The sequence below is a fragment of the Pediculus humanus genome, genomic scaffold, assembly GCF_000006295.1.
Source record: "Pediculus humanus corporis 1103172108309 genomic scaffold, whole genome shotgun sequence".
Lineage (NCBI taxonomy): Eukaryota > Metazoa > Arthropoda > Insecta > Psocodea > Pediculidae > Pediculus > Pediculus humanus.
Window position 1 is genome coordinate 191,320 of NW_002987878.1, and position 54,466 is coordinate 245,785.

The following is a 54,466-nucleotide window of genomic DNA, read 5'->3' on the forward strand; positions in this document are numbered from 1 at the left end:
GAGAGAGAGAGAGAAAAATTAACGTCGTGGTTTAGAATAACATGTCTGCTTATGACAAATATTAATAATAATAATAATAATAATAATAATAATAATCATAATAATAATAATTTAATTAATATTTCCATAAATTTCTACGGTTTTAATTCATTGGGAGGCGGGGGGTGAGTGAATTTCGTGAACTCCCGCGAATAAATTTTTCAAATCACGTTAACAACAACAACAACAACAATAATAATAATAATAATAATAATAATAATAATAATAATAATAATAATAATAATAATAATAATAATAATAATAATAATAATAATAATAATAATAATGATTATAATAATAAACAATTACGGAAGACATTTTGTTTTTTTTGTAAATGATTTGGGATACCGCAAAATAAACCGCAAAATTTTCAAAAAAAAAAAAAAAATAAATAATTAACGAGGTATAATTCGTAAAACCAACAAGAGAGGAAAGATTTCAAAAAAAAAAAAAAATTGCAAACGTAACCTGACCTCTTAAAACAACAACAAACAACAATCAACAAACAAACAAACAATCCGTTAAGAATATTGCCATCTCATGACATTTTACACCTTCGTCGTCACGACCCCCAAACTTTTTTTTTGTTGTTATTTTTATTAAAAAATTTCCAAAATGAAATTAAAAATCAACGTCAACGTCACTCAAATTAAACGTCACGACGACCCAAAATAAGAGAGAGAGAAAATTAAATAATAATAAGGATACGTTTAACGCGATAAAACGCCTTAACATACACTCCATTTATACCCCCCCTTCCTGTTAATTACGTAATCAAACAAACCTTTTTCCCTCCCATTGTTATTATAAATTTTTCATAACAAAAAAAAAACCCGCGAATGATTTAAATGCATTAAAAACGAGTTTCTCCATCTTTTTTTTTTTTTTTACATCTCTATGCAATTTAAAAGTCAGCAAATTAATAGAAATGACGACGACGATAATAATAATAATAATGATGATGATGATGATGATAATAATAAAGAAATACAATATAAAACGCAATAAAATTAAAAAACATAAAACGGCGACGACGACGACGACGACAACAACAAAAATAATTTTTTTTAATGGCTTCCAACGAATCGTCACCCCCTCTCCCCCCCAATTTTTTTTTTGTTATAAACAATTTATTTAAACAATTATCACTCCCATAAAATTTATAATAAATTATTATTATTTATTACACGCGGAAATCAAATCAATCAATCGATAAATATTTACCGAAATTTTTTGTATTTATCCTCTCACCACCACCACCACCATCACCATCACCACGTTTTCCTCATCTAAAACAAGTAAACAAAAATGTCGACTGCTTAATAATTAAATAATAATACTAATAATAATAATAATAATAATCGATGGTTAAACAATTTTTTTTTTTTTCGTAATAATAAAATCAAATAAATTTAGATCAAGGTTATTATAATAATATCCAACAAACAAACAAACAAAAAAAAAATTTCAAATAATAATAATAATAATAAATCAATCATTATTATTATTATTATTAAATAACTTATTTCAAAACGACGATCGATACGTAATAATAATAATAATAATAATAATAGCAACTCTATTTAATTTCGACCGGAAATACCTTCTTTTTTTTTTTTTTTTTTAATTTTATTTGCGTCCGTTTGTTGTAAACGATGTTAAATATAGTAGACGTTTATTTTTTTTTTTTTACAACCCTTTTTAAAACCTTTTTTTTATAATAATAATGATAATATTTACTAAATTTTACTTTTACGTGTAAAATTTTTACGTAAATAATAATAATATTAAATTACACTGAGGTTATTTATACCGAAAATTGTTTTTTCGCGTGGATTTCATTTTTTTCCTTTTTTTTTTTTTGTTATTAATAAAATTTCATTAGAAAATAATAATAATAATGATGATGATGATGATGATGAAAACGTTTGAGTATTTGTAATCGTGACTAAATAAAAAAAAATATATATAAAATTACACAAATGTTGGTGAGAATTGGATGATGATGATGATGATGATGATGATGGAAATGAAATTTTTTTTTGCCCCCCCCCCAAAAAAAAAACCTACCGTACGAATATGTTCACATGGACTCGAATATATTCTAATTGTAATCCTTTCAAATTTTTTATTTTTCTTAAATCAAATCCGAGATATTCAAAACGAAATCACAAAAACAAAAATCACTTGAAAAACCCGCACATTTTCACATTAACAAAATAATAATAATAATAATAATAATAATAATAATAAAAACAAAACGAAAAAAAACTCGTTTCGTTAAAAAAAAAAATAAAATTGTATCCAAAAAAAATGTAGGTACGAGTAAAAAAAAAAAAAAAACGGTACGAAAACAAGGTTTTTTTTTTTTTTTTTTTTTTTTTTTTAGAAGGGAATCGTAGTAACGTATCGTATAGCGGACTCGTATAAATTTAATATTTAACTTTCAGTAGTAGTAATAATAATAATAATATTAATAGTAATAATAAAACAACCGACAACTACAACAACAACAAACGAACTAACTCCGTTTTCAAACACACACAAACGCACACACTGGATATACCTGTTTTGTTAGGCTCGAATACAGGTGCAAGGTGAGTCCGTCTCTCCACGCTCTCTAATTCGGTTATTAATAATTCAAATATAGATGTCGCTAGTGAGTTGTTGCGACGGGTATCGCGGTGTGTGACAATTTGCATAATCGCATCAAACAAGGCGTTTGTTTGTAAACAAAAAAAATTACAAACAAACAAATGGTTTCCGTTTTTTCAAAATATGGAACGATTTGGGGAGTGCGGGGGCGGATATATAGAAAATTTTATCGCGAGGAATTTGTACGTGAGATAAACACGTAAAAAAAAAAAGAGGGAAACGTTTAAGTAACCATATTTAATACTAATCCGAACAAAAACTAAATTAAGACACATTGAAATTTTGCCAATTACGAAAAAGAGGTAAAAAAAAAAAAAAAAAAAATCGATACAACGTGATGAAGGCAGCCGCCGAAGCTCCCGCTATTGCCATGGCAATGAGAAGATTTTGCGGCCGAGAGGAAAGGATCCAGTACCCGTAAATCGTTTCAACCTCCAGGGTAAAGATCCGGGATCGAATAAAATTTTTTTTACACAACAAAAAATAAATTACCGAAATAACCGTTGTTATTTTTTTTTTATTATTAAATAATTTACACGGCCATTTTGTATTATTCGTTTGATTTAAGTGCGTAACTTTTTTTTCGTTATAATTGGATAACGTAAAAATATATACACGTAAATAATAATAATAATAATAATTAAGGTAAACATATTTACGACCAAAATTTCATACGTATACGGGATATTAATATTTAAAAAAATATATATTTAATCTTAATAATAATAATAATAAATAATAAACTTATCGTTATAAATATTTACAAAATATATACATAATAATAATAATAATATTAATAATAATAGTTATATACAATTTTTGTTAACGAAAATTTCGTATTTTTCCCGTCGATACAGTGGATACCCACGTTTTTTTCATTTTTTTATTTTTTGGTACTTGTTGTTCGACGGTTTTTATAGATTTCTCGAATCTTCTACTCCCCGATTTTTTACTCAAATCGGGATACGGTCTATTTTCCGTTGTAGATGATTTCGGCTGATTTAAAACACCAGCGTGATGATTTATGTACTTGGAAAGAAACATTTCTTTCGCCCATTTTTCTCTTCTTTGTCTTAGTATTTCCTCACGGATTGTTTTTCTTAAAACGCAATCCGATTTTATTATTTTCAACCATTTGTTGCTTACTTTGCAAGCCGTTAGTAATGTTTTCGGATCTAATTTTCTACAATAAAAAATCAAAAATTGTTAATTCACACATTTCAAAAAACACAAATTGAATGAATGAGAAAACAATAAAATAAAACTTACCTTAATATCATGGATGCAATTTCGAGTGGAAGATTTCCGATTATATCGAAATTATCGTTCCACATATCGAAAAACATCGTGCTAACACCCATCGTGTAAAACAATGTTAAAAATGGTTCCATATTTTTTTCAAAAATCACTTTTTAAAATTATTATCACTAAATTTGAATAGTATGTTCACGATTCGTTAATAACCGTTAAACTGATTTAACAATGCTAAAATTATTATTATTTATACCTGTGGTCCCACCCCCCTCCCCTCAGGTAAAAAAAAATCCCACCCATTCCCTTTTTTAAAAATTTCACCCAAAACGAAGTGTATCCCCTCCCCCCACCACTCATAATAATAACAACGACAGAAAAAATTTATTTTATGTTTTTTTTTTAAATATTTAAATTTTGTTATAGAAATGTATTTAATTCGTGCGTGACGTATTATCATCATTATCATCATTATTATTTAAAATTTGATGTGATAATAATAATAATAATAATAATAATGGCCGTCGGATGTGCAAAAAGCATATTAATATCATTTAATTTAATTCTGTGGGTGAGTAGTAATGAGAATTGGTTTGCGAAAAGAAAACCAACTGGAATTACAAATTATTATTATTATTATTATTATAAAAAAATTTCCTGGATAACTTTAGCTCGCTGGAGGCACGCTCATAGTATTAGGAACGTGGATATTTGTGGATTCGTCAAAAATTCATCTTTTTCATTTTGTTACGTCCGATGATTTAAACACGGATTTCGGTTATTATCTCGCATATATATTATTATCATTAGGTGGATTCGTTTTGATATCTGGAATATTCGGTTGTTGCGGTGCCGTAAGAGAAAATCGTTGTTTGCTCGCAATCGTAAGTTTTTTTCATGTTTGTTTGTCTGTTTGTTTTTTTTTTTTGTATTCGCGAACGACATTTTTTTTTTGTTCTAGTATTTCACCTTATTATTCATTCTCACGTGCATTGAGTTATCCGTATCGATAGTTACGTACATATATAAAGATCATTTTCTATTGGGTTTGGAAGATAGGCTAACGTCGGGTTTGATAAAACATTACGGTTATAAAAATAGTAATGAAAAATATTTATCATTTTCCGAAGCCGTTGATTTCGCACAGTACAAGGTAACGATTAATTTTTTTTTGTCCCCCATCCCTCCCTCCCCGACCACACTAATTATTATTATTATTATTTTTTTTTTTCTCGATTTATGACAAATTCAATCAAAAAAACAGTTCAAATGCTGCGGAATTAAAAGTGATAACGATTATATAAAATCAAATTGGAGAAACGAAAGTAATATATCGGTGGAAAAAAGAAACGTTCCATTAACTTGTTGCATAACTCAAGATCCTGGAGAGGTAAACAATTTTCTTTTTTTCTCTATATTTTCACGAACCTTATTTTATTTATTTACTTATTTATTTAATTTGTTCGATAATTTGAAAAAGAAAAAAGAAAAACTTCTTATAAATTAATAATAATAATAATAATGATGATGATATTTTTTTTTTGGCACTGGAATTTAATTTTTTTTTTAGCACGAATAACCAATCACCTTGTTTACGTTTACAAGAAAAAAAAAAAACGTGTTTGATAAATGATAAAGGAATAAAAATACAATTTTATAAATAAATAAATAATAATAATAATAAACATAATTTGAATAAAGGAAAACCTTTCGATGTAGAATTGAAAACCCTCACTCAAACATCACAACAAAATTTTGTTTTACCTCAACAACAACAACAACAACCGCGCCCCACCTCACGATTTATTTATTTTTTATACGTTTATGCCCTCGATATCTCTCTCTCCCTCTCTCTTCATAATTTTCTTTTTTGATTTCTCTCTCTCTCTCTCTGTATTTTTATTTATTCTTTACTTCTTCAATTTCTCTCTTTCTCTCTCTTTTTCAATCACTCTGTTTCTCAATCTTTCATTTTCCTCATTCTCTCTCTTTTTTTTATTTTTAACTCTTTGCCGCTCTCTTTTCTTATTCCCTCACAATCCCTATTTTCCATTGTATCCTTTTCTCACCTTTTCTTTATCCTCTCATTTATATTTCTTTACTCTCTCTGTCTCTCTCTCTCTCTGAATTTTTATTTATTCCTTATTTCCTCTCTCTCTCTCTCTTTTTCAATCACTCTGTTCCTTTCCTTTCATTTTCCTAATTCTCTTTTTCTTTTACACTCATTCCTTCTCGTTTTCTTCTCCCTCACAATCCCTATTTTCCTTTGCATCCCTTTCTCACCTTTTCTTTCTTTACTACATTTTTCTTAACTCACTCTGTTTTTCTCCATTTTGATTTCTTTTACTCTCTCTCTCTCTCTCTCTCTATCTCTTTCTTTTACAATTTTTGCATACCAGTAGAAACGTCACGTCACAAAAATCTAAAAATTCAAATACTTTTAATTAATAACAATCATTGTTCTTTTTCTTCCTCATACATAATATCTCTCACTTAAACAAACACAAACACAAACAAACACACACGGGAAAGACATTTTTAATTATCGACGTAGTTATTGTTTTAGTACCACATTTTCTTTCTTATTATTTGTTCATGTTAATATTTTTTCATTCGACAAAGAGGAAACAAAACAAAAACAATCAGAAAAAAAACAAACAAACAAACAAACAACAAAAAACATTTTTTTTTTCATTTCAAGCCACGAATTTCTAATTCAGGGAGTCCAATAAGTGTAGTGACGAGAGTATTTTACGGAACAGTAAGTTTGTCAAAAGAAAAAAAATAAATATATTATCATCATTAAGTATAATTTTTTTTTTTTTTTTTTTATGTAAATATATATACGTAAACGTAAATGTGACTCCTCACAGCACATGACCCTCCCCCCGCCTCTGCCCTCTCCGCCGCCGGAAAACAAACAAAACTGAATTTTTTTTTTTAATTTATTACGAAAATAATTAATATAAAACACTTTATCTATTATGTATGAGGAATCACGTTTGTCGTGTATATATTTTTTTTATTTGTTTGTAGTTAGCAACAATCACACTAATAATAATAATAATAATGAAAACGCTTTTGCTGCCGCTGCTGTTGTTGTTGCATGAGCATGAATAAATTTATTAAAAATGGACGCCATCATTAAAAAAAAAAAAATTTTCAATCTAATTATTTAAAATCACGTTAAACGTCATTAATCTCATTATAATATTTCATTTAATTGTTTGTGCTTGTTTGTGCTTGTTTGTCCGACAAACGATATTTTACGTGTATAATAATAATAATATCCTATGCAAAATTTAAATCCCTAAAAATTTAACGTTTACAATACGGTTATAATATAAAAATAATAAAAACGATTATAAATTTCAAAAATTATAAAAAATGGAGGGAAAATGATACAAAAAAAGGTCATCGACCCATATATGAGTCATTTGTAAACAAACAAACAACGGTTGTTTGTTTTTTTCCACATTTAACACATCGAACTAATTCAAAAAAGAAAACGATTTCCAACAAAACGTTTTTTTTTATTTTTTTCGACGCCATTTTCTTTTTATTATTATTATTATTATTATTATTTATTAATCGAATTTTTTTTTTCGGGGGGGTATTAGGTAGAAGAACCCTGGCAAAATCCAAATGTTAAAGACGATTTATCCTGTCAAGATTCGAATGAAAAAATACACAAAACGGCACGAAACAAACAGGTACGTTTAAAAAAAAAAAACATTATAAATAATTTAATTTAAATTTTTTTTTTTATGTTTATGTTTTGTGTTTATGTTTTTTAGGGGTGCATAAGAGATATTGAAATATGGTTTAAAAAAGAAACGGCCATATTAATAACGGTCGGAATAAGTTCGGCTGCCTTACAGGTAAACCTTTTTTGTTAAAAGAAAACGAATCGAAATTTCTAGAAAAAAAATAATATTAACAAATAAAATAAAATTTACGACATAAATTTAAGCCGCCATCTTTAACCTTATTATAAACGATTATAGAAAAAAAAAACAAAACCAAACGTTATTTCCTGTTTAAAAAATAAATTCAAATATTTTCTCCCCATTCTCGACAATTCGTTTCCGGTTTTGATTTTTTCCTACGAGTGATCGAAACAAAATAATAATAATAATAATAATGTTTTATGTTTATTTCTAGCTCATCGGAATGTTTTTCTCGATATGCTTATGTCGAAATTTAAGCGACACCATATAGCATTCGGAAGATTTCGGTGGTGACACCGAAAATTCAACGGAATAATAAACTTTTTATTTCATTCACCGACAATAAATTTAATAAATAATAATAATAATAACAATAAAAAATTTTACACGAACATGGTGGTGAACATAAAAAAAAAACATTTTATATATGTGAGCGTGTTGTGCGTGTTTGTTACGTTATTAAAAATTTTTTATTAAATGTTGTACCAAAAACTCTAATATTTGTTTTATTTATATATACGAACGTTTATGTAAATAAGAAAAAAAATTTTATATTTACATAAAAGTTACCGAACGTAAATGTCTATTAATTTATTTATTGATGTTTTATTAAATAAATGTAAGAATATAGTAATTATGGCACGGAGCCATAAATGTTATGAATAATGTTTGTTTGTTTGTTTGTTATTGAAAAACGGATATTGGATTTAATCAAGTGGAAGTTTTTGGCACAAAATATATACATAAAAGTTCACGTGTACGATATAACGACATTTTACAAATTTGTATAAATATGTATAAAATAATAATAATATATATTAGTCAATAATTTAATAAAATATATAAATAATATTTACAAAATATATACATAATAATATTAATAATAATAATAGTTATATACAATTTTTCTTAACGAAAATTTCGTATTTTTCCCGTCGATACTGTGGATACCCACGTTTTTTTCATTTTTTTATTTTTTGGTACTTGTTGTTCGACGGTTTTTATAGATTTCTCGAATCTTCTACTCACCGATTTTTTACTCAAATCGGGATACGGTCTATTTTCCGTTGTAGATGATTTCGGCTGATTTAAAACACCAGCGTGATGATTTATGTACTTGGAAAGAAACATTTCTTTCGCCCATTTTTCTCTTCTCTGTCTTAGTATTTCCTCACGGATTGTTTTTCTCAAAACGCAATCCGATTTTATTATTTTCAACCATTTGTTGCTTACTTTGCAAGCCGTTAATAATGTTTTCGGATCTAATTTTCTACAATAAAAAATATTATTATTAATTCACACATTTCGAAAATCAAAACACACAAATTGAATGAATGACAAAACAATAAAATAAAACTTACCTTAATATCATGGATGCAATTTCGAGTGGAAGACTTCCGATTATATCGAAATTATCGTTCCACATATCGAAAAACATCGTGCTCACACCCATTGTGTAAAATAATGTTAAAAATGGTTCCATATTTTTTTCAAAAATCACTTTTTAAAATTATTATCACTAAATTCGATTAGTATGTTCACGATTCGTTAATAACCGTTAAACTGATTTAACAACGCTAAAATTATTATTATTTATACCTGTCGCCCCACCCCCCTCCCCTCAGGTAAAAAAAAAAAAATTTGGGAACCCGAAAATAAATCCCACCCCTTTCACAAAACATTGAATGGGGTGGGGGTAATTCAACCACCACCATGTTCATGATTATATTTTTTTTTGTCATTTCATCTTTTGAAAAATTTAAAAAAAAAAAAAAAAGAAAACTTTTATCAATTTCCATTTTTCTAAATGGTCGCCATTATAAAAATTCAAATTGAAAACGTTTGGAATAAAAAACAAAAACAAAAAAAAAAAAATAATAATAATAATAATAATAAACAAATATGTGGTTCGAGGAGGGAAATAACAACTAAAGGAACAAAAAAAATTGTAAGGGCGCGTCTTTGTCCTTTAATTTCATTTAACTCTGATTTCTATATACATATGTATAATTATAATTTTTTGAAATATTAACTATAATTTTTAAAAACTAAAAAAATGTCACAACAACTGCAACAACAACAACAACAACCGCAACAACAACAATCAAAGGGATATTCATTTGGTATGAGATTACCAGATAATATGAGGTCAAAATCTTCAACTCCGAGTCCGTTAGATTATTCAACATCTAGTTTTACAAGATTTGGCAAGGTAATCATTTTTTGTCAGACTGACTACTATTGATAACAATGTATGGAAAAAGTGTTTATGTGTGTTAAAACAATGACTTCATTATTATTATTATTATTATTACAGCTTTCATCACCGGCTTATACGATACAATCAAAAGGATCATTTACAGAAACTAAAACCTTAACTCCCGGACCTTTAGATTATCATCCAACGGATGAAAACAAAACAAAAAGTATAAAATCATATACTTTTGGCTATGGTAATCGTACACCATTCATTGTTAAAACGGATACACCACCACCAAACAAATACACAGTACCGACAACGATAGGAAACAACGTGAGATACATGTTTTTAATAAACCATATGTAAGAATAAATTTTATGCAAGGTTGTGAATTTATTAAACAGCAAAAATTAGGTTTTAGGTACCTGATAAAAAGAAAATAGGAAGAGCTTATTCGATGCAGGGAAGAAGGGAAACAGGATTGTTTAAATCATCGACACCAGGTCCTGGAGCATACGATACAGTTAGCATTGATGTGTATAAAAAAAAAGAACCAGCCATACCATTCACCGGACATAGACAACCCCCGTTTTTACCAAAGGATCCTCACATACCCGGACCAAGTCAATATAATACACTTAATTGTAATATTGATAGAATAAAAGGTAAATGTGCACCAAGAGCACCATTTGGTATTAGACATTCTCCAAAAAAATTTACTGTTTTTACTCAAGCTGACATCATGTATTGATTCTATGTTATAGTTATCATTATTATATATGTTACTGGCACCTTAGACATATTTAAATAAGTTTAACTATATATTTATAATTTATGTCTAATAATGTGAATGAGTTATACTTGAGTAATTTATATGATCATTTATAATATATACATATATATGCTTGTAAAATAAAAGATTGTAGTAAAATAAAAATAAAATAAAGTAACAGAACATGAATTTGTACCTCCTTTCTTTTCCCCTATTGTGTTAAACTTATGTGATCATCTTACTTACATTTGTTGAATTCTTATTCCTCCATGGTGTCATGAATAATTTTAAGGTATCCAATAAGTATGATGTATTTGTAACCAAATTATATCCACTTAAGGTGAAATTCACACAAATTATTTCACATTGAAACACAAAAAACTCACAGCACTCACTGAAACACTAACTTGCCACCATATTAGGGTTAAAATTATCATCACGTTGAAAATAACTATGATATATTTATATAAAACTATAAATAAATAGAAATACATTAATAATTTAATAAAACATAATATTAAATTCACTTAAAACCACCTAAATCACAAAATAAAATAATAAAACACAATAATCGCGTCAAGTAATGTTAACCGCGACGACATGTTTAAAATGCTGCGTTGCCGACATGTTCTTGGCGGTTATTACTACGTTAGTTAAAAGAAAAAAAGTAAAAATTTTTTTTTGGGATTTTTATTAAATTAAAAAAAAAAATAAACTAGAATAGAAATTTAAATTAATTTTTTATTAAATAAAAGTTTTATACATTTTAAATCGAATAATTGTTTTATTTTTAATAATATTTCAATAAATATTTTGTCTTGTTTATATCTTTGCATTGACTAAAGCAGTATACGAATTTTATTTTGATAATTTTTGAATTGTTCTATAACGGTTTTATCTTTTTTCAGAGAAAAAAAAAATATTCTGCGACGGTTATTATTAGTATTTTATAAAATTAGAGGATAATTTGTTTAAAATATTAAATACGAAGGGGAAACAAAACTTTATGAAGGATATAATGGAAATTATTAAGCCTGAAATACATTTTGGGGTAAATTACATTATTTGGTATGAAAATTTCTCTCTTGATTGCCTATATAAAATTTAAACAATAATTAATTTTTAAAATTTCTTCACATACACAAATGGATAACCTATACAAATTAGTTTGTCTTGAAATCATTTAATTTCTTAATAAAAATTATTTAATAAAGATAAGAATATAAATTTCAAAAAAATAAATAAATAAATTTAATTGATTACTCAATTAATTTACTTTTTTATAAATAAAATTTCAAGGAGAAAATATAAAGAAATATAAAATGCATTTAAAAAAATTTTGTTTTTTCCATACTCGCACAAACTTCTCCAGGAAAGAGATAGAGAGAGAGAGAGAAATTAAATTAAACAAAAAAAAAACAGGTTTGTCTTACAACTCACTAAGTGTCTAATATATAAAAACAACAACAAATTGACAATTTTATTTAATTTTATCATCATCATTGATGCTTTTATTTCAGACCACATATCATGAAAATAAGTTTATGTTTTGTTATATATAAAATTTAATTAAAATTGTTTAAAATAATTCCAACAGTGATTTTAATTATTTTACAAATTGTTTTGGATAATATAAATATATATAAAGAATGACCATTAACATTATTTTACATCAGTTAACTTGTTTGTTTGTTTGTTTGTTTGTTTCTCTAACTGATAATAATCAAGAATAAAACAGACACCAACACACACACACACATAAACAAAAGGATACAAACATAAAATCAGGTAATTATTATTATTATTATTTTAACTTTGTGTATGAGTTTAATTTTCATTGAACAGAATAATGTTTTATTATTATTATTATTATTATTATTATTATTTTAGACAAAATTTTATGTGAAACAAATACCTGAAAGTAAAAGAAATTCAATTTGGTATCAAAAATTAAAAAAATAAAAAAATTATTTAATACTTTGCCATATATAAACAAATGAATGTTATTAATCTAAAGTAGCAGACGACGTTTTTAAACCGTTGATAACTAAAAATAAATATTTAAAAAAAAACCGTTGGTCGTTTGACGTTTAATAATAATAATAATAATAATAAATTTAAATGTGAAATACCGTAATTATGACAAAACAAGGTGAAATTATTAAAAGACATAATAATTAATTTATTAATAATTTATACAATTTATTAATAAATAAAATTTACCTGTATATATTAATAAAACCTTGAATGTACCGGGAAGAACCTGAAACCTGTAAAAAAAAAAATGATACCCACGTGACTAAATTTTTTTTTTTAATTTCAAGAGGGTAAAAGAAAATAATTTCTTTCTTTATCATTTTTTAAAAATTAATTTCTATTCAAATTTAAATCTTATTTACTTATTTATTATTATTATTATTATTCATGATTACAAGAGATGTAAATTTCGTTAAAATAATAATAATAATAATAATAATAATAATAATAATAATAATTAATAATAATAATAATTCAGGAAATCGCACTATGTGCGACGGCCCACTTTTCTTCGGAAAATATTACAAATTAATGGCACCAACGAAATTTGAAAATTTATCCCTAAGGAATCGTCGGGTAGAAACCTGGGATAAATTCTTAAAAACATTCCGACAAATAAGAGCCTTGTCGTGTTTAACCATAATAATAATAATAATAATAAAAGGGAAAACAAAACTTAATCAAAATGGCGGATAATATGAATTTTCATTTTTTTTTTAAATTATTAGTTAAAAACTTTATATTACGGTAATATTATTATTATTTCGTATTTTATTTAAATTATTATTATTATTATTATTTAGGATTAAAGAAGATTAAACAGGTTTTGATTTAAAAATAAAAATAAAAAAAAAAAAACACGTGAAATTAAATGCAATAGGTCAAGATCAACGAAAGAAGAAGAAGAAGAAACAGAAAAACCCAAAAACGACATTAAAAAAAAAAATTTAAATTTAAATTTAAATTTAAATTAAAAAAAAAAAAAAAATTAAAAATTCAGTCGGTTGTATTTGTTTGTATCGAATTGTTGTTAAACATTTTTTATACATAAAAATTTTTTGTTGTTTGTTTGTTTTATAACGCGAACGATTATTAATTAATTATTTTCCTTATTGAAAAAAAAAAATTAAACGGAAACGTATTTAATTACTATTATTATTATTATTATTAAAGAAACAAACGGGCGACATCTCTTCAAGTGTTTGTTCTTAAATTGTTTTTTTTTTTTTTTTTTAACGCAAACAAACAACAAAAACGCGAAAAACAAACGAGGGGAAGTGTGTGCGTGTGCGTCTCGAAAAAATTTTATTTAACGAAATAAAAAATTATTAAACGATAATAATAATAATAATAATAATAATTGTTTAATTTTTCCGCGTCTTTTATTAAAAAAAAACAAACAAAATTTTCCGACCGCACCTTAAAAACAAAAAATTTATTAATTAATTTGTATAACGGGACAAAATTATTATTATTATTCATTCATTCATTCATACGTCATATTAAAGTATAAACAAAATGGCGGGAATTATTATTAATTAATTAATTAATTAATTAAAAAAGTAATAATTTATAAGAAGAAGGAGGAGAAAAGGAGGAGGAGGAGGAGGAAGTGGAAAAGGGGCGGAGGTGGAGAGTGTAACGTTTTTTTTTTTAAATTAAATTTTTGATATTAATAATGATGAAAAATTATTAATATTATTATTATTATCACGTTAATAAAATTAATTATTAAATGGTGAGATTATGATTGTGGTAATTATCAAATAAAAATGTCTGCCGTTTGTTTTTTAAATAATTTATTGTTTGTTGTTGTTGTTACAGGAATGGGAATGGGATTAAAAAAATTATATTCGATATTAATGGCTGCCGTTTTATTGACGACATTTTTATGTTTGGCAAATTCGTCAATATTACCAACGGAATCAAATCAATTTGGTATATGCATAAGAAATTGTGCACAATGTAAAAAAATGTTTGGAACCTATTTCGAGGGTCAATTATGTGCTGATGCATGTGTTAAATTCAAAGGAAAAGTCATACCCGATTGCGAAGATTTAGATTCGATATCGCCATTTTTAAATAAAGTCGATTAAATTTATTGTTATTATTAATAATGATAATATTATTCCTTTTAAAATATGAAAGCGTTTTGCTTTTTTTTTTTTTATGTTAAATTATTATTATTATTATTTTATTAAATAAAAAAAACTTGAATTTGTTTATAAGTTTAATTTAATAAATTTGAATTTTTTCGCTTTCGCGCGTTTTTCCATTTTTTTTTTTTTTAATTTTTAATTATTATTTATTGTTTATATTTATTTGTTTAAAAAAAGCTTTTTTTTTTAAATATAATTTTATAATAGCGACGATTGTTGTTTGTTTGTTTGTTTATTTTCCTCCACATTCTCATCATTATAAAAAATTTCAAAAGAAAATGGCGGATTTGACCGTTTTTCCTTTCCTGTACGAATATGAAAAAATTTAACAACAACGAAATGGCGGAAGAAATAACGAAAAAAGGGGAAAATTATGACGTAACGACGTAAATTTATGACGTGAATGACGTAAATTTTGTTTTAATAATTAATTAATAAGATTTTATTAATATTTAATTATTTACTTCCGCGTATTTAAAAAAAAAAAAATGATTTTCTTTTCCTGTCGTTTGATTAAAATAATTTTTTTTTTTTAAATTAAAAAAATGGCGATTTATCGCGTTTTTAAAACAAAATAATTTATAAAAATAAATAAATAAATAATAATAATAATCGTAGAGAGAGAGCGAGAGAGAAAGAGAGAAAATAAATAGTTTTTAAAAAATAATTTATTTTTAAAATATTTACATTCTTTCAAAAAAAAAAAAAAAAAAAAATTTCCGTATTTCATTTTTTTTTAGTTTTATTTTAAAAAAAAAAAACCTTTAATTCATTTCCAATCAATCAATCAATCAATCATTCAATTAAATAATTAATTAATTAATTAATCGATTAATTGATAACTACTTAAAACATACTTGAAAAAAACGTTAGATTCAAAAAAAAAAAAAAAAACATTTAAATAAAAATAAAAATAATAATAATAATAATAATAATAATAAAAACTATGAATTTATCAAAACTCATTTCGCACACGCCACGAATATTTAAAAAATCAAAAAGTTAGTTCCACGTCTTTTTTTTTTACTTTTTTTGTCTTCGAACCCGATAAAATTTTATAATTTTTTAAATATTATTTCTTATTAAATTTTAAAAATTACAATCAAAAATTAATAATAATAATAATGATAAAAATGATGACGTAACGTGAGCAATGAGTTCCGACGGTTAAAGAAAAAAAACATTCTAGAGCCACGTTAAAAAGTAGAAAAAAAAAAAAAAAAACAAAAAAAATATGAAAAAGTTTAAGAAACGATCGTAAAGTAAAAAAAAAAAAAAAAAAAAAAAACAAATAAAAAAAAATTTTTGTCGGGGCCCCTTCGTTTTTTCTTTACCCGATAAAATAAAATTAAAATTACAAAGAAAAAGAATTAAAATTAAAATTTATTTAAAATAATAAAATTATTAATTATATTTAAAATAAAATAAAATAAAAATAAAAAAATTATGGCAGTTTTTTTTTTATTTTCTTATTGTTATCCATTATAACGTTTAAAAAAAGAGGGGAATAAATAAAAAAAAATTATCGATATTAATACGTACTTTTTATTGATGTCATCTCATTCTAATCCCACGTTCCTTTTTCATTTTTCCTTTTTTCCCTTTTTCTTTTCTTAAACGTTATAAAATCTCAGAGTATTTCTTAATCACATTTTCGGGTAACTCCATCTTTTTTTTTTTTTTTTTTTTTTTAACACAAAATGGCGATAATAAAAATTATTAATAATAATAATGATAATGATATTTACATAAACGCGACCGTTTTTTTTTTTTAAATTATTCGTGAGCAAAAAAAAAATCAAAACGCCGCGTAAATTAATAATAATGATAATTTGTTCGTTAAATAACCAAAACACTGCCAATAAAAAAAATCAAAAAAAAATTAACAAAAAAAAAAAAAAATTTTTTTTTCTTTAACAAATCACCGGAAACGATTTTAAAAAAAAAAACAAATTACTCTTTACTAATATACGTGTATACATAAAAGCAGAAGACAAATAAATGAAACAGGTTTGCCAAAACACGAAAACAAATAATAATCGAAATATGATGCGCGAGCAATTCGCGCGCGGTTTTTTTTTTTTTGAATTTATTTTGTCGTTATTTTAAAAATTTTTTTGTCGTTTGTTTGTTTGTTCTTTTGTTTGTTTAATGACCGATATAGAAATAATAATAATAATTTTATTGTATTTTGTTTTAAAAGAAAATCGTTTCATTTATTTTTTAACTCCGAATAATGGCGCCGACGTTTTCGCATTCCCGTGAAAAGTTCTACTCGCACCAGCTGTTCCTTCTGCCGTCGTTCTTTTAAACAATCCCACGGGATGTACGAGTGGTGCTATTATCGATTGTGGAATGTCAACGAGAAGTTCGTTATGTACCTACAAATAAAAAGTCAAAATATAATAATAATGATGATGATTAAATCATGACGAAAAAGGGGGCGATACTGACGAATGTGTGAGGTGCTGCTGCTCCTACTGCCCCACCAAAATCCGCCCATTTTGTTAAATCTAAACTTGGAATTATTCCACTCTTGCATGGCACTCTTGGATTACTACAAACAAACAAACAAACAAAAAATCAATAAAATCAATACACAATCGATACACAATTGATAAAATCGATAATTATTACATTTCGTGATCTGGAAGAACCATCGGATACAATTGTATGGTATCGATAAGATCCGTGTTGTCGCAAATAACTCTGGATAATTTGACTTTTCTGATTTCTTGCAATTGTTCTGGAGAAAGAGAAAGAGAGAGAGAGAGAGAAAATCATTATCGTGTCAAGTTGGTCGTGCGAGAGAGAGAGAGAGAGAGAGAGCGAAATAAAATTTTTTTTACCTGGCGTAAATGATGAGGGTTGATCTCCTAATTCGTACCAAAATCTGTCTCCCCGTCTGGAATAACTAAATTGTGTGGCTATGATGCAACCGAATGTCGGTCCGACCATACTTCCAGGCAATGGCCTTTCGGAAACACCACCGGACCATAAATCGACGTCGGACGGATGTCTGGAAACGAAATAAAAATCATCATTATTATTTTTTTTTCTGGGAAATTTCCGGGAGAGGAGGGAGAAATGACTCACTCGTAAATGGATGAATATCTTCTGATTGTTTCGTTTGACATGGAACCGAAAAGTTCATCGAAAGTGTCTGCTCCGGGTAATCCGCAGAATTTTCTAGAAAAAAAAAAAAAAAATAAATATATACTTTTTTCTCTTACTCTTCCTTCCTTCCCCACTCTCTCTCTCTCTCTCTCTTTCTCTCACCTAAATTCCATGTAACCTGGCAAACCGAATTCACGTCCTCTTTGCATGTTGAAAGAAGCCAAATCCAAACCGAATCGTGCTCCAGCTTTTTTAAACAAATGATTCGTCACCTCTTGAGTGACGGAATCGTCCATGGCTTGAGCAACCTGATTCATCAAACCCATGAAATATTCGTCGAGGACTCCGGCACGGTACAAATCGTAGGGTCTCCTGATAAGGTTCGATAATCTCTTCGAAGCTACATCGTAATATTATTAATTTTAAAGTTATTGCCATTTGCAATAAAAAAAAAGCATAACTCCCCCCCCCCCCACAAGCAACCCTTTTTGTAAGGGGTTAACTCACCGATGAATTTGTGTGCTTTGCTCCATCTTTCTACGGCCGTGGGAAGTAACGAATGTCCGAATCTAAATGCGGCAGCAGCGAACGCGTCGATGACGTTTGGATTAACGTTCGGATCGTAACCGTCCCAGTAACCCTATTGGAATAAGAGAAAAAACGTTAGCGTGAAAATTTCTTTTGTTTGCCTCCCCCCTCCCCTACCCCCGTATGGGATACGAACTTCTTTTTGAGTCAAAAGTCCAAATTTTTCCATGACTTCTTTACCCAATATGATGGGCAAAAATTCATTGTACGTTATGTGTTGTATTTCGGCAATGACGATTCTACGAGCTTCCTGATACAATGTTTCGTCGTCCCAGTGCGGATTTATTTGTGCCAATCCGTGTGCCAATCTGTTGTGTTCACGTGCCATCAACGTGTGCATACACGTGAGTACCAATTGTTCGTTAACACGGATTTCACCTACAAAAAAAAATGTTTTTGTCTTATTCCCCGTTTTCTTTTCCGCCACCATTGAACTCGAAAGGAAAATGATGGAAAACACAAACCGGCTTCGAAACAATACATTGACCGATTCGGTCTAGTACAACCCTCGTCTGGAATGTCCAATTTCAGGGGTAAAAGATCTTTCAAACCGTATTCCGAAAAAACTGGATTCATACGTAACAAACCACCGTATCCGGCTCTCAATTTCCTGTTAAAAAAAAAAAAAAAAAAAAAACAAATAAAACGATTATTATTATTATTATTATTATCGTGATAAAAGTCTCTTCTGCTCCTTCCTGTAGATTTTTCCTTGAAAAGAAAACAATCACATCCGGTTCCGGCATGTGTTCAATTGTTTACAGTCTTTCGACACAATTTACAATGTTGCCAAAAATGGCCGTTTTCCGCTGTGAGAAAATTTTTTTTTTGACAAAATGCAACACTGTTAACGTACCCCAATAACTTTAAATTATTTCAAATAACAAAATAATTTTTTTTTCTGCGAAATAAAAAAACGGGCAAACCAAATCAGGACCGTAACCTTCAATAAAAATAATAATAAATTAATAAATTATTAGTTTTTTTTTTTTTCATTAATTTAACGAGAGAAAAAACCTACAAAATGTGCAAAAATGGATCGATCAAGATAGGAGAGAGGCGTTAATAAAACGTTGCACAAGAATACAAAAAAAAGAAAAAAACTAATCCCACGTCGAAAAATAACAATTTTTTTTATTTTTTTAATTAATTGATAATTCGAATGTCTTTTACAACTATTGCCAACTTTTGAAAAAAAAGAAGAAAATTTTCATTTAATTAAAGAAAATGTTTTGTTTGCGACAACAAAATGGCGTCGGCCGACGGCAGCGTTTAGTTAATATTTCAGACACGGGATGGCGCTAATAATTTAAATAATTTTCCACTTTTCAGTTTGTTTTGAAAACAAACACGAAACCGTTTATAAAATAATCAAATTAACGACGACAACAACAACAACAACAACAACAACCGGAAGCATAAATAACAAACATTAAAGAAAAAAATAAAAAAAAATTTCATTAGGTGTGGCCAACTTTTAATAAGAATTAATGACAAATAAATGGGCAGGGCTGCCAACCGTTTTTTTTATTATTATTTTTATTATAATTAATATTATTAATTTTATTCGCGTCGATTGAGAAATAATCGAGGGGGAAGGGCGAGCGGGGGGCGGGAGGGAAACAAACTGGAAAAATTCTTATCGACTTTGTGATAAATTCAAACGGAAATGACTTTAAAAAAATTTTTGGAGAAAAGGAAAAATTAATAAAAAAAAAAAAAAAAGAAACTTTCGTGTGTGTTCGTGGGTCTAATGTCACGTCCATTATGGAATTTTTTTGTTTTTTTTTGTTTAACGCACCCGTTCCAAATTTGTCCATGACAACCGTTTGTCCAGTTTGTTTTTTAAAAGAAAGTTTTTTTTTTTTTTTAAAAGCGGATTTCAAAAATTTTTTTTATTTTCTATTCCGTTCAAGGTAAACCGCGTGCATCGTCGATTTTGTTTTGTTTGTTATAAAAAATATTTCCTGCAACAACTTGTCACCTTTTAGGTTACAAACTATGACACCTGATACCACGCACGCACACGTTTTCGACTTGTTGCCTTTTCCCTTTTGTTCATTTCATCTCGTCTCATAATTCACCCACTCGCTCAAAAAATTTGTTTTTTGCTTTTTTTTTTTTGGTTTTTTTCCTTTCGTCACGTGTCACCAGAAAAATTAATTCGTTTCCGAATACAAACACACACACAAAATGAATTACACATTAAATTACGTTGGCAAATACCACGATGAAAAACGTGAAGCGAAATCAAAATTAATAACACAATTAAAGTGAAATTTACATTTTGCAAAAAAAAAAATTTTTTTAATAAATCGTGGAAGAAGAAAACATAAAAATTAATTAAATAAATTATTATTATTATTATTCTTACCTTGCAAAATGTTCCGTGACACCATATACGGTATTTCCATCCAGGACTCCGGTCAATGTGTTGAATTGAGTTCTGGAACCTTTGGAAAAAAAAAAAAAAATTTATAATTAAATATGAGGGATAATTTCGAAAGGAGGATGAATGATTTTCCTTTTTTCATCGTGTCATTAGAAAAAAAACCTTACCGAGTCTGCAGCCCGGTCGAACGGCAACGAAACCACGTACGAAATCCTGACACGTCATACCGGTGTGACCGTAGAAATAATCATCTGAAGGTATGGTTATTTCCAAACAATATGGATTTTTCAAATGTGGCGGACGGTGACAACATTCTTCTGGTTCGTTTCTGTTAAGAGGATCTGAAATCAAAAAAAAAAAAAAAAAATCGTTACGTCACACTTGTCCAAAGAGCCCCCTTCATCCCCCCTCCCCCTCCCCGCGATACATCGAGAGCAATTCGTTTGCCTCGAGCCTTCGTTCGCATCCATAAAACAAGTCGAACAACTTCCGTTTTGTTTCTTCAACATTGCAGAAAGAGAGAGTCGGGGATTCGGCGGGGGGGGCGAAAGGGGGGTCGGGGGGACATGTCCGAATATCCGCAAGTGACTAAATTAGGAACGCGGAATGTCGCGTACATAAAAAAAAAACGTTACATGAAAATTCAAAAATTAACTTTCTAATTAAAATTTTACTTTTTTTTTTAAATTCAGGACAAATAATATCCCGTCGAAAAATTATTCTAATAACAAATAATCATAATAATAATAATAATTATAACAACAAGAAAAAAAAAAGTGTCATTAGACAAATATTTTTCAAACGAAAGAATAACAAACAAAAAAAATTAGGTAATGTAAATAATAATAATAATAAAAATTATGTCATCAAAGTGACGATTGAAAAAAAAAAAATTATAATAATGATAATAATTTATTCTATTGACACGTCCTTCGAAAAAAAAATAAAATAGGAAGGTAGAGAGTGAGTGAGAGTGAGTGAGAGAGAGAGAGAGAGAGGAAATAACGTGCCAAAAATTACGAATATTTTTTTTTTTTTTTTTGTGACTCGCGTTTTACACATTGTTATCGTTTATTGGGGGGCGGGGGGGCCAAACGTGATGACGTGACACTTTCTAATTTTTTTTTGACGTAATAAATTCAGTTCGATTTTTTTTTTTTTCGTTTTTTGGTCTCTCCCATCTTTTTTTTTTTCTTTCAATTTTTAAAAATTTTGGCACGATAAAAAAAAAATGAAAAGTTTCAATGATGATGATGATGATGATGATGACTTTCACAACCGAATTTGACAATGACCCAATATATGCGAAAGTGTGTCCAACAAAACAAAACGAAAAAAATGGGGTTAAAAAGGTGGCACTAGACGCGTGACGTGTATTATTATTATGACGTCATTTTTAAACTCACCCAATGGAGTTGCCGTCAAAGTATAATCGTGATCCATGAATTGTCCCCATGCGACGATCATGACGGTACCTGCGTGATCGTGGAAACCTTCGTCCGGATGAACAGTTCGAGATACGATTCTAGCAAGGGGTAATTGATTACCCAAAACGCTTATTCTCGGAGCCGTCATACCGTCGGCATACAAAGGACCCACCAACCTGTTTGACAAATTCAAAAAAAAAAAGGTTAATCGCATAAACAATCATCATTATCATCGCCGTCTTCCCCGTCGGATGTTTACCTTGTGAATGGCGTGTTTATGGCACCCCAAGTCGGATGTTGCAAATTCGTACACAAACCATCGTATCTCCTGTATTTTCCAGGACGGCATTCAACGTTCGATAAATATGGCGGACATACTTCTCTTATGAGAGTTTTTGACGTATCGATGAGAGGTAAACCTTTTTCGATTTCTTCGTAACTGAGACCGTAACTGAAAATAAAAATTAAAAAAAAAAAAAATTAGTCGCCACGTTAAATTAGTGACACGTTCGTTTTCATATTCGGTTCTCATTTTTATTTAAAAAAAAAAAAAAAAATTACGAAATTAAAGGAAATTTTTTTTGTCTTTAATTACACGTGTATAGACAAAGCGTGTTAATTACACGTCACGCGAATTGTTTTTTTGCTTCCAAAACGCATCTCTCTCTCTCTCTCTCTATTATTCGCTCGCGTATGAATTGTTTTTCGTGTAATTAATAACGAAAGAAGAAGAAGAAGAAAACGTTACATAATTCAAAATGGCGGTTTGATAAAAAAAAAAATTATTTTTTAACGGTTTTCGATTATCGTTTTAAAATTCTTTTGACACGTTTTCTTTTGACAAAAATTTCCTATTGAAATCTTTTCACCGTAATTTGATCGGGGGAAAAATTTTAAAAGTGGCACGAGATGGATTTCGCGTACGCGATTCTCCGCCCACTTTTATTCTCTACACGGAAACGAGATAAATAATAATAAAAATTTCCACGACGGAAATCGATATACGAACGAACTCAAACCTGAAATTTTAATTTTATGTAATCAAGAGTCTCTTCTGCTTTATCATGAAAGCAAATGGCGGATATATTTTCTCACCGCCTTCTATTAACGAACGAAATAAAAAATTTAATAATGAGGTTTTGAGTTTAAGATGGCGGATATCGAAGCGTTAACGGTTGGAAATTTCCCGATTAAAAAAAAACCGTTGAAAAATTTTCTTTTCTTCTACCACGATAAAAAAAAAAAACGTTTCGTTCGCAAACCGAAGTTTAAAAAAATTAAAAAATAAAAATGAAAACTTACGTTTTGGCTAAATTAATTGATATGTCGAGAAGCAATTCACCGACTTCGGCAACTTCTTCCGGTTTCCATTCGGCTTTGGGTTGAGACAAATCTAAAATAGAAAATAATAATAATAATAATAATCATCAAGTTAAAACTTTAAGAAAAAATTTTCACAAACGGAAAACAGATTTAAAGGGGAAAAGAAAATTTTTTATCGTGGCATTAGATATAAGTCACCTTCGAGTACATCGAACAACCGAAAGGTTTGTTTCTTTTTCTTTTTTGAAACCTTTTTATAAAATTAATTTTTGTTTGTATTCAGAACAAAAAAAAAAAAAAAAAAAATCGCAGATAATTACAATTGATTTTTTTCTAAAGTCACGGTCGGCCATTTTTAATTTGTTGTAGTAATAACTAATTTAAAAAAAATATACGATAATCGTTAAATTAAAAAAAAAAAAAAATGAGGATAATGGCTAATCCTTTTTTTAAAAATATATATACATAAATACATAATTTGTATATATTTTGTAACAAACAATAAAAACTACAAATAATAATAATAATACTTCGCGTTGAGCAATATAAACAAAAAAAAAACGTGACAATAGATTTACGCTTGCGCATCTCGACTACCAAAAAAAAAAAAACTTTGTAATTATCACACACACAGAAAAAATTTATTAAATACGGTAATAATAATAATGATTAATTATTAATTTTAAGCGGTGGCGTTAAATGATTAAATGATTAATCAATCTCCTGCCACGATCGTGCGTAAACACACACACATTTGTCGCTAAAAAAATCCCCGCGCGTTAATTAAACTTTTAAAAGGTTAAATTTTTTTTTTTTTTTTTTAAATTTCGATCGTTCCACGTTTTTTTATTAAAGTGGCAGCAGAAATCAACAATCGATTACTAAAAAATTTTTTTCTTTTTTTAATGATTTACAACCGTCGAATGGGTCAAATTCGACGATTGCGTTTTTTTTTAATTTTTTTTTTAATTAACAGCGAATAAATTTTTTGCCGTCGGGAAAATAAGAAAAAAAATTTCTAAATTTACGAAAGACAGAGAAAAAGAGAGAGAGAGAGAGAGAGAGAGAGGGAGAGACAATCAAACAACAAACGAAAAGAAACAAACAAGTTTTCGGTTTCGTTTTCGTTTCTTTACGTAATTTCGTGTCTCGAAATTATGAAATATAAAAAAAAAAAAAAAAAAAAATTTAAAAGAATAAAATAAAATTATTTAATATTTAATACAGAGTTTTTTTTTTTTTTTTCGCAAAGTGAAATTTAAAAGTTGTTAATTACACGCGCGTCAATTTTCCCTCTCTAACTAATTACACGAAAGAATGATAATAATAATAAGAACCGAAAGTAACGCGTCGTATTTGTGTATAGTCATCATATCTTAAATTAAATACGTATCCATATTTATTATTTACAAAAAAAAAAAAAGTGGCATTAGAATTGATAATAATAATAATAATAAGTTTTACTTGTAATTATGCGAACGGGCGGGAGGGGGGAGGTATGGTGTAATCGATTGTCGTCTCGTGTAACAATTTGGCGAAAATCCCGGAGGCTCGGTAATAAAAAAAAAAAAAAAAAAATTTACTGCCAAAGTTTTTTCTTTTTTTCCCCGCCATCGTGGCCTTCGATTTATCCGATTAAAATTTTCTTTTTGTTTCACGACAAACAACAAACAAACGACAATTTAATGACCGCCGCCGCTGTCCGGATAAATAAATAAATTTAATAATAAAATGATTAATAAATTTTTTTGTTTCAAGGTTGTCAAAGAGTAACGTAATAACGATAATTTCGAACGTGAAATGGCGGGAAATTGTTGGTCGTGTCACCAAGTGAGCGCACTGCACTCGACGCAGCAGCAGACGACGTGACGTAATAACGAACGTAATTTAAAAACAAACAAAATGGATGACACACACAACACACATACACGCTCTCGTCGTTAAAATTGAAACGAATAAAAAAAAAAATCGTGCAATTTAATAATAATCGGATCGTGGTCACTGTCACAAAACGTGTCTTTAGAAAAATTTCCGTTACGTTCAAAAAAAGAAAAAAAAATTAATAATAATGAAACCGTGATTAATATATTATGGAAAAAAAAAAATTAATTTATTTTTATTGATTTTTCGTTATTTGTGAAGGGCGGGAAATGGGGGGCGGGGGGTTGGCGGTAAGTGGAGAGGGGAAAACAAACGACTAAACTTTCCTTTGACGGTAAATTTTATTATCGAAAGAAAAAAACGTTGAAAGAAAGGGGGACGAAAAAATGCGGAAATTTTCCACAAAAAAAGGTGTTTCCCACGTTTTTCCAAAACTTTGCACGACAACAACAACTTACCCCTTTCCTTCCCTCCCTCCTCGCCCCCCGTAAAATGATTTTCCCCAGCTGTGTGTTAATATTAATAAAAATTTGTCGAGTCATAAAATTTAATTCGGTTTTAAAAAATTTTTTCCATACGTTTTTATTATTAGCAAAATTTTAATTATGCCCCCCCCCCCTCCCGCGGTGATGGTGCCATCTTTCGGATTTTGCAAAAAAAATTTTTAACCTTTTTCCGCGTTACCATGACAACCGGAAAAATTTCGTAAACACGTTTTCCCTTTCCCCCCGTGTTGCCATAACGTAACAAAGTAACTTTTTAACGGTTTTTCATAAACGTTAATCATTCGATGACCAACCGTCATCTCCCCCATTTTCTTTTTTTGTCTTTAAAAAGAAAGAAACAACTTTCACTTTATAATAATAATAATAATAATAATTATTATTATTATTATTACAAAAAAAAGTAACGATTTTCGTTTATTGATTTATCGAAAGGGAGAAAAAAAAAAAAAAAAGAAAAAAAATTTCCCGACGCGATGGATTTTTTACCGCCATTAAAAAAAAACGTTGGAAAGAGAGAGAGAGAGAGAGAAAAAAAAGAAGGAAATTTCGATTTCGATATAGTTCGATCTATCGATTCATATAATCGATTTTGAAAACACTCTCTCGCGTTACATTAATTCTCAAAACGAGTTTTCTCGCGTTGTGAAAAATTTTCACTTTTATAACCGTTTTTTCTTTTTTTCTTCGAGTCATTTGAATTAATAATATATATTTAACGATTCATTTTTTATTTATAATAAATAAATAAATAAATAAATTATTATTATTATTATTATTATTATTATTATTATTATTATTATTATTATTATTACATTCAATATTAATGAATCAAATAGCAATGATGATGATGATGATGTACGTAAAAAAAAAAAAAAATAATAATAATAAGAAATTTCACCGCGTTCCCCTTTTTTTTTTTTTGTGTGTGTCACCAACGGGATTTTTTTTTTTTTTTTAAATCAAATTAATTAATAAACGACCATCCGGTAATTAACATAATAACCAGGGGGGAAGGAGAGGGGAGAGTAGTGAAAAGGACATTTAAAAAGTCACCAGAAACATTATTATTATTATTATTATTATTACGACCAACAAATTTTAAACGTTTTCCTGTGCGTTCTCCCCATCGATTGGATTCATCGAATTCGATTTTTTTTTTTTTTAATTTAAAATTTTTTTTCTAGAACATTCTCAACTTTTATTGTTAACGACTTCTGCCACCACGACGACTACTACTACTACCACTACCACCCTCGATCGTCGGAAATGGTTTTTTTTTTCTTTCTATATTTTGAACTCTTCGGTGGAACGTTCACGTTTCTTAATTGCATGAAGATTAAATCGTTTGATGTTGCACAAAAGACGTGGCGTTCGATAGATCGATCGATTCGATTCGATTCGACCGCCGGAAATTCGCCTTAACGGAAAAATAAACAAAAAAAAAATTTTTTTTTAACCATCCGAAAACCTAATACACTGCCCTTACTGACGAACGCTTTTTTTTCTCTCTCTCTCTTCCTTTATATTCCATTACCTCTCGCTCTCTCTCTCTCTTAATTTATTTCTCATCACCCTTTCTTTCTTTTTCTCTCTCTTTCTCTCTCTCTCTCTCTTTCATTCAATCTCGCCCAATTATCCCATCACCTTTCTTTTATTACTTTTGTTTCGCCAATAAAAAAAAAAAACATTCTAATTTAATAAAGGTCCTAATTGAAATTCAACGCGAAATCAAATGATAATAATAATAATAATAATAATAATAATAATAATGATGATGATGATGATAATTAATACGATTACGAAGCGACCGTTAAGGAATTTATTTTATTTCTTTTACCTTTTTTTTTCTTTTTTTTTTCATTTTCGACCGAATTACAAAAAAAAAAAAAAAAAATGGCGTTATGATGTAGAATATTCATTCACAGTTGAGTAAGTAACCTGAACGCGAAAAACTCGTAATAATAATAATAATAATAATAATAATAATAATAATAATAATAATAATAATGATGATGATGATAAAACATAACATTTCCTACGATGAGGATCAGTTTACTTACTAGTGTGTAGAGAATATCATGGATTACAAAAAAAAATAAAATAAAAAAACCTGATGATGATGATGATAATAATAATAAAATTACGAAAAAAAGGTTTCGCCATATTTTTAACGTGGAATGATATAAAAAAAAAAAAAAAAAAAATTTTTTTTAGAAAGGGCGCGAAGAAAGAAACCGCGTGAAAGTTTTTTACTTTATTTTTCGAGCTACCACAACGGTCAAATTTAAAAAAAAAAAAAAAAGCAGAAGACGTAAAAGTAAGCGTGTTCCGTGATGTTAAGGTCAGAGTTAAAAGAAAGAAAGAAAGGGAAGGAGGAGGAAGTGGAATAAAACGCGTATCACGTGGCAGCAGAATCTTTATAAACCAACCAACCCACCCACCCATCTATCCATTCTCTTAGTTTCGTTATTAATCCCCGAATTCTAATCCTTATCCCGACAAATCCCATAATCTCTTTTTTTTTCACGTGTACACGCGCACACGCGCACGCACACATTTCCTTTCACTCGTCAAAACAAACAACTCAACAATCCGACAGCTTTTCAAAACATTTTAATTATTATTATTCTTTTAAACGACCTCAAACGCATCGAATTTAATCAATGTCGAAAGTTAATAATTTTTTTTTTTTTTTTGAGTTATTTACATAACGATAATAATGATGATGATGATGATGATGATGATGATGGCGATAATGATAATAATAATAATAAATAAATAAAAGTGTAACAACCGGTTAAACCGGTTTTCACGTGTACTAGTAGTAGTTGTTGTTACATACACGTTAAAAAAAAAATATTACGTACAAATTTTTCTTTCTCCTTCCACGTTAACGCGTCCTTCTTTAAAACCGAACGTTAAAAAAAATAAAAAAAGATGAAAAAGATGAAGAAGAGCAAAAACGAACACAGGAAATGGAAATGGAAAAAAAAAAATTTTTGATACGATTTTATATTACGTGCGTGCGTGCGCCATTTAAAAAAAGAAAACCGAAATCGCATTTCCGGTTACGGAGAATTTTTTTTCTTTGAATGACACGCACGTAGTTTCGATTTCGAAAACGATTCGATTTTTTTTTTTTGGCGGCGGCGGCGGCGGCGACGGCGGTATTAATTATTAATCAAATCGTCTCGAACGAGTTTCGAGTTTTTTTTTTCTTCTAACGTTTAATTTCCGACTAAACGATTATTCGCGATTTTAATCCATAGAGTAAAAAAAAAAAAAAGTTTTTTTTCGTGACGTAATTTTTCATCATTTCGTTATATCATCATTTAAAAAATTCGATAAATCGCTTCATCCATTCATTTTACAATGTAATAATAATAATAATAATAATAATAATAATAATAATAATAATAATAATAATAATCATTTAGTATTAAATTTTTTTTATGTAGTAATAATAATAATAATAAAGAAAAAGAAAAAAAAATTGTAATAAACAATAACGCCGCGCGTTTTTTTTCTTCCCCCTTTTCTTAAATTTATTTCTAAACAAAAAAAATGAGAGAAGAATTTTCACTTCCGCGTATTCGAGATAAAATTATCGATTTGAAAATAATAATAATAATAATAATAATAACAATAATAAAACATCTTTCAAAAGTATTTGCAACGTTGCAATCGTTATCGACGGCGCGAAAAAAATTTTTGAATACTAAATTTCAAAAAAATCAAACGTTTCGATTCGATTTCTTTTCGATATCAAAATTTTCTAATTACACGACGTTTTAAAATGTATAGAAAATAAATAAATAAATAAATAAACTTACGAATTCTTTTCCTGGCTTGAAGATATGCTTGATTAACGGCTTCGTATGTGATACACGTGTGCGGTCCATCGTAACCGCTAAAAAAACAAAATAAAAATCAATAAAATCAATAATTATCTATCTATCGATTAATTAATTCGAAACGAGAAAATTTTTAAAAATATCTTTGTCAATTTTCGTTTCATAATTTCGTATTGAAAATTACAAAAAAAAAAAAAAAAAAATTCCATCTTCTTCTTCTTCTTCTTGTTACAAACGAGTTAATGACGACAAGTTTTTTTCTTTTTCTTTCTTTCTTTCTTTCTGTATTTCTATCTTTCTTCATTTCTTTCTTAATCGAATAAAATTAAAATTATTTTTTTATTTCGTGAGCGAAATCATCAGTCAGCGTCTTCCTATTATTATTATTATTATACAATTACGCCTTCGAGACGTGAAAGGATGAATAATAAAAAAAAAAAAAAAAAAACCAGCTCGTGGCATAAATCAAATGTTTAAATACTCTATGAAATGATGAAATGTTTTTTTTTTTTTTTTAAATGTAATGCTATACGCTGCCATCGCGGAAGAGATGAATTTTAATATTGTTTTACTATCTCTATGACTTTTTTTTTTTTTATAACATGATACTCACAAAGTTCCACGAAGAGCGTTATATTGATAATCAAAAGCGCTGCTCCTTCCAGGACCGTCCAATATTAAGGCACATTCACCATCCGTGTGAATTTCCAACGGTTGGTATTGATAAGATGGACAATTTAATAGTGCGACTAATAAAATCCACACCACACCTCTGAAACAAACGGAAAACACATTAATTATTATTATTATTTAAATATTTCGGTATCGGAACAAATCATAAAGTAAATAAATTAAAACCCACGCTTCAATCATCACATTTGATCGTTTATTTTTTTCAATTTTTCCTTTTCTCCAAATTTATTTACTCTATGACGCGTAATAATTAATATCGCATGATTTCCACCCTCCCTTTAACCCAAGAAAAAATTTTTATAACCCAGTGTGACCAACTGAGTAAAGATAAGAAAAAAAAATTATTGCTTCGTCATAGAGTAAAAAAACTCGCAACGTGGCACGAGTGTAAATTTTTTTTTTTTTTTTTTTATTTACTATGAAATACAAAATGATTTTAATAATAATAAAACGAAAATGAAACATGTGCGTGAGATTTTAATATCGAACGTGGCAATAGACAATTTCTAATAAAAAAAATCATGCCATTTAAAAAAAAAAAAAAACAGAAAGTTTTGATTAATTTCAATTATTATTATTAATAATTAAAATTCTTTCGCACGATGTGGAAATTTACTAAAAAAAAAACGACTTTACCAATCCTACCAACGTCAAAAAAAAAAAAAAAAAAAAAAAATTAAAAAGTTGCAAACTTTTACGGAGACGACCGTGGATCGAAAGGTTACCGGAAATCCTGACCGAATATTAAAAAAAAAAAAAAAAATTCGTTTTTGGAAGGGAAAGTGTGTTTAAATTAAATAAATAAATAAATAATTTCTTTCCATCATGTCCGTCCGTCCGTTCGTTCGATACATAAAAACGAGGTCAAATAAAATCGATTTATCGGAAATGAACGATAAATTATTATCATTATTATTATTATTAATAATTTTCATAATGAAATCGTTGCAAACATCGATTGCGAATATTTAATTATTATTATTATTATTATCATTGTTAAAGATTTCTCCGATATTTAATTAAATTTCACAACGTGTATCTCTCCATACATGAAAAATATTTATTACTATTACGTCATTTCCGATCATCTCGAACAACAACAACAACAAACTACTTTATACGAGTAAAAGTTGACGACCGTAAGGAATTATTAATTTATTTTCCTTTTCCTTTTCTTCTACCCTTATCCTAATTCTCTCTCTCTCTCTCTCTCTCTCATCGTTTAATGTTGCATCGTCTGCTAGTTAGATTGATATTCATTTTGCTAAAACCGTGACGATGTTTTTTCTAATCTCATTTTCTAATTGAGCGAACAAACAAACAAACAAACGAACAAACAAATCCAACATTTTGTTTTTTCTTTCCCCCCTCCCCCCTTCTCGTCAAGGATATCTTGTTTCCATTTTAAAAAAATAGTCGTCGGCGGCCACGACGGCAATACTTTCTAAATTATTGGCAATATATATGGGAAGCGGAAGTGCACGGGGAGAGAAAGAGAGAAAAAGAGAGAGAGAGAGAGAGAAGAAAACTAACCCTAAAAAAACGTGAAAAGTTGAATAATGTCCATTTTTTTTTTTCATAAAGAAAAGAGAAGTAAAAATATTACGATGATGATGATGATGATGATAACAAACGAAAAGATCAAAATGTCAAAGGTTAAAGATTTAAAAAAAAAATAATAATAAATATATATATAGGAAAAATATGCAAAAAAGAAAGAAAGAGAAAGAGTGTGAGAGAGAGAGAGAAATTAAATTAAGAGAGAAATTTTTATATATTTTGTATTCATTTTTCCTATTAATAAATAAAAATAAATAATAATAATAATAATAAAGTAAAAAGTTAATAACGTAATTAACCGATAAATAAATAAATAAATTTATCGTTGATTCGATTATTATTATTATTGTTATTATTAAACTTTCGGAAAACGATTCACCGGAAATGAATGATTCGTTAACCCTCGCGTTATTCGATTCTTAGTTTTAAATTCTAACCCTGAGGGGAGGAGAAAAGCGCGGGAACATTCGTTCAAATGTCAAATCCGATTTTTTTTTTTTTTTAAGTTGGTAACGCGACAGGTAGCGTATTAATTTCGGTCACGGTATCGAATTGCGTTTTTTTTAACGTTTGACAGGTCGATGGTTACACGGTGATTAAATACAAACTCTTTGCCCCAATTCTCTCTCTCTCTCTTTTCCTCTCTTTCTCTCTCTTTTCCTCTCTTTCCCTCACATTTCATCATTATCCTTTTGGTATTGAAAAAAATTTTCTTTTTTTTTTTTTTTTAATCGACCTTGACAATGAAGAACAAAACGGAAACGCGATCGTCAACCGTATCATCGCCATTTTTTTTAAACCGCCATTTTTAAATATTTTTCCAAACGGAAAAAAACATTTTCACTTACTCTATGACTTTAATAATTACACGTCAAACAAACATTTTACGATTTTAAATAATAACAATAATGATAACGATAACGATAATAAACGAGAGCAATTACGAAAGTTTCATTTGGTCAATCAATCAATCACTCAATCAATCAATCAATCACTCAAACTTTTTATTTTGGTATTTTTTTAATTGGTTAAAAAAATGGTAATTTAAAAAATTACTCAACGGAATTTTACAGAAAAAAAAAATAAAAATTATTTCTAAAACCATAAATAGAAAACCGAAATTATTTTTTTAAACGTGTCACGTGCCACGACCCGAATCGAACAATTTTTTTTTTTGCCCAAAAACTTTTCCGTGATTAATGAGATTCTTCTGGATACACGTACTAAATATGACAAATTTCATTAAAATGTTTCCTGCCACTTTTTTTCTTTCTCCAAGGTCGAAACAAACAAACAAACAAACGAAAACAAACATTTTTGTAGGAATTTCAACACGAACCAAAATTCAACCGATTCGTAATTACGTACGGAAATTAAATTTTCCCACCCCTTCCCCTTCCCACTCACGGGAGGAAGGAAAAGGACTCGTTATCCTCAAACAAAAATTAAACCATTTTTTTTTTTTATAGGTCATCAACTCCTGCCACGTCATCATCGAAGTGTTTAATAAATAAATAAATAATTTCATAACGATATTTTGTTGTTGTTGTTGTATTGTTTTTCGAATGAATGAGAAAAATAAAAGGTAAAAAAAAAAAAGAAAATTTTTTCATCTCTCTCTCTCTCCCTTTAACAATAAAAGAGAGAGAGAGAGAGAGAGAGTTAAACGAACGAGAAAATTATTCGTAATTAAATCATTTACGTGTTTTCTCATTCGTTAAACTCTCAATCAAATAATTACATTATTATCGAAAGTTTAAAAATAGTATTATTATTATTATTAAGGGTTCCAATAGCAGACGACGTAACAACGATTTTTTCATTTTTTAAAAACAAACGAACAATAATAATTCAAGGTGTAAAAGAAAAAGAAAAATAAAAAAAATTAGCAAAAGATGGCGACCGACGGAAACGACCGGAGAGGTCAAACGGAAATTAAAAGAAAATGATTTGACCTTGAAAAAAAAAGGAATACGTCTTATAATGTGCATCGTCGTCATCGTCGTCTGCTCGTGGATCATTTCAAAAAAGAAAAAATCCCTTATAATTTAAATATTTACTAAAATTTCTTTTGATTCGTCAATTTTTCTTATTACGTCACTGCTCAACCCGTCGTCGACGTCATCATCCGTCATCGTCCATTTTCCCTTTTTACTTTCATAACATCTTTCATTCATTCATTCATTCGCGCGTTATCGATACATATTTTGCAAGCTGTAAAAAAAAAAGTGATAGGAACGTACAACCACCGAATTCACAGCAACAAACAAACAACAAACAAAAGCAGTCGAATCTCTCTTTTTTTTAGAATGATTCAAAAGAAAGAGGAAACAAATAAATTAAAAATTTTTTTTTTTTTTTATTTAATGGCAAAAGAGATGCTCTCCGAACAAAAAAAAAAAAAACAAGAGAAAGTAAATTAACAACAACAACAACAACAACAAACAAAATCAATTTCTAAAAAGCCTAAAATTTAAAAAGGGAAACAAGTTGAATTCGTAACGTAACGTAACGCTAAAAACAAGAAACATCTTCTTCCATAGAGAAAAAAAAAAAAAAATGGACGCCGAATCACGAAAAAAAAAAAAAAATTCCCTCGTTTTCTTCAGGGTCACGCGACGACGACGACAACAGACAAAACAATTCTCTCTCTCTCTCTCTCTCGCCCACGACGCGACAAATTTCCCGCGGAAAACCTTCACCTCGCGAGCGCGCACGCAAAAAAAATCAATATGTCGATGGGTGGGTGCGATTGTTATCGATACATCGATACATCGATCCATCTCCTGATAAATTAATCACGATGTGGGCGATGGCAATGATGATGATAATAATAACAGAACGTAGGTGAATCTCACTTCTTCCAAATTCAATCCTTTTCCCTCCCCCACCTCCCCTCCTCTCTCCCCTCTTTCTCCTTCTGACACGTTTTTTTCCCCCTATCATTCCTTACTTTACAAACCGTCATTGCTTTTGAGGCGTCAACCTTTTTTTTTTTTTACCAATACGTAACGCACGCCCATTATTATTATTGTTATTATTATATCAACGTACGAATGTTATTTCATGGCGATAACCCTTAAACCTTATAAACGCGATTAGTACGCGATTGATTTTGACAGAAGCTACTATTACTACTGCCACGATAAAAAAAAAAAAATGAAATGGAGACAATGTACACATTATTTAACCATTGTGCCGTCAATCAAATCAATTCACAATATACCTCATTCATCATCGTCATCGTCACCGACATCAATACTTTTCCTTTCCTTTATTTTATCTAATTCCACGACTTTTTCTAATAAACCGCCATCCATTTATATCGCGAACGGACGCAAAATCCCTTACGATCGTCGTTTACTCCCCTTTTTTCCTATAGGATTCGTTTGACCTTGAATTTATAACGGTATATTATTATTATTATTATGAAACCTCATTCGTTATTTTATTCGTACGGGTACATACATATATGCATATACCCGCGTATTTATGCAAACAAAAAAAAATTTTTTTTTTTTTTAAAATAATTAATTCGTTATTTTGAAAAATGAGAACAAACGAATCGGCATAACGTGATGACGTAACAAAAAACATTTTCTTTTCATTATTATTATTATTTCTCATCAAACTAAAATTTTAAAAAAAAATTCGCACACACGCTTCGTAATTAAATCGAAAAAAAAACAAAAAATTTTTTTTCAAAACGATTAAGAAATTAAATTTTAAATTTAAATTTAAAATTTAAAGCATATTTTATTCGAATAAATCAACGGTCGAAAAATGATAAAAAGAAAAATTCGCGATTGGCTGACGTGGTTATGACGTCATTTAAGAAACTAACGAATGAGAGACAATGTTTTCAAAATCAGATAGGGCAGGGTTTGGGAAGGGAAATTTTTCCCTCTGGACAAAGTTTGAGAAATTCGTCGGCTCAGGACGACACGTTGCCAGCAGACGACGGACATTTTATAGCATTTAACGGTTTTCGATACTATCGATTAATCGATTTTTGTTTATTTTATAACGAGCGCGATTTTTAAAACGTATTTATAAGAAAAAAAAAAAACGTTTTGAATTTCCCAATTTTTCTCTCTCTCTCTCTCTCACTAAAAAAGAAAAATTTACCTTGCCCCCCTTTTTCTTTTTTTCGAAACGAAAAAAATTTCAAATTTCAAATTTTATTTCACCACTCCCGATCCCGTGTTTTTTTTTTTTTAAAAACCCGCATTTTTTACCCAATATGGAAAATTCTAGAAAAAAAAATAGTCAACGAATTAAAATAACGATAATTTTTTTTTTTTTTTTTTTATTACCTTTCGAAATATTTGACTAGACTAATTTGGACGAAACCTGATATTTTTTTTTCTTTTTTTTTTTCGTTTAAAATTCCCTTCGAGAAAATTTTAATTAATGCGACAAAATTCCCGCGCCATTTTCTTTTTTTTAAAAATTTACGTAAAACTAACTATGAGGGATTTTTGTCTTGTTTCTGCCTTTTGGCGTAAAACCGACATTTTATAACGATTATGATTATTTTCGAGTAATTCCGAACGATTTCCTTTCGATATATCGATCGATTAATCATAAATAATCAATCAATCGCTAAGTTTAAAACGATCCCGGGGAGGAGGAGGGGGGGAAATTATTATATTTGCAAGTTTTTTTTTTTTTGCGATTCAGGCACTTGGCGAGGTGAGTAGCAAATAAGTCAATACCTCGAGCCTTTTCTTATTGAAAGCTGGCACACGCTACACCACACGTTCGCAAACACCAATAATAATAATGATAATATTAATTAATCGAAAAAAAAAATTTACGCATGCGCACAACAACAACAAAAACAAAGAAAACTCGAAAATTGGAAATTTTTATTTTTTGTTTTTACTCTCACTTTTTTTTTTCTTTCTCCATTTTCTTTCATTATGTAAATTTAACCTTTAAATAATAATAATAATAATAGTAATGGTAAAAGTAATATTAATAATAATAATAATAATAATAATAATAAACAATCCAATTATCGTAATTGGTCCCAACTTTGGATTTACTTATCATTGATTTCTTAATGTTTAGTTCGTTATCATTATTATTTTTTACTTCAATAGGTCAACAAGTTGTAGATTTTTTAAATAAAACGCCGCGTATTTTTAAATGATAATAATAATAGTGGTACGCATGCGGCTCAAATTCCATAAATTATGAGTTTGAGCTTGTTGGATTATTTAACGTGTTTCGTGTAAAAATTATTATTCAATCGATTCATAACAAACATTAAATTCTCATGCTTTAAGTTAATCTCTCTCTCTCTCCCTCTTTTTTTCTTGCACATTCTCTTTTCTTATCTCTCTCTCTCTCTTTCTCTTATATTTTCACTTTTCTCTATTTCTCTCTCTTTTTCCTTCTTTTCATTTTTCTGCTTCTCTGCCTCTCTCTATCTTTCCCTCTTTTTTCTTCTTTTCGTCTTTCTGCTTCTCTACCTCTCTCTATCTTTTCCTCTTTTTTTTTCTTTTTATCTTTCTGTCTCTCTTTCTTCCTTTTTCCTTGTTTTCGTTTTTCTGCCCCTCTCTCTCTCTCTCTCTCTCTTGTATATATTCATTTCTCTATCACTCTCCTACTTCATTTTTCTTTTTATTTTATTTCTTTCTCTCTCTCTCTCTCTCTTTCTACCTTTTCTACTTTTAACTTATTTTCATTTTACAAAACCTTCTCGTTTATTTTTGCCATCATTTTCTCTCTCTCTCTCTTTCTGAAATTTTCTCTCCAATATTAAATTTTTTAACATTTCATAAATTTCTCAACCTGATAAACCAAAACCGAATTTCATAATATCGAAAAACAAAAACAAAAAAAAAAACAAAATGGCGTCCATCCGAACAGTAAACATTAAAATGACGACAAGTATGATAATAATAATAATAACAATCTAATTCCCCGACACAAATTCACTTCTAATTCAAATTCAAATTCAACCCAAATAAAAACAAAACAAAAAAAATTTTTTAAAGAAATTCCGACATTTTTTTTTTTTTTTAAATAAATAAAAACGAATAATTACGAAAATTTTTAAAAGAGAGAGAGAGAGAGAGGGGGGGGGGAGGGAGAGAGAGAGAGAATAAAAAAAAAAAAATTCTCAGAGTGAGACGTTAATATTCAATGCACATCACATAACTCCTCATGTTATAACATGGATTTAATATTATTATTATTTATGTAATAGAATTATCTAACTCTTCGCGTACCTGTACCTAATAACTGTACACGCGTGCGTGAAATAAAACGCTTGAGTTTCCCTGTCGTCTGCGAGTTGCGGGTGCAAACAACAACAACAACAACAAACGGGAAGGGAAAACGCGAGCGCCGGTTGTTTATTTTTGCTGAAACAAACAAGTGGTATGAAAAGAGAGAAAAAGAGAGAGAAAAGATATATGGCCTCACTTTCTCGAAAATCGAGTATTATTAATTATTAACGTATTTGCAAAATCACCTGTTTGTTACTCAACAAACACAACACGGCTCCTACAAACAACAAAATCCCTGGTTGTCTTGTTTGTGAGAAATAAAAAATTCAAATTTAAATTTTACACGTAATAATAATAATAATAATAATAATAATAATAATAATAATAATAATAATAATAATAAATTAATTAATTAATTCGTGGAATTAAAATTTTTTTCTCACGTCGATCGATAAATGAGGACCGTGTGTCGTCGGTCACAATATTTTTTTTCGTCGTGGCACAAGAAAAAGATTACCATAGATTATTCGCTCCTTCCCCTCCCCTCCCCTCACGCATATTTAACATATAAATTAATTTTCGATTATCGAAACGCGCCATTTTTAAACATTTTTTTTTCTTCTTCCGCGAGTCATAAAAAAAAAATTATTATCATCATTATTATTATTATTTACAATTTAAATAAGTTTTGCTACAATTTACGTAACGTTTTTAAATTATGTAAAAAAAAAAAAAAAAAAAAACAAATATGTGAACGGTAGCAAAAAAAAAAAAATTCTTCCTGGGAATTAATAAGGCATAGACGACGACAATCTCGCTTGCCTTGCCTTGCCTTCCCTTTCATTCCTTTCCCTTCCCTCATACCATCGTCATCCGTTTTTAACAAAGGAAAAAAAAAAAAAAAAAAAAAATGGACTCCAGTCTTTTTCCCTCCAGGTTCGAATTTTTTTCTTTTTTTTTTTTTTGTAAATTACTTTCTAAATGGCTCTTAGAATTCGAAAACTAATTTGTTTTTTTTCCCCCCTTTCAAGGGCCTTCCCAGTGAGTATAATGACAGGAAAAAAAAACTAAAAAAAAAACTAATTTTTTTAGTTTAGGGAGGGAGAGAGAGAGGAGGGGAAGAAGGAGAGAAGGAGATGGAGAAGGAGAGGAGAGCAAAAACAACAACAACAACAACAAAAAAAATATTTCCAGTAATAGGAAAACTACTTTCTGGGTCGTTATTCCAATTAGGCGTGGTTACAATAATAATGATAATAATAATAATAAATACACGTTAGGTACACGGTTCCAAGGTCGAGGGGAAAAATTTTCCGACTTTTTTTTTTTTTCCACAACACAAACAAAAAACAAAAAACAAACAAACAACCAAACAAACAAGCAACATATCGAAAAGCAAAGAAAAGCAAAGCAAAGCAAAAAATCACATAATCGATTAACGGTAGCAAAAAAAAAAAGTAAAAATTTATGACGTCATCATTTTCCAACCGAATTCTTGGAAAAACAAAAAAACAAAACGATTCGAAAAACGTACTATTAAATAAAAATTACACACATTTTTTTTTGGAAAATTGGCGGGAAATTTAAAACGCAGGAAGGCGCGGGGAAATTTAAATCTCGTGACGTCATAAATTTAAAAAACAACAAAAAATCGTGCCTTTGATATTATGATTTCGTCACACGCGGACACACGATGGATATAAATTATACAAATCAAGGACTCACACGATGGCGTGAGCCGAAAATTCCTTTTTTTTTTTTTTTTTTTTTCGAAAAATTCAGGTTTTGTAGGAGTTGTCGAAAAAAAAAAAAAAAACTCAGGTTCGAGAGAGAAAAAACCGGTTTCACGTCGAGCCCGAAATAATAATATTTATAAAATCATTTTCAAATCTACTAATAAAAAAAAAAAAAAAAAAAAAAAAAAAAACAAATAATGATAATGATAATTTTCGAACGTTATACATTACCGTAACGATACGGGCTCGCGTAATGATAATAATAATAATAATAATAAATGTTTCGAAACGAGATCGTATTTAAACGACGTGTAATTATTTTCCAGAACGTTCTAAACCCCCCCCTTTGCCCCCTTTAAAAACGTTTTTTGTTCCTCGTTCACATTCCTTTCGTACCTTCCGGATTTTCTCTCGCGGACTACATACGCACGTTGCCAGAGATAATTCGGTCAATTTTTTTTTTTTTTTTTTGTCATCCATCATTCATTATTTTCATTTAACTACGAATTGTATTGCCAAAAAGGAAAAAAAATGGCCGTCGCTATAAGAATAAATATCTTTATAAGTTTATTATTTAAAAAAAAAAATTAAAATTACGAGTTAGGAATTTTAATTTTTAATTTTTTAATACGGAAATGATTATGTATGGATGATTTCCGCCTCGTCGTAACAATTTCTTGGGGAGTCGATATAAATAATCGAAAATCGTTTCCAATCAATAATCGATTCGATTCGATTTTTTTTTTTTGGGCCAAAATCTAACATTCATCCGTTAATTAAATAAATAATTCATTATTATTATCATCATCATCATCATCATCATCGTACTTAAAGTTTCGTAACGTTTCGAAAAGTGGAAAAAAAAAAAAAATTACCCTAACGGATCATTTTCAATAATAATATTATAACTGTGACGTCATTTTTTTAAAATTCGCGCCAAAACAAGAAAGAAAGAAATCCAAACGCTAAAAACATGATTACGAATCTGCCGCCATTTTTCGTCTTTTATTTATTTACTCTATGACAAAATCGAATTTTTTTTTCTCATCGTTCCTTACGAATTAAACTCTCTTTGAAAAATATTTGAAAAAATTTTCGCGCTTTTTCCACCCCCTGATAAATTTTGTTTGCGATGACGTCAACAAAGTACGTTCAGTAACCTTCTTTTTTTGTAAAATCCCTTTCGTGTGATTCGTAGTGATTGTTACGTCACGTTACACTCATGGAGTAAGTCAGAAATTAACGAATTAAAAAGAAAAAACGAAAAGATTTTTCCTCCCCCCCATCCTCCCCCGATTATAATCTTCGACGTTTTAATTCGTTTTTAAAACAATAAAATAATTTAATGCTAATATTATACAATAAAAAACAAAAAAAGCAAAAAAAAAAAAGGTCAGGGAAAAAAATAACAATGATAATAATAATGATAATAATAACGACACCTTGATTCGATGCCATCGATCGTTTACATATATATATAATTTTATTTTCTATGACGTGTAATTATCCTTCCCGTATTATCATTTATCACGTCGATAACGCTAATAATAATAATAATAATAATAAGAAGAAGAAGAAGAAGAAAATAAATTTTTTTTTGTTTTTCCCGCGTTTTTTTTCTTTTTCGGGCGTTTCAAAAACAACCCGTTCGATCGATCCGGTAACCTAAATAATTTTAATCATAATAATTATTATTATTATTATTATTATTTTCAAAAATGGCGACTCCCTTTCCTTTTCATCCCGTAATGGAAAAGAAAATTTTTTTTTGCAAAAAAAAATAAAAAATGGCGACGGCAAACGATTTAATTATTTTAACTCGTACGTTTCCTTTTTTAACTCCTCGTTTAAATTACCCAACAACAATAATAATAATAATAATAATAATAATAATAATAATAATATGATTCATTTAAAATAAAATAAAATAAATAAATAACAACGGCTATGAAAAGGTTGCTCGTTTGTTTGTTTGTTTGTTTGTTTGTTCCCTCGTTTGTCGGTAAGTTTTTTTTTTTTTTTATGCATTTACTCATACGACAGCCTAAATAAAGAACAAAAAAGAGAAAAAAAATTTTCCGCCTTCTTAAAATAAATTTATTTATTTATTTTGTAATTCGCGGACACGATAACCGTCATTCTGCTTACACGACTTTTTTTTTTTTTTATTAAAATCCGCATTACGTTTTAAACCCCACCTTATCGTTTCAAACGATGAATAATAATAATAATTTATTTATTTATTTTTTTCAATTTGCAAAAGGAAAATAAAACATGCATTTAATTATTATTATTATCATTATTATTATTATTATTAACGATGATTTTTTTTTTTTTTTTTTTAATTGAAAAAATAATCGATCGTCGTAAAAAAAAAAAAAAAAAAAATCGATATCGATTAATTGATGATTGATTAAATTTTACATATACGTTTCCTCAATTTAATACCCACGAGTGCGGGGATCAATTAAATGAAGTGGGGGGCGAGGTTAGGAAGGGGGGGGAAAACGTTCAATTCTACGACATTATTGACACGTTGACGGGTAATTAGTATCGTAAAACCCCCGAGTTTAAATTATCGTTTTTTATCGCACAAACCCCCGAATAACCTTTTTTTACTTTTACTATTACTATTATTATTATTATTATGATTATAATTATTATTATTATTGTGTTACCTTCTAAAAAAAAAACTTTCGCGGGTTTTTTTAATTTTTGTGGATTTGAACGCGGCAAACGCACGCACTCACGCACGCACGCACGTTTTAAATTTTCCCGAATGCTATTTTAAGTTTCTAGTTTTTTTTTTTTTTTTTTTTTTTTTTTGCTCCTGGTATTTAATTATTTGATATTATTAATACCACGACAAAGGCCACCTGCGTTATAAAATAAATGAAGGAAATGAACCTGGTACAAGGACGTACCTTACGGGCAAACGATTTTAAAAACCGACCAACAACAACAACAACCGACAGTTCTATTTGTTATCATTATTAATATCGATCGAGTGCAATAGAACGTACCGTGGCGACAGAATACCGCATATAACGCAATCTGATAAAACCAAGCGTTTTTCCCCCCTAATTTTCTCCTGCCACGTCAAAACGTCATCGTCTCAAATTTTTTTTTTAAAACGCGCGCGTATATAAACAAACGTCTTTCAACCGAAGGGTTTTTTTTTTTTTTTTTATTACCATTATTTTCTAAAGACACGAACCGCATTCGTACGTGTGATATGTGTCACGGTCAGATCAAACACACAACAACAACAACAACAACAACAAAGTTAAGTTAACAAACCGTAACGCCATTAAAAAAAATTTAAAAAAATTTCTTCGGAGCGTTTTTTTTTTTTTTTTATTTCGTCGACCTTTTTCCCAGCCCCCCCAACTCCAAACCGCCGTCGAAAAAAATGTTTTCTTATTCTATGACTTTATCAAAAATTATTATGAATAATAAAAAGAATCAAACGAAAGTTTTTTTTCCTTTTAAATTAAATTAAAAGAAATGACGGACGTGGTGTTAACGGACGTTCATTTTTTTTTTTTTTTTTTTTTTTTTTTAAATTTGAAGGTGAAGGCCGCGGATTTAATGGCGGGCCCCTCCCCCCCCATTGTCGGCCCCTTTTTTTTTCCTTTAAAATAATAATTAAAATTTCGATTTCGAATAAATATAAATACCAAAAAAAATGTCGAGTGTTTGTTTTGTTTTATGACGTCACTTTCATTTACATAACGACAAACATAATAATTTTGTTCTAAGAGGAATCGTTAAAGAGAAAAAAAAATATATATATATATATAATCGATTCGTCTCGTATATTTATACAAATGGCGACAAAAAGTCGCGGGAACGCGCTAACGAGTATAATAATTATTCATACTGCATTTCCTCTTCTTTATATTTTTTAAATGCAATAATAAATATTATTTGTTTACTTAAAAAAAAAAAAATAATAATAATGATTTAAAGCCTTTTTCTTTAAATTTATTATTATTATTATTATTATTATTATTATTAATTTTATGCAGAAGACGAGATAGATGGATTCATTCGTACGTAAATAAATTAACTTACGAGTGCATTTATTAATATAAATTACCGGTTTTTAAAAAAATTCAAATCGTAGAAGGACACGCGAACCAAGAATTTTTTTTCTTTTTTTTTAAGTTTCCTGAGTTTTAATTTTTTTTTCAAAGTACAAAGTCGACGACGATAATGACGTATTCGTCGCACTCATACGTCACACCCTCCTCTGTGGCATAATAATAATAATAATAATAATAATTGATGAAATCAATCGGATTCCATCATTCGGTTCCCTAAAAAAATTCGAGTACGTTTAAATAAAATATTGATTATTATTATTATTATTATTATTATTATTATTATTATTATTATTATTAAATAACGCGTTTCGATGCGGTGATAAAAATGGAGGGAAAGTATTACGTTTCCGGTTTCGAAGCTCGCGTACTAAAAAAATCGTGTCAGAAGACGTTAAAAAAAAAATAATAAAATAATAAAAATGAAATTCGCATTCACGTCGTATTTCGGCACAACATTTTATACGTTTTTCCGCGGGGGGAAAGGGGGGGGGGTCGGCCGAAAAACCGTAAAAACCGAGAGTTGAAATGAAAAAGAAAGAGAAAGAAAAAGGCAGGCAGGCAGGCATAAGGACAAAGAAAACAAGATACAGAAAAAAAGAAAAAAAAAAAAGGAAAATTGTAGAGAGAGAATGAAAGTTATGAAGAAAGAGAGAGAGAAAGGCATACGAAGAAAGAGAAGGATGAAAAGGAAAGTAAATAAAATGAGAGAGAAAAAAGATAAAGAGAGAGAATGCTAAAGAGAGAGAGAGAGAGAGAAACAATATTTACAATCAAAAGAAGTTAAATGTCGGATTTTTATTAAACGCTTAACACCTTTTTTTTTTTTTTTTAAAACTTATTACTTAATTAGTAATTAAACGTCGATTTCGTAATTAATAATAATAATAATAATAATAATAATAATAATAATAATAATAATAATGATAATAATAATAATAATAATAATTTCTCCTAATGATTTCATAATAAAACAAAAAAAAACAAAATGGCGAATGACTCTTATCCTACCATAAAATAATAAATAATAAATTACGGTAAGTCACAACAACCACAACAACCACAACAACAACAACAACCAGCTGTCAAAAAAATTTTCAACCTGATCTCACGCGCACTCACCAATTTTTTTTAAAGAAAGAATTCGGAACGACGAGAAGGCCGATATGAAAATTCCTCGAGGGTGAGTAAAAAAAAAAAAAAAAAAAAAAAAAAAATTTAATAACCTTGCTATAATTATCATTATTATTATTATTTAACTAAAATCGATTCTTTTCGATTCTCCGAACAGACATATTTGCTCCGGATTTTTCTTTCATTGTTTACCTACCTACCAACCAACCTACCTACCAACCTGCCTACCTACCTACACGCGAGAAAAACTTTTTCGAAATGCGTTCCGACTTTTTTTTTTCTTTTTTTTTTCTTGTCCATAATTTAAAACCAGTTTAACCAGATTTGTAAAATGTTTGGTCCGCGGTGCGAAACCGACAAAATGCAAAAAAAAAAAAAAAAAAAAAAAAAACGAATGATAATTTTAATTCACTAGGAAGTATCGAGTCGGACAAGGCGTGGCACGTCCCACGTCCCACACAACCCCGCCCCGCTTTTCCACAAAAAAAAAAAAAAAAAAATCGGGTACCGCATTCAAGGTTCTAACGAAACCAACAAATCTTCTGTAGGCCTGAAAATCCTGGATGGAAATGTAGCCTCCCAATCGCCTCCCAAACCCTCACACCCGGATGTCGGTCACCGTGTTAAAAAAAAAAAAAAAACGTGGCAGGAGTAAACTTTTCCTTTATTATTCCGACGGCAAAGACTCGGGAAAAAATATAAAATTTGTCAAAGACAAAAATAAAAATATTTCAAGTACGTGTCAATGTCGTCATCTGTCGAATACCTGACACGCCCCCCCGCGTAATCAACCCCGAAACCCTTTTTTTTCTTTTTTTCGTCCTTCCTCCCCGCGTAAGGTCAAATATTTAATTATCACGTTTGTAAACTTCCTTATCTATCCGAGGGTTAAAACGACGAATAATAATAATATTTGAAAATCGACGGTGAAAAAGAAAAAAAAATGAAGGAAACGTTACGAAATATCGATAACTCGAACGATTAATCGTTCGAGATATATTGGCATCACTGGATGGAGTTAAGAACCTCGGGAGATATAAACCGTCGCGACATTGCCAGTAAATTGAGAAAAAATTAATAAAATAAAATAAAAATTCCACGAGTTTTTTTTTTTTTCCAACCCGACACGTGATTCCCATTAAACAAACAAGAATACCAACATAAAAAAACTTATAAAAATAGAAAAATAAGATGCTAATGAGAATTTTTTACGTAATAAAAAAAAAAAAAAAAAAAAAAAAAAAACAAAGGCCAAAAACTCAGGGCACGACTTTAAAATGAGAGAAGGGAAGAGATGGGGGAGGGGTTAAGGAGAGGGGGAGGACGAAAGGGGAAGAGAAAAAAAGGGGGTCATCATCATCATCATCATCATCGTCATCATCATAGCTTCGACCACCAGTTTTTCGTTGTATTTTTGATCAGGTATGACTTGCGTTCTTAACAAACGATTACGTCCCGAAAAAAAAAAAGAAAAATTCTTCGCCCCCCCCCCCACGTGACCATCACATCGTGATGACGACCCTCATTAGATAAAAATTTTAGTTTAACAAAAAAAAAAAAAGTGAAATTCATTTTTTTTTTGGGGGGAAGGGAGGGAGAAAAACAAACGTGTCTCGAGTAGTATGAATAAACATTTTAACGCCACGACGATTCATCCACGACTCATTTTCGAGTGCGAGGGCGGGGGGCGGGAAGTGGGGAGGTGGGGAAACGGATAATTTTTCGTTTTTCACGACCGTCGATTCTCATCATCATCACTTTCATTATTATTATCACGGGTAAACGATTCGACATTTTTTTTTTTACTCACCTTCCGTCATTTTTCGCTTATGATAAACCCAACACCGTGAAATGCATTAATTATAACACTGATAATAATAATAATAATAATAAAAACTTACCTTGGAATCATCTTCGAGTTGTACAATGTTTACAGCGGCGGTAAAAATAAATTTATTAATTAATAAATAATTATTATTATTATTATTTATTAATAAATAATCCTCATAACCGTTTTCCTTCTCGATGTTTCTTTCCCGCTTTTTTTCCTTTTTTTTTATTAAATTATTTAACGTCCCAAATCTGAAAATTTATAAAAAAAAAAAAAAATTTCATTAGAAAAAAAAATTCAAATTTTCCCGGTTTACTGGCTCGTGTTATTTTTTTCAAAAATTTTCCCGCGCTTTTTTTTTTTAAAAAAAAATTTTAACGATTTTTTTTTTTGAATTTTTTTTTGGCGCGCAGAAATGCGTCACGTCCACGAAAAGGAAATTTGTCGAAGTTTTACAAAAGGTTAATCCCTTCGTTTCCGTTTCCCCTCATCCTCAGAGCGATTTCAACTTCCCGCCAAAATTCAAATTTGAAAATTTAAAAAAAAATAATAATAATAAAGACGATTTGAAACGTCCTAAATTTCTTTCTTAAAAAAAAAAAAAAAATAATAATAATAAAATAACCGAGTCGGAGTCACGAAAATGACTCTTGGAAAATTTTTTTATTAATAATAATGATAATAATAATAATAATTTCATCGAATGGGTAATAATGATGATGATGATGATGATGATGATAATGGAACTCAAACTCGGTTATGTCGAGACTGGGTTATCGAAAAGTTTATCTTGGGTACTAGATTTGTACCGTCGCGATGATACAACACTTATATGACGACAACAACAACAACAACAACAACCATAATTGAATCATCAAAAGACAAAAAATTGCATGTTTTAAATAATCGTCGTTTTCTTCAGCCACGCGCGTTATTAAAATTCATTTATTTGTATACACGAACGAACGAACGAACGCAACAACGAAAGAGTATTAAAAAAAAATAAAAATAAAAAAGGTACGAATTTCAATATTAAAATACCATCATCATCATCATCATCATCATTATTATTATTATCACTGATATTAATTTAGCCTTAAGCGTACCTAAATAATTCTCCGTACATATTTTTTTTTTTTTTTTTTTATTCATCGCGCGACCGACCGACCGACCGACGACGCACCTTGTGAAATTTCTTTTAACAAATTCTTATTACGTAATTTTTTTTTTTTTTTCGTCGAACATTTTCATCGTTGACACTAATTTTTTTTTTCTACCTAAAAAATCGATTCCGACATTTTTTTTACATTTAAAAATCGGTAAAAATGCATAGAGAGAGAGAGAGAGAGAGAGAGAGAGAGAGAGAGACTGAGTGATGGATAACAAATGTATACAAGACAGAAAAAGAAAAAAAAAGAAAATGATTTAATTAGTGAATAAGTGAAAAGAAAATAAAAGAGAGAAAGAGAGAGAGAGAGAGTGTGAAGAAAAACAAAAGAGACAAACAAAAGAATAGTGAAAGAGAGAGAGAGAGAGATAATCACGAAAGATTAGGATAGATACAAAAAAAAAAAAAAAAGATGGAATGAGGACCACTTACTGAACAAGTGAAAAGAGGAAGCACAAAAAAGATAGAGAGAGAGAGAGAGAGAGAAATAAAATAAATAAAAAAGAGTGAGAGAGAGAGAGAGTAATAATCGAGGAAGAATAATAGTGATACAGAGAGAGAGAGAGAGAGAGAGATATAAATATTAAACGGAAACGTTATTACAAATTCTATACCCGCACATTCGTATCGTTTATACTTGATTACCTGATTCGAATTTCACGAATGGGGAAGTTGAATGAAAAAAAAAAAAAAAAAAAACAATTTCCCTTTTCATCATCATTATTATTATTATTATTATTAATAACAATTAATAATATCTCATCATCAACGTGAAGATCAAATCCAAAATGGCTGCCACGTTTAAACATTCACTCTCCCTCTCCCTTTCTCTCTCTCACTCTCACTCTCATCATTTTTCGTATATTCGAAAGACAAAATGAAAAAAAAAAAAAAAAAAATTTTTTTTATTCGTCATAAAATTATTATTTTCATTTACTCCACCGAAATAATAATAATAATAATGATGATGATGATGATGATAATAATAATAATAATAATAATAAATAGAGAGAATATGCCGTGTATACGTTAAATTAATAATAATTTGGCATTAAACTTGTTTACCTTGAACATTTTCAAAAAAAAAAAAAATTTTTTTATTTATCGTGGTTATAACCGACCGCAAACATACTTTCACCGTGTAACCGTTCCTCCTCCTCCTCCTCCTCCTCCCCCCTCCCTCACCTCGAAAAAAAAAAAAAATCTTCTTACGCAATACTAATTGGGGAACCCTAACTAACCACCTTGCACCTCACCTCACTTCACTTCTCTCTCTCTCTCGACAACAAACAACCGAGTCTCATGAATTTTATTATTATTATTATTATTATTATTATTATCATTATTGTTTTGTTTTCTTCGAAACGTATAAATAAACAATGGATAAATAAATAATTATCATTATCATTATTATTATTATTCTAACGATTTGACCGCAACAAGTCGAAAAACAAAGCAAAACTCTCATTCGTCACGTTGTATATTTATTCTTTCGAGAATTAAAAGAGAAAAATCATTCGTCGTGTCACGAGTGAAAAACCGGGAAAAAAAAATTTTAAAAAAAAAAAAAATAAATAAAGAGATAAATTTAACGTGTAATTAGAAAACGTTTTGCATAAGAGAAAATTATCGAGAAAATATTTTTTATTCGAAAAAATAACCAATTTCATCTTCCATTCTAAATTCTACGAAATTATTAAAAAAAAAATACAAACAGACAACAAACAAGCGAACAAACGAACGAAAACAAACGAAAACAAAAGAGGAAAAAAAAAAAATTTTTTTTGTTTTTTTAAATTCTCACGAATTATTATTATTTTCTTCCACGTCAAACACGTTTTTTTTTTTTTTTTTTTTTTTTTGTAGTTTTTCCTGGAGAAAATTTTCACATTACGTAATATATATTTAATTTTAACTGGACCATTAATTAAAAAAAAAAAAAACGATTACGACACAATCCTCGAGGCGTTTTTTAGAGTAAAAACCGTTTAATTTCAAAAATTAGCTACCGAAATTATTTTCTTACTCTATGATCTCGCTACCACCACGCCTAAACTACAAACAAAATTTTTTTGGCTTTTTTTTTTTTTTTTTTTCGTTTGCCAAATTATTACGTTTTAATAACAAAAACGAAAGTGAAGTGTCATTGCTGTTCACCATACTGCGATAATAATGATAATATTTACTTTCGATTTTACAGGGGGCGGGGAGAGGGAGGGGAAGGAAGGGTAGTAACAGAAGAAAATTAATAAAAACGCGGTAGGCGAATGGGAAAAAGGCGGGAAAATTCAAATATTTCACGTGTCTCTTACTGATGTCCACATATAAAAAAAATTAAAATTATCGAAAACGAAAAAACAATCGTTAAAAATCAATAAAATCGATCTATCGAACGATCGATCGATATATCGATCAAATCGAAAAGTTACAAATTTAACAAAAATAAATAAATCGTGGAAAAAGAAATTTATTTAAATTACGAATTTAAAAATAAAAAATTCGGTAGTAACTCAAACGTAAACCAGGTACGAACGCATACAAATTTTTTTTTTTTATTCTAAAACCACGTTATTATATATTTAATCTCGCCTACGCATATTCTATACGCAACATCATTATTTTTAATAGTTTATTGTATTTTAAGAAAAAAAAAAAAAAAAAAAAAATGTCTGCGAGGTCAAGTGGACTGACTGACTACCTTCGGGCATTTTAAATTTACATATACACACGCATATACGAAAACGCGTGCGTTTTTTTTTTTTTTATTTAACGTGTGACCGAACATGATCTTTGCTGCAACAACAACAAACAACAACAACAAACAACAACTACAAACAACAACCTGTCCTCATTATTTCTTTTATAAAATAACCGCGAAAATTTCTCAATTTTTTTTTTTTTTTTTTTTTTTATCTTTCGCGAATTAATTTTTCTAATGTACCGTTTGTACGAAAAAGGACATCATCAACGCTAACCTTTCGCGAATGGTTAATTCCACGATAAATGTTAGATCAAAGTATGAATGCATTCTAATATTAAAAATATTTCAATGTCGTTTTCGTATCTCGGAACGTGATTTTTAATAAAATTTCGCAACGGATAGCGGCGTACCGCACGGATAAATACCGCGCATAATGTAGAAGCCATTGTTTTTATTCAGGGCGGATTAGGTCGGTAGTAGTATCTGGCACCCGGTGGCACGATACCATACCATACGATACGATACGAACCTGGAAAAGGGATCGTTAAATAAAAAGGGAAAAAACGGGACATTTTCCGTATGTTTTCATTCGTTTCCTAAAAACAACAATGTTCTCGCACGCACACGCACACGCACCCCCATAAACGAATGGTTTGTTAGCGTCGGTAAGTACTGTGTCGACCTTGTCACGTGACCTTTACAATTAATTACAAACATATTACGGTAATTTTTTCGATTCGAAATATTAAATTTCGAAAATTGGAAAAGAACTCGGGGTAAGCGAACGTCAACATCGAGATTAACACAAAACGATTTCGATAATCGAAAAAACGGAAACGATAAAATTAAACGTTCGAGACGGGACAACCGAACGACCTCAACAAACGTTTGTCAACCTCGAATTAAGCAACGAAAAAAAATTTTTTTTTTTTTTTTTGTTTCATTTCCCATAACACCGCAGAAAAAACCCACAGGCATCGAGATCGAAACATTCCCTAGTATTTCCCTCCCTCCCTTCCTCCCTCCCACTTCCACTCCCACTCCTACTTCTACTACTACCACGCTTATGAATGACCTTGAAGAGAGAGAGAGAGAAAAAAGAAAATTAATTCAATAAAAGTAAAAACGAGTTTTCCAACAGGTGAATTCATTTTAATTTTTTTTTTATTTAATTTTATTTTCCGCCCATACCTGATTCGAACCTACACTAAATAATAATAATAATAATAATGATAATGATAATAAAATTCGTAATTTGATTTCGTTATTATAAAAAGCTTTCGTCAAACGATCGTCGGTACTAAAAAAAAAAAAAATTAAACCAACTAATCAAGGCAAAATCATCGTGGAAATAGAAATTTTCATTTCAATTAAAAATGATGATAATAATAATAATGATAATAATGATAAATTTCAAATGATTTTCGTATCGTTTTTTTTCGTTTCCGAAATGGAAAAAAAAACAAATTTAATTTAAAATTTAAAAAAAAAATTCTAGAATTTTCTTCAGGTACGAGAAATTTTTTTTTTTTTTAAAGAAAACTTAATAAAATTTTCTCTTTTAAATGTGTGTTAAATACTTTAACGTTTTTTTTTACACCTGACAAAAATTAACCTGTTTTTCTTTTTTTTTTTTTTTTTTTTTTTTTAAATTGCAAGGTATTAATGTTGCACACTCGACACGAAAACCTAACAAAACCTGTATCACTCGCGCACTCGAGTAAATAACCAGGAACTTGAAAAAAAAAAAAAAAACCTAATTTTAAATTATTATTATAATTATTATTTCCTTTTATAAAAAATTTTGCGACGGACATATATCATAATGTATCGTTGAACGCGAGCAAAAAAAAAAAAAAACAACAACCGGTTAAATAACAGGTACGTGACGGTTAGATAAGATGTCACGTTAAGTAAAAATTACGATCGTCCATTGATTTTTTTTATAAAAAAAAAAAAGACAAACGAGGACAACCGTCGATCGCCATGTGGAAATTTAAAAAATGATAATAATAATAATAATAATAATAATAATAATAATAATAAAAGTTATACATGCAGAAGAAAAAACTACAAAAAAAGGAGTTCTAAAAAGGGCAAAACAAATCGTCCAAGAAAATAAAGAAAACGAGATAATGGAAGAGGGGCAACTTGCAACTTATAATAGCAAAGCCCAATCTCAGAAGAAATTAATAGGCAAATGGGAACAGAAAAAATTACATGGGCAATACCTAAAAAGAATAAATGCCGAAGATATTAATAAGAAGAGCACGCACAATTGGCTACGGCGTGGAAAACTTAAAATTGAAACAGAAGCCTTTATTACAGCGGCTCAAGATCAGGCATTGCGGACCCATAACTATGAAAAAGTAATTCTCAAAGTCCGCCAAGATGACAAGTGCCGAATTTGCCAATCACAATCGGAAACCATCGATCATTTAATTTCCGGTTGTCCGATACTGGCAAAACATGAATACTTAGAAAGGCACAATAAAATATGTCAATATCTCCATTGGAGTATATGCCGAGAATATGGAATGGATGGATTACCCAAGGAGTGGTACAACCACATTCCAAGCCCGGTTACGACAGTAGGTCCATGCACAGTTCTATATGATCAACAAATCCACACTGATAGAACTGTGCCAGCTAACAAACCGGATATCATCCTCAGGCATAATGGGGAAAAATGGTGTAAGTTAATTGAGGTATCCGTGCCGGCAGAAAAAAACACCACAGCCAAAGAAGCAGACAAAAGGCTGAAATACAGAAATTTGGAAATTGAAATAACCAGGATGTGGGGAACAAAAACTGAAACGATTCCGGTCATCGTGGGAGCATTGGGAGCCATGCCAAATTCAATAAAAGGAAATTTAAAGAAGATTATGAAGAACCTAAAAGAAGAAACCATCCAGGACATCGCACTATGTGGGACGGCCCACATTCTTCGGAAAATATTATAAATAGCACCACCGATATTCGAGTATTTGTCCCTAAGGAATCGGGTAGAGACCTGGGATAAATGCTTAAAAACCCCGACAAATAGGAGCCTTGTCGTGTTTAAGAGTGACCATAATAATAATAATAATAATAATAATAATAATAATAACAATAATAATAATAATAATAATAATTGGTATGTGA

General features: G+C 29.1%; 7 protein-coding genes across 7 annotated transcripts; 4 read left to right on the forward strand and 3 right to left on the reverse strand.

Moving 5' to 3' along the window:
* Nucleotides 1–3,516: 3,516 nt before the first annotated feature.
* On the reverse strand, nt 3,517–4,085 carry Phum_PHUM580360 (uncharacterized protein; the record flags this gene model as incomplete). Its single annotated transcript, XM_002432260.1, has 2 exons — nt 3,517–3,877; nt 3,964–4,085. 2 exons carry the CDS (start codon nt 4,083–4,085, stop codon nt 3,517–3,519), a joined length of 483 nt encoding a protein of 160 aa, XP_002432305.1.
* A 377-nt stretch (nt 4,086–4,462) lies between these two features.
* Nucleotides 4,463–5,524, forward strand: Phum_PHUM580370 (tetraspanin-18, putative; the record flags this gene model as incomplete). The annotated part of the gene is made up of 5 exons (XM_002432261.1): nt 4,463–4,516; nt 4,617–4,829; nt 4,907–5,098; nt 5,210–5,335; nt 5,516–5,524. The coding sequence occupies 5 exons, from the start codon at nt 4,463–4,465 to the stop codon at nt 5,522–5,524; spliced, it is 594 nt and encodes a 197-aa protein (XP_002432306.1).
* A 1,819-nt stretch (nt 5,525–7,343) lies between these two features.
* Nucleotides 7,344–8,166, forward strand: Phum_PHUM580380 (uncharacterized protein; the record flags this gene model as incomplete). The annotated part of the gene is made up of 4 exons (XM_002432262.1): nt 7,344–7,358; nt 7,566–7,658; nt 7,743–7,826; nt 8,110–8,166. 4 exons carry the CDS (start codon nt 7,344–7,346, stop codon nt 8,164–8,166), a joined length of 249 nt encoding a protein of 82 aa, XP_002432307.1.
* Nucleotides 8,167–8,804: 638 nt separating this feature from the next.
* On the reverse strand, nt 8,805–9,378 carry Phum_PHUM580390 (uncharacterized protein; the record flags this gene model as incomplete). Its single annotated transcript, XM_002432263.1, has 2 exons — nt 8,805–9,165; nt 9,257–9,378. 2 exons carry the CDS (start codon nt 9,376–9,378, stop codon nt 8,805–8,807), a joined length of 483 nt encoding a protein of 160 aa, XP_002432308.1.
* A 642-nt stretch (nt 9,379–10,020) lies between these two features.
* Nucleotides 10,021–10,846, forward strand: Phum_PHUM580400 (uncharacterized protein; the record flags this gene model as incomplete). Its single annotated transcript, XM_002432264.1, has 3 exons — nt 10,021–10,107; nt 10,213–10,428; nt 10,517–10,846. 3 exons carry the CDS (start codon nt 10,021–10,023, stop codon nt 10,844–10,846), a joined length of 633 nt encoding a protein of 210 aa, XP_002432309.1.
* A 3,830-nt stretch (nt 10,847–14,676) lies between these two features.
* On the forward strand, nt 14,677–15,000 carry Phum_PHUM580410 (Eclosion hormone precursor, putative; the record flags this gene model as incomplete). Its single annotated transcript, XM_002432265.1, has 1 exon — nt 14,677–15,000. One exon carries the CDS (start codon nt 14,677–14,679, stop codon nt 14,998–15,000), a length of 324 nt encoding a protein of 107 aa, XP_002432310.1.
* A 2,279-nt stretch (nt 15,001–17,279) lies between these two features.
* On the reverse strand, nt 17,280–31,024 carry Phum_PHUM580420 (Chorion peroxidase precursor, putative; the record flags this gene model as incomplete). The annotated part of the gene is made up of 17 exons (XM_002432266.1): nt 17,280–17,444; nt 17,518–17,620; nt 17,701–17,809; nt 17,913–18,082; nt 18,160–18,252; nt 18,343–18,580; nt 18,688–18,820; nt 18,905–19,146; nt 19,233–19,378; nt 21,143–21,221; nt 21,328–21,501; nt 22,567–22,763; nt 22,847–23,038; nt 23,890–23,980; nt 30,131–30,207; nt 30,765–30,923; nt 31,014–31,024. The coding sequence occupies 17 exons, from the start codon at nt 31,022–31,024 to the stop codon at nt 17,280–17,282; spliced, it is 2,379 nt and encodes a 792-aa protein (XP_002432311.1).
* Nucleotides 31,025–54,466: the final 23,442 nt, after the last annotated feature.